Genomic DNA, 72,089 nt, shown 5'->3' with positions numbered 1-72,089 from the left:
GAATCAAAAAAATTTATAGCGAAACCGTGCTTTTTTCACTCGGGCTGCGCCCTCGTGAAATTATTACGCCTGACCGCTTATCGTGCAACAATAGCGAAAAACACTCTTTTGCTATAAATTATTTCTTAAATGCAGAAACATACCAGAGCTGCCTAGAAAATAAAATTGCACATAGCAATGGTCATTTATTGAAACAACTATCACTTTTCCGTGGTATCACATACATAATACTATACTAGATATACTTCTACTTAACCACATTCTCCGGTTTATAAGAAGTATTCTGGCCAAAGGATGTAGAAATCGTAGAAGAAAATATGAAAGAAACGCAATCGCACGGAAATATTCGTTCATCAATACGAGTTCATTACCTTAAAATACAATAAAAGTAATTAAAGTATACTCTTTGAAATCAGAAAAGTGTTGGCACGAGCAACCATGTTTATTGTCAATGCAATTTAATCTAAATCATTACATTATGAAAAATAATAAATCTTAGCTTGAGACTAAAAACACGATCACACTCTCTGAAACTATGAATACGATATTATACTTTGAAAATTAACGTATTGTCCTTGTTTCTGTGGGAATCTGTTGTAACGGCAAATACAACAAGATCGTATGCGGGTGCCATTGCTTGTCTGCAAGTGCTGGACAATATATAAGAAAATAGTTATATTTCAGATTATCCAAGTACAAAAAGGACCGCAATTCTGACAAAATGCAGGTTAGAGTTATAGTTCTTGGCTTAAATCACTTTGCTCTAAAATCATAAAACAGCAACAACATTAGTTCAAGCACAATGTCCAAGACATCAACAAAGATATGTCATATAGTCTTTTCTCCCCGGTCAATCAAGCATTATTGCATCGCATTTTTTGTAATATCTTTTATTACCTAATGTTATGTCATACAAGACAAGATAATAATGATTTCTATAGCCATCTCTTTCCATACGGCAAAGTAAACACAAGTTATACTGCGTACTTCGTACTTTTTCTAATTTGAATCTCATTTTCTGAATTGCAAACGCTGCCAATATTCATTCCATATATAAGCTGACATGAGAAAGTAAAGGTAATGAAGCCGCATTTAGAATAGTCTTCCAACGTTCAACATGTATACTGATAATAATTCAAGGATTTATCCAAAATTACTGGAAAATAAACCGCACATCTGATTCCTTCATATAATTAGTTTTCGTACAGTTAATATCTGCATGAAACAATTATTGTTTTCTATATGTCTCACTGGAATACAGCAGAAATAATGGTAACTTTTTAATCTACATCAAATTCAAAGAAATTACTACATATAAGAGCATCTAATGATATAAAACACACTGTGAAAAATGAGGTTAATTTTCTAGTTTCTAGTTTTGTTTGTGTTAATTTACAAAAAGGAAAACTCAATGTATTTTATTGCGTTATATCTGCATTATAATATAAATTGCATACAAATATATGCCATACATACACATCACTGAACAGTTCTATCAAGTCCTTATTGAGCAGATCGAACTCACTCATGATCCGTAGATTTATTAGGCCATCCATACTGAGATTGAGGAGAGTTTCCTCATTGTACCAGCGACATGCACTAGACGTTCTAAATGCTCTACTTTCTACATTGCTTCGTGCTTCTTGCATGTGGTCTGGTCATGGCGAAACTCTCAGCGGCTATTGCTGAAAAAAAGAACCCTGCAAAATATAATACATGATTAATGTTTTACAAATATTTATCATACCACACACGATGAAGGCAATCCTATTTTTCTCTATTCATTGGAAGTGAGCTGAAATTTCATTTAAGAGTCATAATATTCAAAACGTATCAATATATTATTTGCAATGTTACTATTTTCGTGTAAGGTCAATTTGTTTATCGATTGTAAGTTATACACAGTTGCTATTAACAAATGAATTTAACTGTTTCATTTCGCAGATGAAGATAGGAAGTTCGAACTAGTTCGTTGCCGATTACTCAATTTATAGAAGATTTCCCTGGGGATATTACACCTTAGCGTGCTAATAAGTTTGAAACATATGAGCCGTGCCATGAGAAAACCAACATAGTGGGTTTGCGACCAGCATGGATCCAGACCAGCCTGCGCATCCGCGCAGTCTGGTCAGGATCCATGCTGTTCGCTTTCAAAGCCTTTTGCAATTAGAGAAACTGTTGGCGACCAGCATGGATCCTGACCAGACTGCGCGGATGCGCAGGCTGGTCTGGATCCATGCTGGTCGCAAAGCCACTATGTTGGTTTTCCCATGGCACGGCTCATATTTACTTTTTAATGTCCAATATTCATGTAAACTATGATTTATTTGATCGTTTAGAGAAAAAAAGCCATCCCATTCTTACATAACGATCTTTTCAAATATTAATAGGAGCCGTGCCATGAGAAAACCAACATAGTGGCTTTGCGACCAGCATGGATCCAGACCAGCCTGCGCATCCGCGCAGTCTGGTCAGGCTCCATGCTGTTCGCTTTTAAAGCCTATTGGAATTGGAGAAACTGTTAGCGAACAGCATGGATCCTGACCAGACTGCGCGGATGGCAGGCTGGTCTGGATCCATGCTGGTCGCAAACCCACTATGTTGGTTTTCCCATGGCACGGCTCATATTATTTAACGTTTACATTTTCATTTTGTGCCTTCTATCTAACAATTTACGAATGTTTAAAAGGTCGGAGTGATTTATGGCATTATCAAAAATTACAAATTATTTATCCGTTTTAGCTTTGTTAGTTAAATAACAAAAGCAAATTTAAGCCCTTAAACATGTCACGGTATAATACACTTTGTAATTAGATAACAGGCATAGTCGTCAACACCATATTAGCCGCACCACAAGAAAACGAGCACAGTGCGTTTGCGACCAGCATGGATCCACACCAGCCTGCGCATCCACGCAGTGTGGTCAGGATCCATGCTGTTCGCTAACAGTTTCTCTAATTCCAATAGTCTTTGAAAGCGAACAACATGGGTCTAGACCAGACTGCGCGGATGCGCAGGCTGGTCTGGATTCATGCTGGTCGAAAACGCTTTATGTTGGTTTTCTCACGGCGCGGCTCAATTATAACTCATCACTAACAAGAATTACTTTTAAAAAAAATACTATTAGCTCCTAAAAGTGATATCCATTTTGCGAAGCATTTCTATTTACTAAATTGACAATATGTATTATAATACCTCACTTTTGTCTACAATGATAAAATCTCATTACCTGAGAAAGAGATATTTTCACTATCAGAAACATTTTCAACAATTTTGACACGTGACCAAGCGAAAGTGACTGTCAAGTCATGTGACCGCGCTAATATTTTGAATGTCATATAAGGGCAAATAACTGCTTCAATGTTTTAGCCAAATCCTGAAATGATTGCCTCCCTTGTACACATATAGTAATGACGTCACTATTCAATGTGTACACAGGCGATTGCCACGCCGCTAAAGATGAAACTGTTGAATTAAATGAATTAAACACACTTTCTAAAACGTTTATATGTGCTTAATTTTGTTCAGTATAATAAAATAAATATCATATGTCAGCGTGTGTGACATTGATATTGTCAGCCCACGAAACAGAATGTCACCACTCGGCTTTCGCCTCGGGTCATATTCTGCCCTCGGGTTGACAATATCAATGTCACACACGCTGCCATATGATATTTATATAGTATTAAATTCAAGTTAACGAACTATCTTTTGCTTTCTTTAATTATTCGTTGTCGACTATTTGAATTATATATTTGAGAATTTAACAAATACAAACAATACAATAGTGAAAACTGTCGCTTTAGTGAGCATTAAAAAAGAAAACAACGATAAATATCCGGACAGCAAAAGGCACGTTCCAAGAACTCAGTCTGCCTCTTTAAACCGTTTTTTTCAGAGGCTTTCGATTGCATTGAATAGCTTTGCAGTCTTAAAGTTTTCAAACAAATCTTAAGCTGGCTTAGAAGCTCTGCCTTAATATGAACTATTCATATCAATATCAGTTTGTGTTTGGTTTAGTAATATGTAATTAAATGTATTATATATCTTAAACTCTTAGGTTTTTTGCTTTTTACAAAACGATTAATTCCTACTTGAAAAAATATATGAACTAACATGAAACAAAACAAAGTCATTATCGACATATTCAGTAACAAATAACAATCGAGTACGTTACCTCAGGAAGTAAAGTACAATGTCATTATAAAGAAAATGAACGGAAAAATGTCATAATTGCTCCAAGCACGACTACAAAAACATAAATCTACTGATATAAATATCGTAAATATTGATTAGCAAGTCAACAATCCATTTCGAATATATAATGGGCCTTTGTATCAATAACATATGTCCGAGTTTAGCGTAAAATACGGACATAGGAAGGATATGTCTAACAATAAATAATATCCTTCATAATGTCTATTGAGCTATTGAGTTTCGAAGTTATCAGAGTTTATCGTAGCTGGCCGTAATGAAAAGTGTCACGCAATAGCCGAATCACGTACTACTAACATGGGTCTCTCAGGAAAACATATCCGTTATGTGGATAAAATATTGCTTTGATTTCCATATCATCTTCTCTCCACGTAGAATTCTGCGACAAATTCATGCGACGTTTAATTGATCCTACCGACTCTCAGACATTCTGGCAACTTTCGAAAGAAGCATATCGGTCCTTAAGGCTAAGATCCGTTGCTTGGTATTTAAATTAAGTTCTCAGTAGCGCTAGAAAATCTATACTGGCATGATCACATCTTGGAAATCCTGAATGTCAAATATTTCAGTCTCCACTTGCCGTCCTTTAATTGGCTGTTGACGTCAAATTGCAGTATTTAAGGCAGGTTTCGACGACAACGAACAAAATAATTTCAATGCTCGCAAATCGTCAAACCCGGTAAAATAGCTACATTCTTGAAGACTACTGCAAGTCTGTGATAAGATCATACTTTCAGGAAACAGAATGGTCCTCTTACAAAGATGGAAATCTGCCAAAAACCAAAAAGACATCTAAATATTCCATACGATAATTATCCTTTAGGTCATTTGTTGCTCCTGAATAATAGCGGAAAGCCTATTGAAATGTTAATGTACATTTTGTGTTTCCATGAACAAAAGGGATAATTACCTTACATTCAGTAATGGGTCTTCAAAGAAAGTAATAAAATACAATGGTCATATACAATGTACATACTAATTTGATAAAAATACTAAGAACCTCATCCAGCGCTGTCCGATGTCCGATCCTTTGAAATTCTAGCATTTTTGAAGAAATAGTGGTGCTTAATATTACTGTGCCCGGTGCTGTCACACCAGGTAAAATAGATTACGAAGACGTAAATTTTACAGAACATAAATGTAACGGCGTACGACTCCTGTGTTCGTTGATGGCGTGTACTGATGAAATATTGATAAGGGATCGTTACCGGTTCTTTTGGTGCGCATGAAACACATGGCTGTCATATTATACTTGTATTTTTCTATCATTTACTTCTTCCATAATAACTATGCCGTCGGTTCCTAGATAAACCTGTCATTTAAGCTAACGGAAGTTGTTACTAGGAGTGGTACGTTGCCTAATCGCTGATATCGTCTCGTGATTGCATAGCGACATGTAGATATCAGACATAATGTTGCTCAAATCAAGGCATAAAGTTGTTCAAATGTTTAGAGACATTGCAGAAATACCGTTTAAGGCAATGTGACTCTGCAATAAACATTACTTGTCAGTGCGAGTCTCCAATATAGACGTAGAAGATCTTTTCACATCTTAAGACAAATCGTACCCATATTCAACTTATCTGGCGCTTTAATCCATCATCTAATAAAACAGTGCCAGTATGGCAGCTCAAAATATTCTTGTAGATTGTATACCAAAGGCGTAATGTATAGTCTGATATCAATGCTAGTCTTCGCCCGCCGTGGAATGACTGTTAAACACTAAATGACTGGAACAATATTTGATCCTTTAGAAATAAACTCTTGTAAGCCAATATTACACGTTCTTCCAGTAATAGAATCAACAAAGACTAAACTGAAAGTCGAACTTTAATTACCTTGTACTCAGTATAGCACATGCAAATTTGATTTATCCATGAACTTTAGAACTTGCGTGACAACATCACATCCCTAATTTGTTTCTTTTCGTTGTGATATTCTGTGATCATAAGTTTTTATCATATTGCATTCTATTTGCAGAGCGATAAAACCTCCAAGTCACATTTTCTCCATTGAAAGTCCACATATTCTTCTGGTTATTTCCTGGTAATATGTTAAGTTACATAATTTCAAGGTTTTTGTTGTTTTTATCAAGGTTACTAATGCTGTTCGATGTTTAGAGTACGATTGCTGGTTATTACCTACAATAAACTCTAATCAGGTCTTTTAGCGTAGTTTGATCGAAATTGATTCATCTTAGCCGTTAGGGCATTTTGTACTTCTTGATATTTTTAAGTGTTTATAGAGATTTATAGAGATTCTGACAGGAAGCAAATGCAACTCTACATCATCATTTCCGTCGCATATGTTCTGCATAGTTTTGTTCCGGTTACCTATTACTCTGTGCCCATAATGTTCCATAGTAGACAATATCAATTTCTGTCTTCTGTTAGGGTTTTAGACAGCTATTCGTCCCTTATCTTATTTTCTTTTGTTCGCACGTTATGTAATTTTACGACATAAATAAACCACAGAATGTCAATTATAGATTTTTGTTAAAAACTGATTTACTCACAATTACGTAACATAATCCACACTGTTTTCTATGACGTTCAGATAATAAATATTTTTAAACTGAACAACCTACCTATATGAAATACCTAAATATACACTTACCTTACGGGTATATATAACAAAAAATATCATAATTACCTATGACATTTCGCGACTTCTTATTCCAATATCACATTTTGAAATAAAAGAAAATGCTAATATTCCCAGAAATCTTTCATGTTGCTTCTGAAACATTTCAGACTTTGGTTAACCGATAATGACAAACGATGCGCTGGATAAATCCACTGTCAGATATCTATAGTAACAGAAAAACCGACTGCTATTGTTAAAGGTCATATTTTCGGATTTCAATATATCTTCCTAAAGTGGCTGCCTCATGATTTACACAATCTAGACGCCCGTAGGCAAATCAAAATGGACGCAGCTCAGAAACGTGGACTCCTCGGTGATTTGCAAATGAATCAACGTCACGAAATCTCTTTACAAACGACCGTAATCGTAACTGGCAAAGCAATCCAGACAGAGGAATTCAATAAAGAAAACTCAGTTTACACATATAATAATTCATTTTCAATTTTCTCAGGGGACTACGTGTTTGTTCTTGTGTCACGAAATGTAATGCTTTCAATTGGTATTGGGCGGAATGTAATATATCAAAAGGTCTCTTTCTAAAGTGTTATAACATATGAATCGTTGAAACTAGTGGCAAATGTTAAATATTATAATGAATCGGTAAACGCATGAGCATTACATCATCAACCTTTAGTCTGCTGGCGGCAAGTGATTCTGCCTTTGTGACCAGTGCAGACCAAGATCATCATGGTCTGCACTGTTCGCTATTCAGTAAAGTAAATTTTAAGTAAACACCCCTTGGAATAATAAATGGTATTGCCCAAACTGAATGATGGACCAGTCCATTGTGGAAATTTAGCAGGATAAAGGTTAAAAATATCAGTTAAGTATATAATAAGATCCATTGAAAGCATCTGATGCATCCAAGCAATAAAACTTGCTGAATCGGCTTGGTTGGGTCTGTTCATGAGAGGATATCCATTATTTCCCCAACATCCTACATTATATCACTTGTACAAAATTTTATTGAATGCAGGGCGAGAAATAATACCAACAATAAGTTTAAAGTATAGGTTGACTTCTTACGGCAGCCATTTAACTTGTGCTTGAACTGTCCTGACATCAAACATATAATGCTTAAAACGAAGAGTCGATTTTGTAAACAAATACTAGTAGAAAGCTTTTATGTGATGTATGCAAAAAATAAGATACTAGTATTAAGCGTGGATCATAATTTCCTCGCATCTGTTCTCTGGAAATCACTTATACATGTTATACAGACCAGACCCTCTGTTGCCTTTCACTGAAAAGTAACCGCCAGCCATAGAATATATATATAATTATGAAAAATGCACATTACTAAAAAGGGAGAGTTTTGACTTTTCTGTATTCACGAATATTGGTTACACTTATATCCAGTTTTGTTCGCTTAGACTACTCTTCTTCTTCTTAAAAAAACCCGTTAAGACGTCATTGTTTAGATTGTAACTTCTGGTTGTAACATGATACGAAAATGGAAGCCTTAGACAGAAACCTCAAGTGACTTCAAAGTCACAATATGTCACGCAATATGTTAAGTGTTCTAATCATTGGCGGAGAGATCTTCGTTATCATTTCATGCTGTCGTAACTTGTTAGCAAAATCTGTCTCCTTTTTGGATGGGATTATTGAAGATCAAAGGATTCTTTTTATTGGGATATTTGTATGTAGAACAAGTTACACAACCTCCTTAAAACTAGTTCAAAATACATTAAATCTATGTTTAAATTCAATCTATGTTCGCGAAAAACGTGAGAAAACAACGAAATCGTTGTTACAAGACTCAAAACTGTTTGTAATAGAAAATAAAGTCTATCGGAACTTGAAGTATGGATAAGTACATCTGTCAAGAAAATGAGCATTCTGAAAAGAAATATATGTGAAGTTCAACATAAAACACTATTTAGAACATATCTAAAGATAAAAGTTCTTTATATATGTATGGGCTGTTCCATTAGAAAACCTGTATTAATGACAGAAAATCAAAATAATTATTAAAATAACAAAATACTTATGAAGAACATTCTTTTACCATTCAAATCTGAAAATTTCATGTAATTATCTTCACTACTTCAAGAGCAACAATGACTTTAAGTAAGTCACCGAAGGTAAAATATTGTTGAATTTGAGTTATCTTAGATAACTGTGTTATACCATATTTGTTTCTAGTTTCTGCATGAACAGTATTTTAAACTACTTATCATCAATAGTTTTATCATGTCACCAATAGAGACAATCTGACTAAAGTACTTGATCTTCTAAACGAAGATCTGAGAACGACCCATTCACATTCGTCTTCTGTATATTTTGGATTTCCATTATTGCTATTTTTATGTTATCCAATCAGGCGACTTGTTCGATTGTCAAAGAGTAAGAAAAATATGCAGTTATTCCAGGACTCGAACCCGGGACCCCTCGCTTACAAAGCAAGTGGCCTACCGACTGAGCTAACCGGCTATCTGATACATTACGACATAAGAATTGTAAATATCAAGTCAATGCTAGAGGTAGATTTGCAAGATGTTGTAAGCTAGGCTCTGATTGGCTAGTGAAAGGGCCGTCAGAACGAGGCAATGAATAGGTCGTTTTCAGATCCTATGCGTAGCGTAATAGGAGATGTACTTTAGTCAGATTGCAATAGAGATTTTCTCATGGAACGGCCCATATATATTTTTTTTTATTTTGTTTCTTGTTGTCAGATACAAACATGATATGATATGCCTTGGCACCAGATAAATCATAAAATATGTCACAAAGTGAAAGAATAAATTGATAAATGACTGAAAAAGAGAAAACTTATATTACTTCAAGTGTGTGCTGTCAAATCTTATTTGTCACGTTTCGCGTGCATTTGTTCCCTTGAGGTGAACAGTGCATGCGACAGTCTCCGTATGTCTATCTCAAGTACGGTCCTAATAGACACGTGATTTACACGAAATTTTCAGTTATATGAAAGCGTACAGTCCTTGTATTCCCTTGAAAATAACCTGTAGCTTTCATTCACGAACACTGCTGTCATAATTCATATAATCGGCCAAAACATGGTCAATAAAAACATGGTTAATATAAACATTGTACATATAAAAATATACGTACAAACATTGTAAATGCCTACTTCTTCAATAAAAAATTGTAAATACAAATATTTTAAAAAAAACAAATTTGGTAAATACGAATATCATAAATAAAATTGACACATACAAACATGTTGAATAAAAACATGTGAAATAAAGACACGGTAAATACTTAAAGAGTACTTGTGCAACAACAACTTTGCTCCTCATCTGATAGGCTAATTAATCTAAATATGAGCCGTGCCATGGGAAAACCAACAAAGTGGGTTTGCGACCAGCATGGATCCAGGCCAGGCTGCGCATCCGCGCAGTCTGGTCAGGATCCATCTTGTTCGCTTTCAAAGCCTATTGGAATTAGAGAGACTGTTAGCGAACAGCATGGATCCTGACCAGACTGCGCGGATGCGCAGGCTGGTCTGGATCCATGCTGGTCGCAACCCACTATGTTGGTTTTCTTATGGCGCGGCTCATATGTTAAAATTCGTGGGCACTATTAAAGACAGAAAAAACAATATTTCACACTACGTAGATTCATATCAAATTTCGTGTGGATTTATTCTTTATGGATGGAAAGTTGAATGCCATTGTCAGCCATTTCACTAAATGACGATTATAAAGAGGTATGGATCAAGTTTCTTTTTCTGAAAACAATTACGACGGCTAATAAGTAGACTTTGAGAAGTAGAAAATTATCAAATTTCCTTTTTGCGACTTTCATGTATCCCTATCTGGTCCTCTAGGCAGCTTTAAGGTAATTGGGTTTATCGCATAAAACTAAACTGCTACTTCATTTGTAAGTCTCTTCCAGTTTGAATCTGTCTATACTAGCTGAATGTACATTTAGTTGTTTTATGAGTCAATGTTCTTATATCCATTTATACTGGTCATACTTCAAAAACGTGCCCTCTTACTGAAGTTACCAATATTTAACACAAACATATTTAATTGGAAGCTCAAGAAATGTATAAGGAAAAATCTGATTTAATTGGCAAAACGGCTTTACTCGGAAAAACAAATTTTCCGAAGGGTGCCAGAAAATGCAAGTTTTATTGACAATTGCGGAAGAATTTACTACCTTTAAATGTAAGCTTCTGAATTTCTTTTCTTGTTTTGATAGTTTAACATTCTTATGATAGAAATCAATACAAAGTTGATCATCTAGAGGAATCGTACAGCAACAGTTTTCTTTTCCATGTTGCAAGTTTTCTACGCAAAGTTCTCTAATATAATAGGAGTCAAGCACGTGGCATGTAATATGCGTAAATAGGGATGACTTTAATGCAATATATTAGTGTGTGTCCCAGGAGAGATTTTCCGTTACTGAATCACTTAATCATGCCATGAATAATCTATATGAATGTTTGCAGCGATTTACATATTGGTTTGCGGACAGAAATTGATGTTTAAACATTTCTGTCCGTTGCTGGGTAACCAATGTCAATTGTTCATTAGCAATCGAAGTTACTGAAAATCTCTTTCAGTTTGTATAGATTCCTGGATGAATATATCTATTATTTGACAGATATTTTCTTTATTGTTGCCGTATCTGTAATCTTCTCAATAGAAGTCTTTATAGTTTTGTAATTTGAAGATAACACAGTCATTAGTTAAAAGGAAACATTTTTATTAACTGTACAAAATCAATAATCTTTTTGTATGTGATGGAAAGTTTATGATGTAGCCAGTAAACAATATAATCATCGAATATATAGAAGTATATTGTGGCTTACTAGTATTAATTGTGTGGCTTACTAGTACTTAGTTTACGAGAGTATTCATTTATGGTGTCGTATTCATGGCAAACAAGTAATTAGTTTATGACCGCATTCATACATATGGCGTTATATTTGCGGCTCAGTCTTCGCATTCATATATATAGTCGTATTTGTGGCTCACTAGTATTTAGTTTATGAGAGTATTCACTTATGGCGTCTTATTCATGGCAAACAAGTAATTAGTTTATGACCGCATTCATATATTTAGGGTTATTGCTCAAAAATAACCAGGTTTATTTTAGCGACGGTTATTCGTTTTGATTAGATATTAATCGTACAGAAGTTAAATAAATAAATAAGTAAATAGATAAATGAAATATAATTTACTATAAGAATAGCACTCCAGCTTTAGCGAATACGGCGGAAACTGCCGATGATTACCGAATTTGTCGTCATTATCAATAATGACGTCATAAGCACCCTCTTTTCACGAGGAAGCTAATGCTTGACTAGCAAAATTCCCACCCACCACACCCTTATTATTACATTTGTATCTATAACGCTATTTTGTTGTTTGTGAATATCGAAAACCTCATTTATATATTGTTATGTTGGCTATTTTTGAGTATTTACTAGAGTACTGCGGGAGGTTTTATCTGCATTTCAGTGCCAAGATGAATTCAAGCGGTCTAAATATTTCACGGCTCCCAGGGCAGAGGAATCAAGCTCCGGAGAATAAGCATTACACAAGTCAAGGGCTTAAAATTAATGGAGGACAAGAGTATCAACAAACGTAGTGGAACGTTCTATCTGTACATCATGTATAAATGATCTACGAGGAGTGAACAAAGTTCTCTATTCTATTTACACAGTCGCTAAGTGAAGGGTTCAAGCCCAGCGGAAATTCTAGCTTTAGAGTTGCATGTATTTTCCAGCTATTCGAAATTCATTAAAACTGATAATCTTAGTAAATCTTTTACCATTAAACGTGTTCAAGTGAACGTATTTTAAGCCTCCCCTGTTACTGCGTACAACAAAATTTAAAAATACGATCTTACAGGGCCTCGAGGTTCGCTCGTGCATATTTTGGTGTCTCTCGAGTAATCCTTGTTGTTTGGCTAATGTTTTGGGGGGCCCTGCAGCCGGTTGGTGCATACTAGTGTAGCACGTTGTGCATGTGTAGCACATTAGTGCGAGGTGTAACACATTAGTGTGTGGTGTAGCACGTTAGTGCGTGGTGTAGCACGTTAGTGCATGGTGTAGCACGTCAGTGCATGTGTAGCACGTTAGTGCGTGGTGTAGCACGTCCGTGCATGTGTAGCACGAAGTGCATGGTGTAGCACGTTAGCGCATGGTGTAGCACGTCCGTACATGGTGTAGCACGGTAGTGCATGGTGTAACAAATCTTGCGTGTTGTGTAACACTTTAATAACTTACCATATTAGTCCACTCGGTCAAGCAAATCAGGGGATGGCTTAAAATAGTTTTTATTCTTCGTTTGTCACATAACACCTTAAGCTTGAGTTTCCGCTACACGCCAGTCAGATGTGCTTAGTTGTGTTTCTATCGCGACTTCAGAATTACTTAGCGGCCACATATCTCCACAACGACAGCAGGACAAATTATAGGGAGCTTTACGCAATACAGGGACAGACGTTTAATTTGAAAACAGTGTTCTAAGGACTTGATCTATCTGTCGCCAATATGGTCCCGCGGAGGATCTGATCTATCTGTCGCCTATATGGTACCGCGGAGGATCTGATCTATCTGTCACCTGTTTGGTACCGCAGAAGATCTATCTATTGAAATAAGCATATTGACACTGACTGTTTAAATATGTGACAATTCATCATGCTAGTTGTAATAAATTTATCACTGTGTGGGCATTTGCCCGATATGAATAATGATAATAATAATAATAATAATAATAATAACATGATGTCTTTAATTGAAGTAAAGTTGTTGTGTTTTTAATTATTGTTGGGAGACCTAATCTTCCATTTGGGTATGAGATTCCCCCAAATGTACATGAATGGCCACCATAAACAATTATTACACAAAGCAGACCAAGCTGTTCGGGAATCGAACCAAGTGTGTTGGATTATGGTAACCGGAGTCTTAAAATAAATGGCGTTATATTTGCGGCTCTATCTTCGCATTCATATTTAACGTCGTATTTGTGGCTCACTAGTATTTAGTTTATGAGAGTATTCATTTATTGTGTCGTATTTATGGGTAACAAGTATTTAGTTTATGACCGTATTCATATATTTATGGCTCACTAGTATTTAATTTATGAGAGTATTTATTTATTGTGTCGTATTTATGGGTAACAAGTATTTAGTTTATGACTGTATTCATATATTTATGGGGTCATATCTATGGCTCACTGGTATTTTGTTTGTAAACATATTCAAAACGGCCTGATCTTGTTATTTTGAATGGTATTAAACATTTCAATGAATAGGTTGATAACTTTAGCCAAACCTGTACATTTTACAGAATACTCAATGTAGCAAGTATTGTGTTGCATTGTTTCAGAATAAATCTCGAAGGAACTATTTCTGTACTGTGTATACATTTCGCAGAGTTATTAAACGAGATTGAGTGTAAAGTTACCGCATGACAAATGGAAATTGTATGATCAGGAAATGTAGCTGTCAGGTCGGGTCATCTGTCAACTGCACGACATCTCCTGCTCTGCAAAAGAAAAAATAGATATTGACAGATATGAATCTGAAATAATAAATGATACAGGTTGGTTTTCCACTTTTTGTATTTTACAATATCCTATCAAATACATATTTAGTCTTGTATTCAATACAGGTCATGTTTGTAGCAGAATTTATTTTAAAAAACGGCGGTAAAGTAGACTTTTATGCTCCAATGTGTCTAAGCTTTTTTTCATGAGCTGACTTAAACTTGCTTTATCTTTGGCAAATCCATTCTCTCAAAATTAATTTTACCTGAAAGTTATATAGCCAGACTAGGGAAACAGGTTCATGTTCATTCGATGTAAAGCTATAGCTAATGGCCCCATGTCAGTCATATCCCACAGAGTGAATATAAACAATATACAACAGTCACGTCTTGGGATATTTCATAATTAAGCAACAGTTTCTGTATAAACGTATGAACACCAATTCCGAAAAACAAATTTATCAGATGTTAGCGAAAGTACAAGTACATGTAGCAGAACCTTATTTCCCAGACAGAACATAGTACTGCCAGAACTGTAGCAACATGATATACATACATTTATAGATGGGAAACCTTTATAAAGTGTTGAAATCATTCGTCTAGACGTCTTAAACAAGAACGCAAATATAGCCTTGATAACCGTTTTCTACTTTCGGTCGTGTGTTATTTTTATGTGTAAATGATAGACAAATATCAGGAGCGACTGTGTTTACGTTGTGTAATCTTAGGTTGGTATTGGACAGAACATACAATGGAATCCTGATTATCATGATTTTATGCGTATTTTTGCTAACATCTCAAATAAGACCCCCAAAACATGGTAGCTTAATAGTTGTGTACTAGGTTTAAGTATCAGGTATACATAACATACATTTGTTTTTAAAGTTTGTATATTTATCAAATGTACTTAGACATAAATTATACGTTGACCTAATTTTGAAAAGGTATACAGCATGGAACATAGAATTTATACATAGTTTAAAGCTAAAGCAAGCTACATGTAGGAAAAAGGGAGAAACAGCAGTTTAGAAACATTGCTTGCGATGAATGTTAATACATGTAAATTGTAAGAGAAAGTATGCCACCTAAATATATTAATTTTGTCACAACTATCGAACACATTTTCAAGCAATATACTTGTAGTTGGGACCTTGAGTATATCTGATTTTTGGCAAGTACTCAACTGCAGCATGTAAGCATATGAGTTTGTCATACCAAATTTAACGAACTAGCAAATCAAACGTCTAAAACAATTTTGGCCAGACATAAAACAAAATCACAGGAATGTTTGATTTTCCAACATCATCTGAAATATACAGTATTCCGATGCTGCTCATGATTTGAAAGCAACACTATTTCTCTTTTAATATAAAAATAATCAATACGCTAGTTTTGGTAACTAGACGCATTAATTTTCTGTATATCATACGAACAATAAATGCAAACCTTGCGAATACTTGGCGTCTTCCATCAGAACGATTCTTCTAAATATGAGGAAAGGCAGACAGAAATAATCCTCGAATTATTATATAGGAATTCAGATACACTTGTGTAATCGGTTTTTATTAATACGTTTTTCCTTTTTTAGCTTTGAATACAAGTGATATCATCAGTATAGGTATAATGAAAATATGAATATGTCATTTTTATACGAATACCATTTCGAATATAAGTGAAAGCCAAACCAAATGTATCTTAAGTCCGGGTTTTGGATGTAATGAGATCTAGTTGCTGTATCAGTACAAAAACTGCATGATCGTTGATTAATCACGACAAAATTTAATTCCATCAAATTAGGTTAGACCAAACAATAATTAATCCTTATCATGCTGGACACGATTGATTCTGCCTTTGCGACCAGTGCAGATCATGATCAGCCTGCACATCCGTGCAGTCTGATCAAGATCTGCACTGTTCGCCATTCAGTCAGTATCTTTATGGTCCGCACCCCTTTTAACATTAATGGCACTGTCCAAATTGAAAGCTGGACAAGTTCATTATAGAAATTTAGCAGGGTAAGAGTTAAAAAGTTAAACTTTTCGACTTTGGGCGATGACATAATTCCAGTAATTTTGGTAGTTTTTTTCAACACAGTGCACAGAAAAGTATCAATTGCAATAATTCTGTCTCATTAGAAATCATTTTATATGCAAACTTACAAGTTTAAGTGTTGTACTTTTACTAGATTCAGATTATTTTGGGAGCATAAATAAGACATCGTAATTATTCAACGATGAAAAGTTTCGTCGACGATCACGTCATGGTCCATTTGTTTACGATTCGTCGACGCAAAGAGTCGTCAGCTCTGTTATCTAGATTTGATAGCCTATGTATCTTTTGTCTAGAGACAGTATATCTAACGAATATGTAATAATGTAAGGTTTATATCAGTCTACCATTTCTCAAACATCGTAGACATAATTTTTATGGTTCTAACTGCATAATTTTACCATATCATATGCGGAACATCTATGCGTGTAGTGGGAAGACTTCACATCTTGCAATGCAGAATAGTTAAAAAGATACACTTATTTTAGGAAGTATAGTCGCAATATTTTTTGCTTACAATCAGTCTGTAGAAATACATGTTAGAAAGATAAACTGTGATACAATATCGCGTCATGCCGAGAATAGTAAACATTTGACGTCGCCCATAGTGTCACTTATATTTAGACAACATTTAAAGGAGCATTCAGGTAATTTTTCGAGACAAAGATATATATCTGTAGCAAATTACTGAGTTGATATAAGAATATACAAAGAGGATGTTGTATCGTAGTCAATTTTGTTATGCTAGTCACTGGACGACTATATGTTAAGTCGCGAACATATGTGACAAATTGTCTGATCACTGATCGGAACAGGAAATTCTAAATATCCTACCTTGTCCATAGAAAAAAAAGAGTTACATTTGAAAACTAGGAATGTGTCACAGAAACGGATACCCCCGCAACATGAGAAAGGTCACAGGCATAAGTTATTTATAGTAACAACTAAGGGAAGTTAATCTTGTTTTAAAAAGTCCACACAAAAAAACCTTACTAGGTAGAGATAGGTCAAAACACTTCTCAAAATTGGATGTAACATGCATGTTGTACTACAGAAAAGTGGTCTTGATCTTTCCCTACGACCAATAATAAAAAAGTTACAATATATGCTATTTATAGTTACAACAAAGGGAAGTAATACTAAACTAGGGACCTGAGTCTTGCGCATGACATTCTGTCTCATGATGGTGTACAACTGAGCTAACTTACATCAAAATCCATCCATGCATGAAGAAGAAATGCTCAGGACAAAGTCATTCTTCTATGTGACATTTAGCCTTTAAGTGTGACCTTGAGCTTAGACCTAGGGACATGCTTTTGCGCATGACATATCATCTATCCATGTTTATTATTTGTGTCAAATTATTTTTAAATCGGACCATGCATGTCAAAGTTATGGACCGGACACGAACATCACCCTTTCAGGACAAAGTCATTCTTGTATGTGACCTTTGGTCTCTAAGTGTGACCTTGATCTTTGAGCTAGGGACCTGGTTTTAGGCAAGACACATTGTCTATCCATGCTTATTATTTGTGTCATATTATTTCGAAATCGGACCATGCATGTCAAAGTTATGGACCGGACACGAACATCACCCTTTCAGGACAAAGTCATTCTTGCATGTGACCTTTGGTCTCTAAGTGTGACCTTGACCTTTGAGCTAGGGACCTGGTTTTATGCATGACAAATTGTCTATCTATGCTTATTATTTGTGTCAAATTATTTTGAAATCGGACCATGCATGTCAAAGTTATGGACCGGACACGAACATCAACCTTTCCCGAACACACAAACGAACAAACACACACACGGACAGGGGTAACACTATATGCCCCCCCCCCCAACCCCCCATTTTGGCGGGGGCATAAAAGGCGAATTATGACATTAAATAGAAATGTTCGTGCGTTTTCCTAAGCTGACACACTTATGTTAGACTTGCAAAATAATGAAAATTGCAAACCTACGTCTTCAAAGTAAGAAACAGATTTATTTTAATTAAGCATGTTAGTAACATAATGAGAAACATCGATTCTGCAATCATAAAAGGATTTTAATGTTTTATCCCCTATTCCGCTTAATGTATCCATTTAAGACATCATTTTTGGGGCTATTTAATCTTTAGTTTTTCGCGACAAAGCATGTTCTTCCTAATCCTATACAGATTTATTTCTCCTTTCTCACAATTAAATATTAGATACGCTGGACTGTTTCGGAACTGCAGAATTATGATGACGAATTTTATTTCGTTATTTGAAAGAGCTTAAATGATCTCTATCAATATTTTTAAATAAACTGTCTCTCAGCGACTATTCCATGTATTGATAATCATAAAGTAATTTATAAAAATTGAAATAGTGGAAAAATAAAGCTTTTTGTTAGTTTTTTTTTATAATATTATGGTGTTACTTTTAATTGTAAGTGTGATTTAGTATGTGCCCGTCTATAACTGATGAAACGCATAAGGGTGCAAATTGTAAATACACTGAAGTGTGCTGTTTCTTACTTCTTATGTCATTCCCAAAAATTGCTGTTTTCATGGGTAGATAACTCTTTTTCAATACCGGTGACCTATAATTTTTATTGCATATGTTTGTTTCGTAGATGATTGTCCTTCAATATCCAAAGTTTGAAGAAATTCTATTATTTGTAAACATTTCGCCCTTCTCATTCATATACAGGGAATTCTAGCGCCCTTTTATTCAGTAAATCTCTTGAAACAAATCTGGGCTGTTTTCACAGTAAAGCAATTAGATATATTCAAGGTGCCCTCTGGAGGCGTGTATGTATAACATATGGTTAAATTATGGAGTCTTTACCACAAAAATTATGTCTATAATATTTTTAGAAATGTTAAACAGACATAAGTCTTTCATTATCAGATACGTGGTTAGAAATACTGCCTCTCTCAAATACCTAAGTTATGAATACTGAAGGTCATCTAGAAATATCGATCAGAAGATACAACTGGCTTAGGTTTCTTGTATTTTCGAAATGGCATTTGCATAAAAATGACCGATTAATATATATTTTGGAAACAAACGAACTGCTTTTTATCCGAAATGATAACACTTGTATACTATTAAGATAATAACTAATCTCGAATATAAAGCTGTCAAGTTATATCAAGTAATATCTTGAATACGTGCTTAAAGTAATTAAAACACGATTCCTTTTTTCATGATTAAATTTAAAAGGAAAATAAAGATGAACGACCCCACAAAACAGAGAAAGTTTAACTGAATTTAATATCTATCGGTTTCGGTCAAATAATGACCTTCGTCAGGTTAAATCAAAATATAAGTACTTTATACGAGCGGCGTGTTTTTATACACTTACAAATTAATGAAAACCTCAACAAATATCTTGCGTTATAGCGTAACAGTAAGGTGCCTTGAGGAATGGACTCTTTTGAAACTGTTAATGTGAAATGGTGTTTAAGTGTGCTTCTAGATATACAACTAGATATACCTTTAACGTCTGAATAGATTATTTAAATGTGCCAAGGATCTTCATGAAATTTAGTAATGTCTTAAAATGAGAATTTAATTTTCCTAAGCTCCAAGTTTTATGATAACAATATGTTTATCTTCGATATTTTAGCTTTACTTTATTTCTTTTACAGTTGAATTTACGAGACCAGAGGAATATCAAAAATAAAAATACACGCATTTTTGATAATGTTTTGTGATGACATCTTTTGGCAATTTTAACGTTCAAAGTTGGAATGATACCGAAAATAAATTAATATATCTAAAACTTTAGTACTAGACGTTTATATCTGCAGTATACAGTTTGCAAACATCGCCATTATGTTTGGCGTCACAGTATAGACTATAGTGTCTGAGCAGACTTAAAAATTGCGGACAGAAATAATTCTTGCAAATTTATACGTTAGATATACTATCTTTGTATATTGTTTTGAGAGCCACAGACGCATAAGTTATCAATTCAGGAAGAAAAGATAAAAGAAGTTCTGAGCTAAAGTTGTCCTCTAATATGAGTAATGCTTATATGTACAATCACAGAATGATATCTGTACTTGGTTCAAAATTGTGTTCCTACACCCAATTATGAATCGTATTCAATTAAATTGTTAGCACTTGCATCACATCAATATACAAATACGACCTCACCTTACACAAGGATTCCTAGATAATATTACGGGCATTTACTACTCCTGCAAAACTGCTCAATGCACTTTAAACATGTCTGGGCGGACAGTTTGCCAGACGCTTCTTCAAGAAACAAATTATAAAATATGGCATGAAATTGCTGTTCAAAGATTTTTTGCTCATAATCAATAGCGTCTTGGATAAGCCTGTCCATATCAAACACAAAAATCGAAGCACTTCAAGCTACAGTATAAATGGAAATTTCATGTTTATATCATGTAAATTATCAAGATTCTGAGATGAATCATGGCTCTTTGGCAGGCAAATGACAGCATTTAAAGAAGAAAACATTAGCTTTAAAATAGACCTTGTTTGTTTTATTCTCAACTTCAAAGCACTTCCTTTTGTATAAAGAGGATGATTGGCGATACTGATGATAACACACTCCCATACATTTGTTACTTTAACATTTTGTCAACATTAACATGATTAGTGATCACCTATTTACGTCATACATCATAAGCGACGAAGCCCTAAAATAGCTTTTGTGTTCGTGCATTTTTAGGCTTTCTATACAAAATATTTGATCACCACCAGAAAATAACCATTTATTATCTAATGGAATGACAGAGTCATACTGCAGAATATGCACATAAAGTACAAACTATTAATCATAAAAACTGACTTTTAAGATTGCATAACACTATAGTATGATATATATTATTACCTTCATGTCTCTTTATTCCAAAACAATACCCTAACGCTTGATAACAGTAACTAATAACTGTGTTGCTTTACACAAAAAAAAATGAAACGCGTTAAATGGCTTTTAACATCACAATAGAACAATTAAGGCATCAGTTATGCGTGGGCAACTACAGTGCTTAATAACAATGTTACAGAATAGCAACAAATTGTTAGAATCTTTTAGATTTCATTTTATTTTTGCTATTAAATGTAATACGATTCGGGTGTTCATGATATCTGCAGTAGCTCTGTTAAAATGGAATAATTTATTACAGAATATTACTGGGCGTTTAACACTTATTACTTATTTTGAATATTGTCGCAGAAGTGACTCTCAACAAAAAATCATATGCCATCTATATAATTAAAGCCATTCACCATATTCCAACTGGAAAATAGGAAATGTTCGAAATGAATTTGAACTCTAACGATTTTTACATTTTTTCAATGCTGTAAAATTACGTTTCAAAAACTGTGTACACTTGTAAGTACGTGTATTCCAAACGTCTTTTTTGTCCTTTAGAATAAATTTTAATGAATATCCCAAGAAATCGTTAGAAATCTTTTATAAAATATAATTAATTTACAGTGATGAATAACGGCAAGATTTTAAGACATGGAATTCAAAGTTTTGCTTGTGGTTTTAAGTTCCATTGTTTTCAAACCAATTACATGTTTATACACCTAGAATAACACTTAGCCTTTGAAAATGTTTTCGTTTGAAGCAAACATTATTCTTTGTGGCAATATTATAAAAAAAACAACACATGTAGGCCTACATGTTAGACAGGTATACACATTTAATGGATTTATCACTATTTTATCACTAGCATAAAGCAAATACAAATGTGATCTGTATTGTGTTAGAGAATCTTTCGCTTTGATATAATCTATTTCATTTCACAGTATCTTTACAATTAAAAAGCACCTTATAAGGACATACTTTACTAATTGAATACATAACTCCTATATAGTTCACGGAGGCAAACATATTTTTTCGGTAGCTTGTTATGGTTTGCTTTGCATGAATATCTGTAAAACAAAATAAAAACTACTAAGATACCAATCCTTTCAACAACTAAATAGAAGATAAAAAACCCACCCTTCTTAAACAAATGCAAGTCCTCATTTGTATCTAAAATAACGTGAAATCAAGTGGAAAATCGTACAGTCGTTCCTATTGAATTTTTATCAATTAGTTTAAGCCGTAATCTTATGGGTTTTTCTTATTGAAATTCTGGCGTCCACTTTTGAAAGAATATTTGAGCCGTGCCATGGGAAAACCAACATAGTGGGTATGCGACAAGCATGGATCCAGACCAGCCTGCGCATCCGCGCAGTCTGGTCAGGATCCATGTTGTTCGCTAATAGTTTCTCCAATTCCAATAGGCTTTAAAAGCGAACAGCATGGATCCTGACCAGACTGCGCGGATGCGCAGGCTGGTCTGGATCCATGCTGGTCGCAAAGCCACTATGTTGGTTTTCTCATGGCACGGCTAATTTCGAACGACGCGACTATGTTCATGTTTTAATGGCGTCAAATTGCGCGTGCGATCTTGCGGAAATAACCCTCCTTTCAATATTACACCAATGTTGTTTATACGAAAATAATCGTTCTTGTTTTCTTTCCACACAAAATTTGTAGTGAATGTAAATATATAAAATTGCCTGATTAATATCTGCAACTTTCGCGTAGTTTTTAATGTTGAAATTTACGAAAGTTGGGAGAAACTGTTTACTTTGAACGAAGCGCAACGCATGTATATTAAATTGTTATCGAAATGTCTTTTACAAACCCAAATTAACTCTTTTCGATTTCTAAACAAATAGTTTTTTTTTTTACTTGAATGTGATCTTACTTCATTACGAGGATGGCAAATATTTTGGCATAAAAAACCATTTGAACAATAACAAAGATGTACTTAGATAAATTGGAATAAGTCCAAATATGGTTCATACCCATCTGAACACATTTAGTCTTTGAAAGTCGCTTTTTACAAAATAAGTGGTTTACCTTCCTTGATCATTAGGAAGTTTTAAGAAATGTAGGGATATTGATCTTTTCAACATTTAAATACAACGGACCAGCCCATATTACATTGTGATTCAAATATAGTTAAAATATTCTTAAACCAAGGAAAAACAGATAGTTGTGTCGATTTGATTTTGATCTACACCGCCGGTAAGTTTAGCTTTAACTATAGTTAAATATTCTTTTTGTAATTGTGATGTCCAACGACGCCATGTTACTAATATATCTATGAATAGCGTCAGATGGCGCTAGCAATCTAGTGGAAAAGGTCACTCTTGATATTACTGCACCAATGCTGTTTGTTTGGAAAAAAACATTAAGTAAATGTAGATCTATATATTTATTTATTTATTTATTTAACAAGCCCCTACGTATTTCTAGGAGAGGTGGACAAGAAAAACAACAATATAACAATAGTTGTTTTTCAGCAAATCAATTTATTCATCGTCTCGCTAAAAAGACAGTTTCCTGTCATCTTGTCTGGATTTCGAATAAGCATATATTAATCAAGAGTCCTTTGATAAAATACTCGGTGGTAACATCTATATTGAAAGAGAAACACGTCCATTCCATTTACCATTTTTATCCGATTTTTACGAAATGGAATCTACGAGAATTGGCTGGTACAACAGTGATTTATTTTCCATTTGGGACCAAAAGTGTGACAGTGCCATCTTTGTATGGAACTTAGAAATGCTACGGCAGCACTCGTCTATTAATGGCATTTGTACAGGGCTGTAACACTCAATATTTGACCAGAGAATTATTATAGTTTCTGTGAATATGTCCATTTATAACATTCTCGTATTTTTTTTTTCAAAAAAAGGACCAAATGAATAGCAGAGTAAATAATTAAATGGAATAGCGCATCACTGGTAATGACATTTACAATGCAAAAGCAATCTGCGCCTGTCTGTTTTTGGAATTGCCAAAATACTCGTGCATGTTTGTAATCAGACACTTCTACTAAAGATATCAGTTTTTACTTTATACAACTGGTTTAGATGTGAAAGATGAGGATATTCACACGTTTTAATCATTTACTAAAAGCATATTTTCGTTAAATAATTGTGAACGCTTGAGAACTTTTGTTGTGAAAGCCATTCAGATAGGACACGTCATTAGCTTTTTAATTCTGTAAATCTCCCTGAAACTGGAAATAATTCAAACACAGAGAACTGATGTCGAACTGCATTAGCAGAAGTGCCCGAGATAAGATCTAAATATTTGAAACATGGGGTTATCACACTGAAGTCTGAGTTTAACATTTTCATTATCCGATCTATAATTTAAATGATGTGGTTAACTTTTGTCAGAGGACATCGAATATACAGATATTTGCCGACTGTATGTTTTTTTGTCTATATATCGTCATTAATTAAACGTATACCCAAACGGTGTTATCAGTTTAGCAAAAATAAAACCCATGGGAAAGATTTGACCATTTATATGCAGATAGATTTGTTTTTACATCACATACAATGTTTATTCCGAAAAAGTAGGCCTTATAAGACTTCTTATAAAAATGAGATAAGGGGTAGGAGAAAATAGTGTAACATCGTTTCATTTAAATCCTCTTCTTAAAAAAGAACAGTAACACGTGACTGGAAATACGGCCAATGGTCAGTCAATGGACGGAATATCCTTAAGATAATTGATACTAAATCCCTTGGACTGATATTCCGAAGACATTTAACTATAATTAACTCGTTGACTTTTGCAACTAGACGCCTAACACTTCTAAGAATTAAACAACAGGGATGACACAACGATTTCTACGTGCTAGCTTGACATTTGTGTGTTCAAATGACTGTCTTGTTTTAAATAAAATTGCTCGAAATAAATGAGCAAAAGTAAAAGTAATAAAAACGTTTACTACGAGATATTTGGATTAAAAATTGTCAGAGTAAAGTCCGCAAGTGTCGCAATAACGGAGAAGTTTAGGTAATTATGAATACAAGTTATGAATCTATAACGTACAGCAGATTTACCACAAATTTATAATTTCACAAATATTAACCTACAAGAAATAAATGTCTGTTGATATCAGTTCCTTTGAGAACTAACATATGACTGATATTGATTTGATTGACTGATAACGTACATTGTTAATCGGTCTGCCATTTCTAAGTGATCAAACTAAAGGACACATAACCGTTTATTCAATATTGGTGAAGTATAAATGACAAATGATTTATCTTTATTATCCTGGCTACTTTCAAGATAACGATATTTGTTGTTGCTTGAAGCTAGTTTTTTTTCCCATAGATACCGCCTACGTCTACATTTAGTACTATGGGCTCTTAATATTGAACATGTTAGCACCAAATACAGATTGGTTTCCTTTTCATATTGCTTTGTTTTGGTTTTAACGCCGTTTTCAGCAATTTTTCAGTTCAGTAACGACAGGCAGTTAGCCTAACCACTGTTCCTGGATTCTGTACCAGTACACATGAGTTCTCCGCAAGTTACTTTCAACTTCTCCACATGAACCAACTGTGAAGGACGAATGATGTAAGACACAATGTATTTTATTAAGTCGTCATCGAGAAAATATGCCTCGCCCGGAGATCGACTCACGACCCCACGATCCGTAGATCTGCGCTCTCTCTGATGAGCTAAGCGGGCGGGCATTTCATACTGCAGAACCGTGCATATTTTTGGTCGATAATAGTCACTAAAAGTATTCACTAAAATAGTATAGTCTTAGTTCTGGCATTTTGCTTATTATCTTGTTCGTTCTTGTCATGATTTTTCTCTCATGATTTAATACTAGCACAGATTGTCGTTGCACCAGTCTGCGACTTTTGTAAACATCAATGTGTTTTCCAGGGGTATTACTTAAACCATTTTTGAAACACTTTAATCTTTTATCAAAATCTCCTAAGGAGGCATTACTAAATAGTGCAAGAAGATTAAATTCCAAATCCAATAATGTTGCAATACAAAGCAAAAATCAATTTAGTTTGCTCCTTGATGCTTTAGTTTAAAGTAATTCAATTCATTTGGGAAAGATTTGGTTTTTGTTTCTATAATTCCTAGATGAAGCTTAAGCGAGAGTAATAATTCTCTCTGTAAAATCATGTAAATCTTATTTTGCTTAATGAAATATTTGCTTCTAGGTTAATATTGTGGTTTGAAGACGCTTGAATAATTTGTTATAAATCAGAATAGTTTAGGTATGAATCATTTTGTGACCTTGACTTTGACCTGAGAGACCAGAGTTATAATGGCGACACACCTTCTCAATATGGTTAACATTTGTGCCAAGGAATTTTAAAATCCCTTGATAAATGGCAGAGTTATGGACCAGACAAGAAACAGACCATGTTAACCTTTGACTTCTAAGTGTGACCTTGACCTTGGAACTTGGGGTCTGGTTCTTGCGCATGACATGTCATTTCATTACAGGGAACATTTATGCCAAGTAATTCTAAAATCCCTTCTAAATAGCAGAGTTATGGACCGGACAAGAAACAGACCATGTTAACCTTTAACCTCTCAGTGTGACCTTGACCTAAGAGCTATGGTCTGAATCTTGCGCAGGACATGTTGTCTTATTATGGGGAACATTTATACCAAGTAATTTCAAAATCCCTTGATGAATGGCAGAATTATGAACCTGACACGAAACATAGCCTGTTAACCTTTGACCTCTAATTTGACATTGACTTGGGGCTAGAGGTCCGAGTCTTGCGTCGTCTCATTATGGTGAACAGTTATGCCAAGTTATTTCAAAATCCCTTTATGGATAGCAGAGTTACAGCCAGGACAAGAATTTACAAGGACCCACACACACACACACACACACACACACACACACGGACAAGCAGTGCTATTTAATTATGCTCACCTTCGGGGGCATAATCATCGTTATATATAAAATACATGTCTAGTTTCAGATAAATGCCTTTCACAAATAGCGTACTAAAACGTAATAATACTATGTTACATCTCAGACAAAAAAAAAATAAACCGGATAGACTATGGTGATAAAATGTATATCATATTCATACGACTGTGTACTTTCGGAGTTTCAGTTTGTCGTAAACAATAAAAGCTATACATCCTTTGAAAACGCAGAAAGAAACCAAACAAAATAATAATAGCAGGTTCGGGTTGATTTTCGTTCATGTAGGGTACTGAAAGATGCAACTCCCTCAAGCCCAAAAATACCGGCTTAAGAGCAATTTTATTTTACAAACATTGAATGGACTCAATGATCACGATCCCACAGGACCAGAAAATATGCGAAATTATTTTGACTGTTACGTAAATATGGGATAAAACTGACTTGAAAGATCTATCACATTTTTTCATAGGACTGCTGCCATCATGTTCTGTGTATTAATTATTACACTGAACATTGCTCACATCTTATACATTACCGTCAGTGCTGCTTCAGTGACGTTACAGTCTTCAGCAGTTATAAAATTCTGCTTCTTAAGTGATAAAATGAAACTAGTAACGAATTAGGTCGATGATAAGAAAACGTATTTTAATAGTAGGTAAATTCGGTTATAAAACACCTTAAATGATTGTATATAAAAATATATTAAAAGCAAAACCAACCGTTTAAAAATAATATTACATCGTCGTAGGGCATCACTTCTTATATGCAGATTTCGTTGTCATGGTTTATGGTTCTGTACCTGAAATTAGAATAGAATGGCAATTTTATAATTATACACAGTCTCGTGGCGTCACTGCTTTCTTTGTCTAATTTTGAGTAAGGTTTAAGCAATGTTTCATGAAATCGTATAAAGTTATCGCAGGATCCCACTGTGTATGACTAAGACTGACCAACGGACGGAGAAACAGGGACAAATCAGAAAAACCTCCTGAAAAGACAACAGCAGGGATTAAATCATAATGTGGTTTTACTCAAAAGATACCATCTACTTGGTATCAACATCATGCAAACACTCGTTTAGTGCAATGTAAGGTAAATTGCTGCAAGTTTAGCGATTTATATTTTCGTGAGGAATTTAATAGTAAACGGATTTACATTTTAGCTGCAGTAATTTACATGCTGCAATATTCGTACTTACTTGCAACAGAACAAGATTTACTTTCCGAACTTCGAATTTCAAACCAGACAATATTCATACGAGGGGTATGTACATGTAAATGATTATTTTAGCACATTTACTGTAAAGTGCACCACGCAAACGTTGATTAATACACGTTTAAACACAAACAAAAATCTCAATGAAAGTAAATCATTTTTTTGCGTAGAAAGTTAGTTCCAACCAAAGTAGTGTACAAAAACAAATTCGTCGGCTTCCAATACATCATCGATATTAAGATTTATAACAAAAGTACCCAATCTGACTAAAGTACTTGATCTTCTAAACGAAGATCTGAGAACGGCCTATTCACATTCGTCTTCTGTATATTTTGGATTTCCATTATTGCTATTTTTATGTTATCCAATCAGACGACTTATTCGATTGTCAAAGGATAAGAAAAATATGCGGTTATTCCAGGACTCGAACCCGGGACCCCTCGCTTACAAAGCAAGTGGCCTACCGACTGAGCTAACCGGCTATCTGATACATTACGACATAAGAATTGTAAATATCAAAAGTCAATGCTACATGTAGATTTGCAAGATGTTGTAAGCTAGGCTCTGATTGGCTAGAGAAAGAGCCGTCAGAACGAGGCAATGAATAGGTCGTTTTCAGATCCTATGCGTAGCGTAATAGGATATGTACTTTAGTCAGATTGCAAAAGTACCCTACTTTAAAACAACATGCCGTATTTGTCACGTCCGTACTCTTGCAAAATTGTTCAGTGTATGCTTAATCTGTCTCAACAACAATTTTGCATAGTGCATTCGCAACTAACCAAGTAAAGTACTGCACGATTTTTTTTCTTCTCACGATCGATATTATCTCTGATTAGGTTGTTCATATAGAGCATAAAAAGCGAAGCACTTCAAGCTACAGTATAAATGGAAATGTCATGTTAATACCATGTAAATTATTAAGATTCTAAGATGAATCATGGTGCCATGGCAGGCAAGTGGCAGCTTCTAAAGAGAAAAATCATTAACTTTAAAATAGGAGATATTTGCTCAACTTCAAAGTCCTTCCTTTAGGGAGATGATATTGATAACAACACTCCAAACATATTTGTTACATTAATATTTTCACCAATGATGTGATTTTCGAGTGCCTATTCATACATTCAATCAAAGATAGAAATAGCCATTCTTTTGTTTGATCCACCAGTGTTTTCTTGTTATCCCGATTAAGCTGAATCATTATTTTAATGGTCTTCAGGAGTAGTAGGGTAAGGTTGTTTTATTAATTTGAAAGTATCTGTTAATGGAAATGTTACGTCTTCAAGAGTAGTAGTAGGGTAAGGTTTTTTTTTGTTATTAATTTGAAGTTATCTGTTAATGGAAATGTTACGTCTTCAAGAGTAGTAGTAGGGTTAGGGTTTTTGTTAATTTGAAAGTATCTGTTAATGGAAATGTTTCGTCTTCAAGAGTAGTAGTAGGGTAAGTTTTTTTGTTAATTTGAAAGTATCTGTTAATGGAAATGTTACGTCTTCAAGAGTAGTAGTAGGGTAAGGTTTTTTGTTAATTCGAAAGTATCTGTTAATGGAAATGTTACGTCTTCAAGAGTAGTAGTAGGGTAAGTTTTTTTGTTAATTCGAAAGTATCTGTTAATGGAAATGTTACGTCTTCAAGAGTAGTAGTAGGGTAAGGTTTGTTTTGTTAATTCGAAAGTATCTGTTAATGGAAATGTTACGTCTTCAAGAGTAGTAGTAGGGTAAGGTTTTTTGTTAATTCGAAAGTATCTGTTAATGAAATGTTACGTCTTCAAGAGTAGTGAAAGTATCTGTTAATGGAAATGTTACGTCTTCAAGAGTAGTAGTAGGGTAAGGTTTTTTGTTAATTCGAAAGTATCTGTTAATGGAAATGTTACGTCTTCAAGAGTAGTAGTAGGGTAAGGTTTTTTGTTAATTCGAAAGTATCTGTTAATGGAAATGTTACGTCTTCAAGAGTAGTAGTAGGGTAAGGTTTTTTGTTAATTCGAAAGTATCTGTTAATGGAAATGTTACGTCTTCAAGAGTAGTGAAAGTATCTGTTAATGGAAATGTTACGTCTTCAAGAGTAGTAGTAGGGTAAGGTTTTTTGTTAATTCGAAAGTATCTGTTAATGGAAATGTTACGTCTTCAAGAGTAGTGAAAGTATCTGTTAATGGAAATGTTACGTCTTCAAGAGTAGTAGTAGGGTAAGGTTTTTTGTTAATTCGAAAGTATCTGTTAATGGAAATGTTACGTCTTCAAGAGTAGTAGTAGGGTAATTATTTTTGTGTTAATTTGAAAGTATCTGTTAATGGAAATGTTACTTTAACCCTTTCTATACTGAACATGTCTTTCAATTTGGACAGTACCATTAACTGTTAAAAGGAGTGTTACCAAAAGGTACTGACTGGATGGCAAAGAGTGCAGATCTTGATCAGACTGCATGGATGTGCAGGCTGATCACGATTTGCACTGGTCGCAAAGGCTGAGTCAATCGTTTCCAGCATGAAAAGGGTTAACGCTGTCTAAGATATCCTAAACGTTTCACCACGAACCTCAACAAATAAAGCCGATGTCGTTAAGACGATGAATTTTAAAATTAATTCCGATATTTTGAAATTATAAAAAACAACATTTTTTTCGACCGTTGGAGGTTTTTAGAATGATGTATAAATGATATTGCCATTTATGAAAAGCAAAATGAAGGAAACCCCTTGCTACGGAATAGGCGTAAAAAGTAAGACATGTGATGATTGTTTGGTTTAACGTCGCACTGACATAATTATAGGTCATATGGCGACTTTCCAGCTTTGCCGGAGGAGGAAGACCCTAGGTAGAACCACCATTCTTCCGTAAGCAAGCTGGGTGTCTTCCTCACATAAACAATTCTACGCCAAGAGTGAGGTTCGAACCCGAACCGGTGAGAAACAAGTAGTTCAAAGTCAGTGACCTTAAGCACCAAGCCACAGAGCCCCTTGTGTTGATTGTCTTATGGTAAGATAAAAAGCAACAAAAATCACATTAAAGCGTAAGAGTCTCAGTATACGAGTTAAATAAATAAGTACCAGTAACACTGTCATTAGACTATGACTCCTGTAGACTAGGGTAGCTAATGGCTGTTCCGTTACACAAAAATAAAATGTGTCAAATTGCTTTTTACACCTGTCCATCAATAAATAATTTACAATCGAAGTGTAAGTTAATATTTCTCATTTACTCAAGGGATCCTTTTGTTTCCAGGAAAATATGGGCAATTGCAATGCTTAGACATATGTTTGCAAAGAATTTCGTAATCTTTGATTTTTATATCGCATTGTATAGGAGGTCTACGTGATTAATAAAATACCAGTCATCAAGATTTCTACATGTGGCATCAAAAGAAAAAGCCTCAAATAAAAATGATATGCAAATTAATTATAACTTTGAGGGTAAATTTGTTGTTTGTTAACATAAGTTAGGCCGCTACAATACTTAATTGTGCTCAAAATTCATGGTCACGATACACATACATCATCTTAGAGGACTATTAACAAATTAAGAGGAAGAGCGCATATTTTCTCTTTCTCTAGTTATTTTGGAATCGCATGTTTGGTTCTCCTTACAAAACCGATCTATTTGTCTTCTTCATTGATATAATAGCCCTGGAATTTAAAAGCAGACATGGATATTAGCAAAGTTTTCTAAAATCATATAAACATCAGTTTTTACTTAAAGACTAAAATTCTGACAGTCGAAAATAAAGGTAAAGGTATGTTAAGTACACGTATCAAGTCTTCAGTAAATTGCATTAAGCAATTTCCATTTAGGTTCTAATGTACAAATTTTCTGTGAGAAACCAAACCCTTGTAGTAACCCATTGCAAAATACTGAAATTATCAATATTTGCCAAACAAATACCTTGCCTGTGAATATATCCATTCATAACATACTTCCGATCTCTGAAAAAAGCACCAAGGCAAACCTAAGAGTACATCCTCAGAATGAACATATTGTTGTGTGGCATTGTTAATGGTTCTCACAATACGAATTCAATTTGCTTCCTACAGTAGTCTGAATGACAAGATTCACATTTATCGTGGTAGGAAGGCGAGCCAATCATAGACAAGTCTTTGCAGACGATATTTACTATTGTTAAGGGGACTGATCATGGCATTCACATGTTGATATTATCAAACAAAATAGCAATTAGAAATACATGTACATCATTTATACCCTGCTGCTTTGTTAGGTGTAGAATCATACAGATACAATTTAGGCAATATGGCTTTTCCAGCTTTTGGTGGTGGAGGAAGACCTAAGGTGTTCCTCAGGCATTAGTTCAGTCACTATTGGGCACCAGGGTAGAACCCCGACCCTCCGTAGGCCATCTGGAATGCTTCCTCAGATGTAGAGATCTACACCCCAACATAAATTTTAAACCCAAAGCTTTAAGGCGCAAGTGATTTAACTATTCGGCCATGAAGGTCCAAAGAAATTGTTGTTGCAAGGGACAATTTATCTAGTGCATGCAATTTTGTAGCTGTTTCATTTTTGTTAAACAACCGATAATAATAGCTATGTTCTTAATTAGAACAGCAAAATCCATTTACATAGGTGAAAACGTACGACTTAAGTGTTTCTAGAAATAACCTGGTCTTAATTACATATAAATCACCCAATGGTTAATGTCAAAAGCTAAGAAGCGAGGTCGATATTTCCTTTTTTACATGTAATTTATAACAGAACGTAAAATTTTATCCTGAATAAAGCATGTTTTCGTCTATGGATATGAGATAGGCCTGTACCATTGCAATAATGTAACACTTCCTGTTGGCCAAGTTTATGATGTATATCTAATAATATATCAAGTTTACGATATATATCTAATAATACACTGTGTATATTTGTAATATCAAAATAAACTGACGACCCTTATAGGGTATTCTACGTTCAATGTGTCTGCGAATATTGACATGTTCATCAAATCCACTCCATCCAATTATATAGGAAACATTTAATTAATCAATAGTAATTGATTTTCGCTGTCAACCTTTGGCAAAATTAAGGGTTCAATGGTTGACAGATGACTTTAAATCGTGCATTTATCAAATGGAAACGGTAAACATCTACGGGCTTTATTTTCTTTGAATTTGTGAACTTGTGAAGAGGCTTGAAGTATTGCAAGCTTAATAATTAAGGTTTTTGCACTTGGAATCGGACATTTTAATGTATGAAAACAAATACACCAACCAAAAGCTGCTAAGTGCACTGATAACCTAGTTTATACTGAAAATATGCATTAAGATGTTGTACAAGGAGTGACCATACCTATATAATTTTGTTTTGTCACAAGTTCTAGAGCTTAGCTCATTACATTACTGATAGTTATATGTTGCATTTTATATCATCAGTCTGGAATAAGAGTCAGTGTAATTTTGTCCAGCCGCTCATGGCGATAATATCGCTCTACCAGTTTCCAAAGAGTGTTGTCCCTAGGTCTAAATGGCTCTTTGTTGGTATCATAACTGCTTTGGTTTGTGTGTTCATAATGTTGAAGAAATAATGAATAATCACAACATAAGCTAATACTTCCCTTTTCTCCAACGTATTCATTTGTTTTCAGTAATTGCGTGGGTCATTCTAATACAACACAATAATGTTTGCAAATGACTTAAGAATATTACACAGACTAATACGACACTGGTGATCATTATTTCTACAACATCTCGGATAAAGATTGAAAACTTTAGATTTTTCTTTCTTCATTTTTCTATAAATGGATAGCAGACATTATTCATGATAAATAGCTGGTTGTACAGTACTTATCTAGCAGGTATAAACGGTATAACCTTAATCAAAGTACTGAAAGTACAGAAAGGCTGGCTATCACAAAACACTGAATGGAAAAACTGTGCGGGAAAGATGCTTGCAAAATCTTAGGTATTATGGGTTTTCCATATTAAACTAAGGCGAGCATAGGGTATTGTTGTGATCTTGATTAACTTGTGCATCCAAGTTAAAGTTCAATCGAGAAACCTAGTTTATCGGACGTAAACATGGGTCCAAGAGAGTAAACTATAGTTTAAGCCCGGTATACTGTGTGTTCGCTCGAAAATTTATGTTAGTATTCGATAATCATAGTTTTTCGACAAAGAATGTAATTTGATTGCCGAGAACCATTGTATACGGACGTGAACCTATGTTTACGACCATGAACTTGGGTTTACGAGCGTGAACCATAGTTTATGAACGTGAACGTAGGTTTAAGTTCGAAAAACTCGGTTTCTCGAACAAAACTATGATTTTTGGTCATTATCCTATGTTCACCAGCGTTAACCTATGTTTACGGTTGTAAACCCATGTTCACGGTCGTAAACCTAAGTTCTCGATCGTTAACATATGTTCACGTTCGTAAGCTATGGTTTACACCCGAGAACCCTGGTTTACTCCCATAAACATAGGTTCACGCTCGTGAACTTAAAATAACGGCCGAAATTCAAAGTTCAATTGAAAAACCTAGCTGAAACCTGGGTTCACGAGCGTGTTTCCGCCCGAAAATATGAGTAAGTATTAGAAAAACCTGGTCGAAAACACTTGTTTATCTGTAATTGTTAATTCTACTTTTTTACCGTAAACCTGGGTTAACGTTATTATTGGACAATTGGCGTGCCATAACCGTTTATATATGTATCTTACGAAGCGATAATCAACATTGAGGGACATAATATCAGATAAAATATAAAGGTAACAAACACAACATTTATATTTCGATATGCAATCCCCCACCCAACACACACGTTATTGTGTGAATGTATGAACATTGATCAAATGGGGCGATTTTCTTGTCGGTATGAGGGAAATTTTGGGCTCGAACCCTACTATAAACCGGACTGTTAATGATTATTGTCTAGTCATGTTGCTTCCTTAATACGATGGTTAGGAAAATTGACGTACCCGTAATAATGTTGTTTTTTTTAAGAGTATTCAATTCCTACCATGAGATTACTTTAACTATTTTTCAGGAGGCCGTAGGTTCAAACCCTACTAGGACCAAACTTTGTTCATTATTTTTCTTTTTTTCGAGTAAGATGAACTGTTGTTTTTCTAAAACATATTATCATTGATCAGTCGTACAAAAGCGGAAATGTTTAGCCATTTCTTGATTAGCCATTTCTTAGTCATTTCTTGCTGTTTCAAATGAATTTGACCTGAAGGGTGAATGTTTAGACATCTTCGAAAATTACTTCATTACATTTGTAAAAGTTCTTGATTTTGCATTTATTTTTTACAAAGTTTTGAATAAATGTATATAGGTAGGTTTTACCCTATGGTTCCTTATGCATAGAGCAAGGTCATAATTTTCAAAAGTTGGAGCTTAATTTCTTTCCGATTAAATTCTTTTTACTCGAGGCTCCCCAGAAAAATTGTTATCGCCAATTTTATTTTGTGTTTTATAATTATTACGCAATATTTTGAGGTTTCATTTAGAAAAATATTTGGTAAAATGAATTCTCTGTGATCGTTTTGCACAATGGCTATCACTTTAACTTATACAAAATTAACAAATAAAAAACGAACAAACAAACAGCAACGACACGGTAGAAATCATTTAAAGATGAATCAAAGTGCGAAATATGTTAACTTCAGAACTGTATCAAGTTAGTGCAATTGTTAAAAATTACCAATACGGGTCCACTATCTTAATATAACCTGAAAAAGGTTGAAAACGTGTGTTTAAACAAAACTCGCTACATCTACACCCCCACCCTTAAAGCAAATTGGTGACAAAGCGCTTTTTACATTATATCTTTCAGTATTCGCCAGAATGTTTAAAACGAATTTAGAATAAAAATAGCCTAAAAACAGGTATAATGTGGTCATTTGTTTCTTATCACGTTACTGGGACAATCACGCAGCGATTACGTCCCTTAGTACCTACAGCAAATGATCTGAAAGAATAGTTTCTTAAAACTTAAGCCCTAAATATAAGACCTGACATAACTCATATCACTATAAGTTCATTTTAATTGATATTTCATATTTCTTTTTTTCCACGTTATGTCAGGTCGTCGAATAATGCGCAGTATAATTCATATCGACGATTGTTTCTCGGAACCAGCGTTTGTTTACTTAGCTCCTTATAGACGGAGGTCATAATCTATAACGAAGCGGTCAACGTTGAGTTAGTTCCATTCATACGGACATTTCATTCATGGAGGCGAATTAATTTACCATCATTATGTAATATTTTCTAATGTTACCTTTCAAGTATTTACCGTTAGAAAAATAAAACATTATTATAGCATGTTTGCGCAAGTAGATCTATGCCAGCCTAAAAACGAGTATTCAGCAGAGCAAACGATAGCACTTTGTGGAACTTTAAAGGGCCATATAATAACCCTTGAACAGACCATGCCCTGACAATATGCCCATGTTCACGTTTCAGTTATTTCATGTTAAGGCCAGGTCCAAGTACAAGAGGTCTGCAGAGCTTGACAATATACGCCCCGAAGTTTTTTTATCAAAGGAGCTCCAGAACCGCTACGAGATGCAAGCTATGTATGTAAACTAGTTTAAATCATGGGCTTGGAATTTATTTGACCAATCAGTTAAGCGTACAATAGGAAATAATATTACTCCACAAATATGTATTCATCGTGCTTCCAATTACCAGTCAATCTAGCACCTAATGGTGAGTGTAATATGCGCACACGGAAGTAAAATAAAAAAAATGCCTGCGTGCGTACATGCGTGCGCGCTAGTGTGTGTGTTGAGTGTATAATGTTGTGATTAATTGGGGTTGAGCCTTATGGCGGAACGGGTGGCGCTTTGTACGGCTGCGATGACGAGATACTACAGCACAAGAAACAGATAAAGGACATTTTGATAGGGGTGGGTGTGCGGGTGTGAGGGTGTTAAGGCGGAGGATAGAGGATAAATGAACTCTGCACATCGTCTCATCGCCACCTATCGAAACGCAAAGGTAAATTAGATACTTTGAATGTTGTTTGGCACAAAATATGAACAATAATTTAACCTCGGAACTCGATTTATGGCCTCATCTTTTGACCTTTTGACCGGTTTACCTACTACCAACATGACAAGTTTAAAGTCAATACACATAATGATGACAAGACAGACGGCAGACTGACAAACAAACGCAAGTAGCATCACATATTACGTCCAGTTTTTCTCCAAAACGGAAATAGAAAGAGGACTTATCCAGTAAATGTTTATCATTATACATAGTGTGCAAGCTAGAGCATTCCGTAAAATTTCCACAGATCGTAACTCCTAAGTTGGGTATGATATTAAATAATCTAAGTCCTGAAAATATGCGAAAGCTCACTCCATAATGACATATTTCTGAAAGTCTGGACTGGACGCCTTGAAACCTGTACAAGGAAGAAGGATTGTATGTGTAGGGCGCAATATATATAATAATATTCTGTAAAACTTCCAACGGCCACTATAACTCCTTTACCCGACAAAATTCACAAGTCCACTGCACAGTGAAACGTTTCTGTTTGGGCTAGATTACTTACAAAGTGTATAAGGAGTTATCTGGACACAGGTTTCGGGACGGACAAGGCATCAACTGTATGCCTCCTCCACGACAACCTGAAAGCTTTCGGGAAGCATAATAAAGCCAAAGAATATTACAGTTTCCCGGTAACGTTTTCACTAATGTCATCTGCAGAGTGCTGTATTTTTCAGTATTTGACCTGAGGATTACCTTGATGTGAATGTGTCCATTTACAATATTCTCATGGTATTTCAAAAAGCGCCAAAGGGATAACTGAGTAAATATTCAGATTGAACTCAGTGTTGTGTAGCATTGTTAATGGGTCTCACAATGCGAAATCAATTTGCTTCCTGCAAGCGTCTGAATGACCAAATACGCATTACTCGTGGTAGTCAGACGCTTTAATCACAGACATGTCTTTGCAAACGGGATTTACTACTGTTTGGGTAAACAGACGAGGACATCAAAAATTTTTATCCTAAATGCGTTATTTTGTAATGTGGTTATAAATGCATGTCCGCGCGACCTTTAAAAACATGACAATTGTTGTTGCGAGGCAAATTCGTAATGACGAACACATCAAGTTATGAAAAACACTCTGAAATAAGAATATTATGAAGCCACTAATAGTGAAATTTATGTGTCATCAAATACGTATAACTTGATTAAAACTTTAGACGTGATTAAATCATCACAAACGCTGGCATTAACAAATAAAAAGGGGAGTGGGGAGGTGGGTGAAGAGGTTATTTTTTTCTAATTTTTGGAACAGCATATTTTTTGGTATCTTTACGTGAACGTTATTTTGAATTATACCCAGATCAACTGAGTGTCGTCCTGCAATCGGTAACCTGTGCTGCTGACGACTGCTAATATTGACATGTTTATCAAATGCATTCCATCCAATTATATAGGAAACATTTAATTAATCGATAGCAATTACCCTCCGCAAAGGGTGATAGATGATTTTAAATCGTCTAACGTGCATTTATCAAATGGAAACGATAAACATCTACAGGCTAAAGTCCGGGTTTATTTCTTATCGACATTACAAAGACAAATGTGTTTACACCATATTCCTAAATTTATTGGAAACATTTTTTTTTTTTGTATTTCACAAATTGCTCTAATGCTCTGAACAAAAACACGAAAAAAGCTGCATAACACCAATTTGCTTTAGATCATTTTAATGATGGTGAATGTTTCTGGGAACGATAACAGTATGTGTCACAAGGATTACTGTAATGTGTGTGTAAACTTGATGCAATCGGCTGCATTTTTCACTAGTGTTTGAATGTGGCCTAGCTGGAAATTATTCTTTTACACTGTTCCGACAAACACGTTGTAATGGGATGATACCCATTTTATGTGCATTGACGTCTGCAGAAACCCGTTATGGATCCGCGACCGAGATCGCAGATACATGTAGACGGCAACAATATATCGCGATTGTTTCATGTTTGTAGGTGATGCCTTTCCGAGTCCGGTTCATTTTATTTAACAATTCTGTCGTTCTTAGAGACGGTTCACATGTTTTAAATATCCATTACAGGGGCATGCATTCAATGCCTATAAACAGTAATGTTTATTTCTCTTCATTACAAACATGACAATAACAAATACTTTAGCACATCGTTTCATAATTTGGAAAACAGGAACTCGTTTACAAATAATAAAGAATTTTAATACGTACGATCGAGTTGACCTACTTTGTGGGAAATTAAATAAAAACCAAAATACCTTAAAAAAATTTCAGCGAGCAAGTATACAGCTATGACGGAGCAATTTAGAGGAGATGGCAGTGCTTTGGGGTTGGTGGCAAAAATAGCAAACATAGGACGGACTGGATTTCAACTAAAGTACTTTTTTATTAAAATAACAACAGGAACTAGACGTAGATACCAGATGTTCATATGAGAAAAAAAACTAAATTCATTGACAGCATCTAAAATATAAAGACAAATATGCACTAACAGTACGTAAATCCATTATTTATTCCTGTGAAGACTTTCGCCACAGATAAAAATTGGGATTTTGGTTACTAATATGACTTTCAAATTGTAAATTGTCCGAGGGAAATACAGACCTAGAACAGTATAATTCAAGACACTAATAAGTACCACCATACCATACAAGTAGACATTTTCTTTGAATATTTTTGTAATATTTTTATACCAGTTCCAGATGTTTATCAGAAACATGAGTTTTTGGTGACTGGATGAGTGAATTACGCTGTATAAGAAATACATATCAGGCAAAAGTTTTTTCAACTACAACTCTTTATTTTAGATATACAAAAATAGTCTGACTTCAACCGACTACACCATCGACGCGGTAGCCATTTTGTCAAGTTAAAATCAAAATCTAAATGAATGTTAGCTAACCCTACATTGGGATATCGGGTAGTCCTTAAAATAATCGATATTGTTTTAGAAGCATACATCTTTACCAAAATGTTAGAGAAATTCTATCACAAATTATGATCTGCTAAATATTCCAAGCAAATATTCAATTCCAATAGCACTTTAGAAACCTTTTAACTTTGCAATACAAAACATGTATCAATTTAATTTACTCCAAGATATTTCCATTTGTTGTAGTACAATTCATTTGGGAAATAAGGATTTTTTTGTTATCCGTTAAAATATGGTATCATTTTTATGGGGAATCAAATTTCTTCGAGTTTTTTTTTTTTTTTTTGTCTTATACTGCTTTATGAAATTATTCCTCTTATGTAAACAGCGTGATTTAAATTGTGTAGGAACGTTAAAAGGATTTTTCACAATACTAAAATCGCAAACAAAAATTTAAGACAAAGCAGATCTTAGACATATAGAAGACTTTTGCAAATATAATAAACTAGACATACTGTAAAATCATTTAATTTCGTGGGCATAAAATTTCGTGGTTTTGGTCAAAACGGCAATTTCGTGGGGATATGAATTCGTGGATTTCAACTTTTGAACATAAAATGAATGGGAATTTTACAATCTATACAACTCTCAAGTATTATAAATATTGCCATCTACGAGCGCAGAACGCTTGATTGGACTGTTAAAAGATATACATGGCTTTTTTCAGATAGTGTCACCCTGACGGATAGTGCTTTTGTATTTTTATAAACTGCAATATGTAAAAAGTGTCTATATTTTTTTTTGCAGTTTTGAAATATATTAATGGCTTTTAAAACGCATCACATAGCTTTAACTCGATTATCTCACATACAAATCTACAATTTATTTGTTAAATTTGTTCGAAAAATATGAAAGCACAAACTCACCGCCTTATAATCTTGTTTCATCTTAGGTCATCTATGAGAAATTTGGTCTTTATTGCTTTTTATCTGAAATAAGACGAAAATAGCAAATCTGTCTTGTACATCTAGTGACTTGGTTGCTTTTCTTATGTCAAGTTCCCTGCAAGGAAAACACGCACGCTAATTAACTACAGACGTTATTCTAAGAATCGCGAGTATTATGCAAGTCATTAGCACAAAACTAGACATAAAAGAAACGAATGATATTACGTGACTGGTATTGCGTACACGAAAACCGTAAGATCATCGCGTTGAAAAATGTAACAATATATGATTTATCACAGATTTATCAATTTTAAATGACACAGTTCTTTTTTCAGAGCAAATTCTGCCTGTAAAAATAAACACTGACATGTATGCTGAAAGTTCTTTAACAATATTAAAAGGAAATATGGTTTGCAATTAGCATAACTATAAATGTTGAAATTTTCCCTAGATCAGTAATGCATAATCATATTTCACGTTTTAAACCTACTGCATAATGCATTCGAATCGTTTTTCTTCCCGACGCTATATTGCGTCAATTCATGTCGTAAGTCTGTATTTTTGTAAATAACAGGTTTTGTGACATCAACTTATCAGGGGAAAATATTAATATTTCTGTGTTGCAAAACTCCGTTAGTTACTTTCATTATTTTGAAAACCTTTAGAAATGTATTCATCGCACATGAGGTGGCCGCACTATTCCTCGAGACGTATAACGTTTTCGTCGTGTTTAGAATGTGTTGTCAAATGCAATTTTACTTTTACCAAATGTTAAGCACCGCGAAGTCACTTCAAAGCTGACTATACTTTAGGTCACGCTGTCTTCATATGCCAAAGAAAACTGACCAAGATTGTAATCAAGCACAGTTAACAGAAACGAGCTTTATTAAAACTTTAAGGAACACTGTTAGTTCTAGCATACTAACGACCTATATTTCATGCGAAATGTCACACATGGGATACACGATATCTCCATTTATAGGAGATAAATTTGAGACACACCATGAGCAGTGTACAAGGGTATCTGCAAATGCAGTAAAGCAAACATTTCACGTCAAAAATAACTGACAAAGACAAATAATTGGATAATTAGTGGCATCCTATGGCAACTGACGCACTTACAGTCAGTAGTAAATTACGTTATATACTTCTTGAATGTCTTGCCGGTCAAAAGTTAAAACTATTGCCCGGGGTCCAAAGGTGTTTTACGACATGACATCATAAATAATTTTCATAGTTATATTTTTTTAAAATTTGACTTACTAGCCCAGTAGACTTGTGTTGAATATAGAATATAGCAGAACTATGGATCCTCGATTCATATACATATATGAGCCGCGCCATGTGAAAACCAACATAGTGGTTTTGCGACCAGCATGGATCCAGACCAGCCTGCGCATCCGCGCAGTCTGGTCAGGATCCATGCTGTTCGCTAACAGTTTCTCCAATTCCAATAGGCTTTAAAAGCGAACAGCATGGAGCCTGACCAGACTGCGCGGATGCGCAGGCTGGTCTGGATCCATGCTGGTCGCATACCCACTATGTTGGTTTTCCCATGGCACGGCTCATATAAGGAGTCGTAATAAACAATATATATAAAAGACATAATTACACCAAAAGAATTATTCCACGTATGCATGAATTATTTATCAAACTAAAAGTACATAAAAGGATAATTCCGAAAAAGGTACAGCTCATCATCTAAATCTGTGTGAAATTATGTTTGGACGAAATGTTTGAAGAAGAAATCTAAAAACGTTAAATATCACAACGCGTTATATTTTCACTTTTTTTTTGTAGGTAATTACATTTTTACGGGCATACATATAGGTAGTTTCATCAACCTCCATTAAATCAACTAGATAAATTCATCATATTATATAATGTTGTATCCTTTATGGGTTTTCGACCCTCAGAGATGAGGTGAAGGTAGTCGGATGTAAGCGACTTTAACCATGACATTCAACGAGTACTGGCCTGCAGTAGCTGCGTTGGAGACACTGAAGTGCATCTCAGAAATTTGCAGTGCCTGGATCGGTATTCGAACCCCTAACCATTGTTTGACAGTCAAATTGTAAGCACGAGATCACCGGACCACCCATGTACAACGGTCGTGTACTGATTTCGTGGCTTTCCTTAGGTTATCATGCGAAACTGCTGTAGAATAATTATATTCTAATCCATCATTTTATCATCAATTAAAATAGACAACAAAATATCAAAGGCTAGGTATTTTGTCTTTTGGCAAGATTTAAGTGATCTGATATATATAAACGGTCCTTTTCAAAAGAGTAAAACGATGCAAAAAAGGAAAGCAATACCAACAACAATAACAAAACAACAACTACCCCAACAAAACACCAGTCTGTCTTGTAAGAATTATACGTATTCTCGGTAATTATTTTTCATGACCAGATATTGCTAAATTTTACAGTCACCAAATCTTGTTTATCAACAGTGTATAATGACTCCTGTAATTCCTTTTTAAAGCTACACGAATCTATTTTTGAACAATGTTCAAATTTGCTATGACTTTCTACGCATGTGAAACCTATCAAATGATGGTAATATCCTACACATGCCGGTTTTGCGCCTTGTAAGAAAATAATTGAATGTTAAAAATAGCACTTTCGTCATGAAAAAAAAAAAAGATAATGATATTCATTGAGCTACTTCTATCAATTACGTTGATTCAGAAAAATCCACACATACTTTTATGCGCACAAAGGTAACTTGGAAAATATTCTATATGCATCTTAGTGCAATGGAAATTCACTGGAGTTGTTCATTGATCAACTTCAAACATTATTGAATAAAAAAAAAACTCGTTTTTGTACTGTCAGACAACATTTTCTATAATCCCGCCTGTGACTTTAATATTACCGTAATATTTACATTCAGATCAATAAGTATGAAATATACTTATATATTTACATTCACTGTATATTTTGTACGGAAAGATTTATTTTTGTATCAATAACATTGGTGTACTTAACTGGGACAATGGGACCACATTGGGCTAGCGCAGTTTATGGATTTGCAAAAAAAAAAATCCGAATGTGGTTTACATCCGTATATTAAACGCACAAACCAGCATTTATTTCTTACTTCAATACTTCATTTCATGTTAAAATCTACAGAGAAGATCGTACTGCCGCAGCAGTCCTCGTAATGTAAGAGAACAGTAAGCAACGCAAGCATAAAAAGGGACATAACAGTGCGTGTACATTCGTCACTGTTGACAGACATTTGGTTTTAGACATCACATGCAATATCTTTCCAACTTCGCCCTAAATGAAGCGAGCTAAGAACTCCCAGTGAATAAAAGTAAAGTCCAATATGTTCCTTAACGAACAAACCAAATCATACCAAATAATACAATATACGAGCCAAATGTGTCATAGAATCAAAGACTTCAAAAGCATTCCATATAGATGCAATACATAAAAGCTTTGTTGTTACAGAGACAGTATGATGAAACGAAAAAGTTCGAATGGAGAAAGAGCTAGATGACACAGTCAAGGAAGAATAGAGGTTCGGAAATATTTCCCCATGTTTCATGTTCCATTTAGGTCGTGAATAAATGCTTAAAACTGACGAAATCTCACGTGTTTTCATTATTTCGTTATACATTCAATATTTGTATATCTTGATTTGAATTAGGATTTCCTTGTTTAAACATGTGTGTTTGATTATTCTTTGAGGAATCGGTTAACAACCATGACTCAACGGAAATTAAAGACATTTTCAAGTCTTCGACAAGCATTTTAAGAGACATTGTGCTGATTGCACCGTACTCATGAGCGACCAATTGGAAACAGCAATTAGACATAACCATAAAATCTCGTATTCCAATTATTGATTATGCATATTGAAAGAACGCATTTTTTGTCTCATGAATTATTTAGTCTTAGATACATATGCACACAATCTTGAGAAAAAAAAGTGGTGTGTTTAGAAACTTTTAAAACGTCTGTTGTTTACTGACACATAAAACACTTTAATGTCCACACATTCAAGCTATATATTTTCTGCGATCTATTAACACATACATAATACCACCAGTTCCCCGAGGACAGATTTATATACATAGATGGCGATGAAATTCTATATATTATTATGGAATTCCTGAATATGCCACTTAGCTGACCTAGAAGTTTCAATTAAGATTCATTTACAATGTCACTCACTGGCAAGACGTAAGCCGATACATGTGTTACATAATTACGACCACATGACACGAGTCTCTGATTAAATGATATGAGCCGTGCCATGGGAAAACCAACATAGTGGGTTTGCGACCAGCATGGATCCAGACCAGCCTGCGCATCCGCGCAGTCTGGTCAGGATCCATGCTGTTCGCTAACGGTTTCTCTAATTGCAGTAGGCTTTAAAAGCGAACAGCATGGATCCTGACCAGACTGCGCGGATGCGCAGGCCGGTCTGGATCCATGCTGGTCGCAAACCCACTATGTTGCTTTTCCCATGGCACGGCTCATTATGAATTATGCGCTTCGATTTCAAATTCCATAATATGAGGTAATCGTTTCTATTTCAAATAATACGCGAGAACACATTTGTTCACAACCCTACTACGTGTTTTCTTCGAGGTACGAGTATACAATTCAAGCTATTTAATATAGACAAGCCAAAGAATTTGATGCAAGATGTTATTTAATAGAGACAAGCCAAAGAATCTGATGCAAAAATGTTATTTAATAGAGACAAGCCAAAGAATTTGATGCAAAAATGTTATTTAATAGAGACAAGCCAAAGAATCTGATGCAAAAATGTTATTTAATAGAGACAAGCCAAAGAATCTGATGCAAAAATGTTATTTAATAGAGACAAGCCAAAGAATCTGAGGCAAAACTGTTATTTAATAGAGCCAAGCCAAAGATGCTCACTGACAGATATTATCTAGAATTGACAAGCTGCATATATACAGTTGTTATGTAGTCGTTACCGACAGAAAGTATTCTTGTTTACAACTTTTACAAAAGAAATTTACTATAAAACATGCAGTAATTATTTTACTACAAAAGATGCAGTCATTATGTTACTATATTTGACTATAAAAGACCAAACATAAAAATCTACACGTTCTTAGTTAAATGAATATAACACAATACAAAAACGGTTAAAAGACGTCAATTTATAAATGACAAAAAGTGCATTTATGCTTTGATACTAGTAGAGAGCCAGTTAAAAAATATGCATAACGAATGACTATTCATGGCTTTGAAATTCTACAAACCTTTACCATAGAAAATATGTTTCTGTGGCGTGCGACCCATCTTACTTTAAAGTGTCATTGTACAGTAAGGCTGTCACATTATTTTATTGAATGCAATTAGATATTCTGTGGTTTTAGTGCTACATGCACTGTGTTGCTTGCATTATTAATAGCTGATCTTTTTAATGACATTTCTCATGTTCCATTTTATGTTCTATTGTTAAACACTATCTTTTAATTGTGTAGTGGAAAAGGTTACAACTACTTAATGTATTAATTCACTTTTCACTATGGCACTAGAAAAAAATAAACACCAAAAAATCATGTTGATGCATGAACTTTCAATGCCATTTGGAAATTATGTATTGCTGAAAACGCAAAGTTTTACAGAAATGTTTAACGTTAAACAAATACCATTTACGCGCCGTCTGTTAATACTGCTAAATATTTAAATTGGTCTGCATACTATATCATTCATTTGGTGACGTATGTTCTAATTCTTGCGAAAAAAATTGAAAATACTTTCCATTAAAACATCGCTTCATGTATATAAATGAGCCGCGCCATGAGAAAACCAACATAGTGGGTTTGCGACCAGCATGGATCCAGACCAGCCTGCGCACCCGCGCAGTTGGTCAGGATCCATGCTGTTCGCTATCATTCTCCAATTCCAATGGTTTAAGCGAACAGCATGATCCTGACCAGACTGCGCGGACGCGCAGGCTGGTCTGGATCCATACTGGTCGCAAACCCACTATGTTGGTTGTCTCATGGCACGGCTCAAATAGTGTTACTTTGTGTTTATAAACAGAATGTCTTGTTTTATACGCAAAAAAAAACGTAACTGTGAAAGCAATAACCTTATTTCTTGTGAAAAGCTACGATTTGTCGTTAGCAAGTAAAACATCCAGCTGTTCAACAATAAAAGCAAATTTAAAACTAACCTTGCTGTCATGTTTCATGTTTACGGCATATTTCTAGAAATGTGACATCCCCATTGTTCAACTGTTCCTGAAATTAAAAAACAAAATTCGAAACTATAATTACAAATTTATCGTCTGCTTACATTTTCTCTCTTATGCATCTACAACTACATGTAATGCTGGTTACTAATTCGTCTATTGATGTTCTACTCAAAAAGGTCAATATTATGCAAGTCCATTAGACATCAGTGTAAATGAAATGACAACACGGAAGAAAGAACGGATGCGGACTAAGAGTAAAGTGCTTGGGAGTGATAGAATAGCTAGAAATGGGCAACAGTTGTAAGTAAATAACCAAATAAGATATCAGTTTTCAAACTATAAGTACTGTTAGAGTATCAGAGCCAGCATGAACGCCGGAAAACATTCTGGAATGTTTGCAGATGAGTTTTTATTTCTGAATTACACAGTCAAATGGCTTTTTAAAAATAATTTCTCGGCCATTTTAAGATTCAAAACACCGCTGCACTTGAGCCATTTTATTGTAAAATTACTATAGTGCAGTTGCTGAAGCTATTATAAGTTTGATTTCTTACGTAACCACCAAAAGCAGGTATTTGCCTGCATTTCTCACACTTAAAGATTGCTCCCATTTACCTTTACATTGATTATAAACGGCAACGAAAATGGTAAGATATAGCAGTTGTCATTATTACCTGTACATCAAGTTATGCATTTTGTTTTATAAAACAAGAGTATTATCTCAAGTGTATCTTAGATAATACAAAATTGTCTGTCACTTCTTATCCATTTGAGGCTGAATTCACATTAAGCGAACAAACAACTCGTATTTAGTGTAAAACAATTTACCCGTTTATAGTCTACAACAATTTACCCGTGAAAACAATTTACCCGTGTATAGTATAAAACAATTTACACATGTATAGAGTAGATATAGCAAAATGGGTAAAATAGACAAAGAAAATGCATTGAAAGTAGGTGAAATCTAACAATCTGAGACTTGTTTCTTTAAACAAATAACCAAACTAATAAATTGGTCTTGTTATAAAAGACATTCCTTTTCAATCTGTTTTTGTCTTTTTAAGTTAAAAATGACATGGAATCATTTAAAGTACAATATTTTTATATCTAAATTACACAGTCAAATTTCCCAATGCAAAGTGTCGCTGGCGGTTAACTTAAGAATTCGTGTTTTACAACTATCTCTCGGCGGAAATTAAAGACATTTTTAAAGCCTTCAATTGTACGCGAAAGAGATGTATTTTAAGAGTCTCACAGAGAAGGCGTCTTCATGTCTGTGCCGATAGCAAATTGCTATTGATCGACAAACAAGTATCGTTCTCTTTAGAAGTTCTGTAAAAGAATAATATTTTAAAGGCCGTTCTATACTCAAAAGTTCTTTTATTTCATTCTTGTTCATCCATTTACTTCAATGGTTCATCAGAAGACTCATAAGACTTCTTATAATAGGTTTAGTGCTTCCTTATAAATATCAGACGGACACGGAAGCATTCATACGTCCTTCAGTGATTCTCCCACTACTTTGCTTTCCCCTGCATCTGAAGCCAATGAAGTTATTTTTCAATATCCTATGTTACAGCCATGAAACATTCTTTTTTGTACTTTAACCTTGGGACTTCAAGACAAAGTCATTATCTTTGTCATACCTAGCGGATGCCGTCAGCTCAAACAGTGATCACTTGACCCTGGCTGGTTTTATTTTGGGTTTTTGAACACTGTTCGCTGCAAAGCAATGCCGTTATGCTATGCTGCAGTGATTTGATTCATTTTCCTATTAAACAAAGAAGGCTGAAAGTTGTGTGTTATTTTACAACAATTCACATAGCGTCAAACGGCATAGCGGCGCGTTGGAGAAGAAACCAACAGAAAACAGGCAAATATTTGATTGATGTCGTCAAAGGATGTACTTAAATCCTTGATAACGTGTTAGAATCAAAATAATATATCTCATTAAATGACTTGCTCTTGAATAACATCATTGTTTGTCGTTTAGATGCGTATTATTATATCACTCGGGCTGAGCCCCGTGATATAATGTCTTCGCACCTGAACTCCAAAAAAAAAAGGATTTTATTCAACTACAGATCACGGGATGAGATATATTATTTCTTAATCATTATCGAAAAAAAAGCTGTTTGCAAACATCCTACATAAATTTTTACTTGTAACGTATCAGAAACTTAGCATCGCTTACTTTGTCAAAGACATAGGTCTTTAAAGAAACTTTTTGCGCTAGACCTTATTTCTGTTGGGGGTTTCAGTTCACTCATGACTTGATGTGCTACTTTGCGTAAATACTGGTTAAGATACAGGAATGCTCAACAAATTTTAAACAATTGACGTAAAATGAATATGTTTAAGCAAAACCTAAATCAGTATTCAGGAATAAAGACAGAATAGACTTGACTCCGATTTGGTTATTTAATATTTAACGCAACTTGGAAAGGTTCCAAATGAGATACAAATTGAATGGAAATGTATATTGTAGTTCTCTGTGGAATCAGGAATATACTGTCTAGATAGATCAATTACACATAAAACGTTTTGTCCCTCTTTGACATTTTAGGAGACTGGCTGCTTCAGGATAATACAAAACGTAAAATAATGCACCATATACATGTTTGCTCTCACTTGCAAAGGTCATACATTGAAAGGAACAATATTTTGCTTCTAAAAGGGAAAATTATGATTACAGCAAATTCACCCATTTCTGGTATTTCCAATAGGAACCTGTATGTTTTGACATGCACACTGCAATATCTAAAACCTGATTTTTACACATACCTTTGCAAAATTGGCACAACGTCATATGTTGCGTTATGAAACGTCAGAATTAGAGCTTCAACGTTCTTTTTTTTCCATTTATTGCATATTATATATTTATAATAAACCAGTCATTTTATTACATTATGAATCATAAATTGACAAAATATAAACCTGTTGCACTGGTCCTAGAAAAATTACATGTTGTTCTCAAGTTGTCATTATTTTATCCATATGCACATAAAAGATAATAAAAAATGTTTTGCAGGCACTATCAGCTTTGGGTTTCTCTATTGAACTATCCATGTTATAAAGCCCTCTGACATGCATGCTGTATTCCTGTAAATAAATCACTTACAACAATAATCATGCCTTCAGTTAGGTTCCTCAGAATGCATTAAAACTTGAAATTGTGCTCGTTTAATTTCTATCTCACTATTAACTTGTGCAACTTCTTTTCTAGACTGGCATCAGTCGTTAGAGTCATTACCTGTAAAGCACTTGGTCATAAAATCCTCTCTGATACCACTTTCTCATAAAATTTACAATATCTCTAGCCTCTGTCTCTGTTGAGATAAGCCACAGTAAAAGGGAGCTACAGGAAATTTGATATATATTTTTAAAAAAAATGAATTAAATGGGAAATGTTTAATCTCAACAGACTGTGTAAGTCTACTTCTTTTCTACTATCAGAGATAAACATATTACTGCAATTCTTGTTTGCGATATTTAAAAACAAATTATAATATGCTTGTATCTGTTAAAACACACTTACACTAGAATGACTCACATTAACGTGCGGTGACGTCAAAGTTTTTGTTGCGACCAAGAAATAGCGCTTCTATAATCACCCATCGTGCATAAATAGAGTTAAAGCACTCTTTTGCTATAAATTATTTCTTAAATAACGCATAATTTACCAATGCCGTGGTTGCCTTTCCATAAGAGAATTATGAAAATTTCATTACCACAAAGCTCTATCATTAATCTGTTAGTATTAACTTGCAAATATTTGACAGAAGTTTTTTTCTCCTGGAAAGTCGATCATAAATTTTACATACAAGCGGAAATGTAACTAATACAATGATATTTCCTTTGTTGTTATAAAGCTTTCATGGAATGTGAAATACTCTTAAAATTAAACAAAAAAAACACCATGGTATTGGAATATTAAACGAACTACTTAATTTCCCTGTTTTTTTAATGAGATAAATCAGATCTGAAGCTGTATCTGCGATACAGTCAGACATGCCGGAAGTGAAAGTAGTCCCTGTGGAATAATTCCATTAAAAGCTTATTTGTAAACAAATGTTCCGCATTAATTCACGGCTTTGTGTGGTTTTTTAGAGCAGAAAATTCCACTATACGACTTTGTACTTTCTAGCATTTTTTTGCGGAATTGATTAAGAATTTTTTCCAAACTGTTTGATCAGATTAGTTCTAAACATGGACACAGGAAAACTGCATCAGCAGTACTAATTAAAAGGATTAAAACCAGTGAATAAGAACGTTTCTTTCGTTTTTCGACATCCGGACACTGTATATATATATAGTTTCCGGATGTCGAAAGAACGAAAGAACCTTTAATTGAATAAAGGCTAACTCTGGTCCCATTGACCTTTACTCTTGAGCCAACGATCACTCCGCATCACTCTCCTCAACCTCAAGAAAAAAGAAAAACTGAAAATAAGGATCTCCCGCTAGTAGCATTATGTCATTGTGTAAAGTTTAAAATCCGCAGATATAACGGAAAAAGTTTCTTTGGCACGTGTAACCTTGACCTTTAAGATAGAAGTATGGGCCTTCATGTGAAACATTATTCTACTGTGAATGCTTGTACCATACATCTTCTTTAAAATTTATCTATGCATGGATAACTTATAGCAGGGAGAATATTTTTTTTCTTAATACGAGTTTGACCGTTGAGATAAAAGCTTGCGACTTTCATGCGACACGTCGATTTTTTAAGGTTCAATGCTTGTGCCAAGCCATTTGAATATATATTCATGCATAAAATAATTATACACCGGACAAGAAAAACTATCGAGAAACCGGTGACCTTGAACATATGGCATGAAATATTAGGTTTTGCATACGGCAAGTTAAATTGTAGAAGTGAACTTCTACATAAAAAAAAACTTGAAAATCTGTACATGCATAAAAAGTTAATGAGCGGACGAAGCTGGGAATGTCTAGCGTATTGGCAGACGGACAAGGCGCAAACCTATAGTCCAAGACAGATTTAAAGTCAACCGGTACTAATAACGAACGTGTTTGTTGTTATTTTCAGCGGGAAGAAAATTGCAATAACCTTTTTCATACAGAGTTTTTAATTCAAATGATTCGCTTTATCGAGTAATACAATTGTTGATCAAGTATGTCATACTTTTTCAAGATCTATTGGAATCTAGGTCATGCCTATAATATTTTTTTAATTATTCAACAGTAAGTACGTTTTCTTTAAACTGAAGTATTGAAATAGTTAAAAATGCTATTATTCCCCTCTTCTTTGGATTATCAAATTTGTTTAGGTCTTTTAAAAAGAGTTTAAATATAAACTTTCATAGCGGATACTTTCATGTTGGAAGCAAGTCATAACAATATTTACACATTCTTTCAAAACAATACAGTTCAGTTGTTCATTGGGTATAAATTCACTTTAACACAGGCATATCCGACTTCGTTTATCATTGTTCTGAGGCATTATTTATTCAATATGTCCTATACATGCATCCTGACAGGATTCCATTAACGATATGGAGCGATAACCCTATCATACCTTCAAATATTGACCAATGCAATTCAGCGACGGAAAGTGGACCCTTGAGAGAATAGTTGGTGATGATGCATTTCTGTTATATATTCCTTTGAACGCCTCATACAGTGATGGATTTATTATCAAACCATCACTGACATATAATAAACAAATCACTTCTGTATGGTTATTAATTGACTGCCTCTACTGTTATCAATTCCCTGAATCCTATTTTGAATGATTTAGTTATATTTCATCATATGTAGTGAAATTAACAGATCGATGCACGTTTTAAGTCGACTAAAATATAAATCGATTTTTCATATCTACAGCTCGCCGATCTATCCAAAATGAATTAGTTTATCAACAAGATTCTTTATACAAAAATGGTATGGTTCATCAGCATCAAAATATAGCACGTTCTGTTACCATTGCGTATGTTGAGAGTCACCTAAGGATAACTTTTATTTACACTGTCCTGTGAATTTGGAACAATGGGTCGTGGGGGCGGGAGTGGGGGGTAGTGATAAAAGATTCGCACCAACAACCGTTTTAAGCTCCCAGTGGTGTTTATGCCACTGACCATTTCTAGATGATGCTCGTATTTGTTCGTTTTTTTTCATGTGTGTTTGATTTGTATGTGTATGTGCGTTTGTGCGCGCTTGTGTGTGAACGCGCTTACGTGTGTGCGAGTGTGCTATAACCATGTGCACGCCCCTGTGCTGTTAGTCGAAATTATGGAATATTGCTAAGTTGGAACATGGCTTCCCCTGTTGGATATTCATTCCTGTTTTTTGAAACAAGAAGTATAATGTGTTTAAAAACTTTATAATCTGTTGCTTTCGAAGCGCTTTACTATCATCAAATAATTGTGTTTGTTTTCACGCGGATACATGGTTCAATTCATATGTCAATAATTTCATATAAAAGTTCACTTTGTATCCAAACATACAGGTCTATACCACAATATAGGTTAAAAAAATAGAGGGCTTCATTGATACCTATAATCTTAAAATTTTAACTTCTTTCATTATTTCATTCTTTCTCTGTCTTTATTTCTTCTTTCTATCTTTCGTTCTAGCCATTTATCTTTCTTTCTTCCTAAACAACGGAGATTTGCTTTATTACAAAAGGTGTATGCATGACCGTAAAACATGTCTATCTCTCAGGTTATAACTCAATAATATCGTTTCTTTGCAGCGACATTTATATCATACTTGGTGCTGAACAGAATCTGAAACTATATAAAACCCCATTCCTCATACTAATAACCATTAAACAACAAATGCAGCCTTCCTACGAAGCTCCCAATTAATCCCAGGGGACGTATTTGACTCATTAATGGGCAGAACAAAACTGATTATAAGATAGGAAAATCAATCTCCACTGAATGCAAACAAATAAAACATATTGAAAACTGTATTGAGTATTCACAAGAGACCTGTTGTAAAGCAACGACAAAGGAATTCAGGAAAAAAGTACAATACAGAATAAAAGTAGTATACCGGGGAGTTTATGTAGACGTGTAAATCAAGTCTATTCAGAACTGGAAAGACTGTCTATGGCAGGCTGGTAATTTGTTGAACTAGAACGGTGGGAAACCAAATTATTTTGTTGTGAAGTATTTTCATTAATTCTCTTGTCAGAAGAAAGAGACGTTTTTATAGGGTTATTGATCAAAACGTCCAAAATGAACGTGTATACACATGAAAGAGTATTTCATAAATGTGATAATAACACCATTATATGTTTTCATCACTTTTCATTCAAAATTACCTACGAATGAAATTAACATGCGAAAATAAAGATCGAAACGCGACATTTTGAAATGGATTAAATATCTCGTTAAGTACAATAAGAAAAAAAAGTCAACTATTTTTATTATTATAGACTTAGTTTTCAGTAAGTACTGGATAAAAGTTGCTTCAGCATTTCTGAACAAGTAATAAACAGCTTACATTTTTCTCTTCTCCAAAGTAATTTCGAATTCATTCCTCCTCATTACTTTGAAACTCGAAATAGAAAATACAAGTTCATCCGTACTGTCGTCTACAAATGAAAACGTATGTTCGCAGTTAGAATACTTGCACACAGGTTACGTAGGGGAAAAAAACACTGTTGTTACCGTTACGTAGTTTTTCACCTAATCAATTATATCTAGACATCGAACTTATAAAACACCCTTTATGTTACACTATGTCACTAACATAACACTATTCCATTAAAGAGGTATTTACAATGAAACTCATTTTACATTCCTTCGTGACATTAGAGCTTCTTTAGAAAATCGTAGAATAAATCAGATAAAAATTTAATGTCTTTTCCAATTTCCATGGCAACAGTACATCAAAGGCAAATTGAACTTTCCTGAAAACTCCGTATTAAATCATTATCGTTTTTGTAGATTATACAATTTGCCTCGTTTGGAACATTCAATGTAAAAGTCTTTAACACGTCAACTATATTTTCATGTGCGACTTCGAAAACAGAGACATTTGCTTAAAAGCTTGAAATCGAAGTTTTGAGTTAATTCAGTGTTTGAGATGAAATGAGACTAATTAAGTACGAAAAGTAATATCATGATTTAATTTCTCTTACATACATCTGACGTATCGTGTAAGAGCAGCTTTTATATCAGTGAGCTGGATTTTCTGAGCGTAGACTAATTGCTTTTGCGTTGATCTTGACCAGACGGGAGGTGAGCATACCTCTACGTGACTTGTAATGCAATGTAAAGACTAGCCATTAAACAAATTATACCAAAAAATAGCACAAAGCTTCCTTATTCATTTTGTCGTTCTTAGCTTAAAGAAGACAAAAGGCTATTCTAGCATAAAACTGCTGTTCTTGTCACTTTTCGGGGGTGTTTTAACAGGAGAGAAAAACGTGTGTTAACAGAGAGATTCTCGCGCTCGTGTGCTGTTATAACACCTTTGTATATATGCACGTTCCGTGGCAAAACGTAAACGTCACTCGGTCCCAAAACGGATAATTCAAAACGAAATGACGTCAACGTGAAAAAAAAACGTAGACTTTACCGCGCATTTCATGGAAATTTAATGAGTCTGAGGAACAATATACAATGTTACCTCTGTAGAGCAACATCGTTTGGGAGGTACAAATATTGACTGTTATGTAGAGGTTGTTGTTCTGGAGATGTAAATTTGATACTAGTATACTTCTGCTTGGGGAAGTTTTATTGATGTTGTTATAGAGAGATTTTTACTTAAGAGAGGGCCGCTCTGGAGAGGTTGTAGGCCTACTGTATTTGTACTAGGTCTTTACGCCATACCGGGCTCTGGTACCAACCAATTCCTCGGGATTCTGCAGATGTTATAACTGGATAAAAAACATGCGTTATCCCTACAATATATTGCAGACACTTTTCAAGGAAATGAACATATGGTATTTGTATCCCAATATTGGACAAATGACACGGAAATCAAAATCTATTAGAAGATAAACACAACCATTCAAAATTATAACAGACTTGGTTTGACTAAGTCTATTCATGAGAGGTAATGAAGCGTGCATCAATCCTCACACCCATAGTACAAATTTAAGTTGAGTTCTATCATATTAACATTTAAATGGACTCTGTGATCCCAAAGGACCAGAAAACACAACAGCAAACAGTCTAAGTGCGGGAAACATTTAATAACAGTCAAATGCACTTTAAGATGAAATCTTAGATCGTTTGAAGAGCATAGAACAAAATCATGCAAAAAAAAGCGGACGGGATTCTTTTAATACATCTAAAATGAAAACATAACAAAAGTGTATCTAGTCGAAAGTGATGTCTACATTTATAGACAGCAAAGAGTCTTCAAGAAACTACCGAACGTTTGAAATCACCTCACATTTTGGGACGTTCTGAGAAAACTAGAGCAAAGACTATATAGTTGATGGTAACAAATGTGTCTATCTGTATCCTTTTACACTGTACCATTTATGTTCTATCTGCGAATTCAATATTTATTCCGGAAAAATTCATGTGTTCTTGTCATCGTAGGTTTATTTCAATTTTGTCTATCAGGTACATGGAATAATTGATATAAGTCATAAAATGATAACACTGTGAAAAATTAAGTACAAACAATGTTTATTCAACAGATAGTTTTATTTTTGAAAGAGTTATGGTTATTTTCTCCATCATTTCCAATCATTGTCGCCTTTTACAGGTACATTAAATACCCATTAGTAGAGTAATTGATGACGCTTTAGATGTTAAAAATTAAAACGAAAAGTACAGAAAAGGAGATAAGTTTATCGTTATTGTAATCAAGTATGATTAATGTTGATTACCTTATGTTTATTTGATGTATAAGCCCGACGGGTTTTGATAAGTTCCTTAACTGGTTTAATATGTGAAGTTCCAGTGTATTATCTACACTGGCTCATGTGAATTTCCTGTGTTTATGTGAAGTTCAAGTGGCTCATGTGAATTTCCAGTGTTTATGTGAAGTACAAGTGTATTATTTACACTGGCTCATGTGAATTTCCAGTGTTTATGTGAGGTCCCAGTGTATTATCTACACTGACTCATGTGAATTTCCTGTGTTTATGTGAAGTCCCAGTGTATTATCTACACTGACTCATTTGAATTTCCAGTGTTTATGTGAGGTTCCAGTGTATTATCTACACTGGCTCATGTGATTTTCCAGTGTTTATGTGAAGTTTCAATGTATTGCGTTCATTGGTTTCAGAGCTAATTGAAGTAAAACTCCACTTTTTCTGAAATTAAAGGCAGAACTACAGGTCATCATGTGTAAACTTGCGTTATGATGCCAAAGGTTGTGTGAAGTGTGAAGTCAAAACAACTTTGAATATAAATGTAGGGGTAAGCATCTGTCCCTTTTTTGTAAACAAGTCGGCAATACGCACAAGGATTTTAAAAACGCCCAAGAAGATGACGTTGACGTAATCTAAAACTTCCATGTGGTGAACATAGAGCCGAAGCCTGTCAAGTATAATTTCTGTCACTCCCCATACCGATATAACTGTTTGATGTTCGATATTTATTATTGAGATGAAACAGGCATATAATATGGCTACTCAGAAATCAGGAAATCTGGCAAACCTGCTATTATTAGATATGTGTATGTACTCTTCTATACAAAGGAGAAGAAAGGACAATCTAAATTTGACAGAGTCAGTTTTTGAAGTGCGTTTTAAAACTGTGCCTCGGCGACTGTCTCTTGAAAACAATACGATATGTATATTTTATTTATTTATTTATTTGGGTTTTACGGAGCACCAACACAGTATAGGTTATATGGCGCCAAACAGGACTACAAATTTTGGTTTCATATCTCATTTACAACAATGTATAGGTTATACAATATATATATATAACCCGAGTACTACGGCAACAGTTCATCAGGTCTTGAAAATAGATATACATGTAACAGACCTATCAGCATACAATGAGCCCCGTATGATTTAGACGTGAAATGCTTTTGTCTAGAAATACAACGCAATGGACTAAATTTATTATATTAAATGAAATTAAGTGACCCAGTTCAAATACAAATGCATCATTTAATCACTCATAAAGACGCCCTAGAAATATTTAAGCCATACAACTCTTAACTTCGACGTTTTCTTTATCTAAGTGGCCAATAACTTTATCAAGGACAAATGGTTCACGTAAACCGTGAACAAAGTTGAAATAGCGGATGTAATATAATTATGTATCATTCAACAGACACAAGTCAATGTTGTTTTCGTTTCTAATTCGTGGTTTATTGTCTATCAAGCTTCAATGTGAAAAAAAAAATAAAAACAGTACGTTTAAGATATTTTCGACATTTTGTTTCAATAACACTGAATCAGATTTATGTCTATATATATAGTATACATTATTTTTCTCTGTTTGATCTAGATACATGTCAGTAACAGATGCTTTTGTCTGAAAATCTAACAATGAGAGTGGCAGAATTTATTCTAGTGATTGAAATAAAAATGACCAAGACTTGTAGCCCCAATAATTCTTTAAATGTGTCATTATCAATGACATTCTTGTGTCATTATCAATGACATTCTTGTGTCATTCTTGTGTCATTATCAATGACATTCTTGTAGATGTTTCACAAATTATTTCTGTACACCGCTAGGCCACCAGCTTCAGCAAGATCTATAAAATCTAGTCATACAATCTAACTAAATTAAATGTGCTTTCTACATAACACCATTAAACGTATAAGACATTTGAGCCGTGCCATGAGAAAACCAACATAGTGGGTTTGCGACCAGCATGGATCCAGACCAGCCTGCGCAACCGCGCAGTCTGGTCAGGATCCATGCTGTTCGCTTTTAAAGCCTACTGCAATTAGGGAAACCGTTAGCGAACAGCATGTATCCTGACCAGACTGCGCGGATGCGCAGGCTGGTCTGGATCCATGCTGGTCGCAAACCCACTATGTTGGTTTTCCCATGGCACGGCTCATTTGTTCTGCTTTAATACCATTGAATCAGGGAGAAGTAGATAAAAGTAACCTTTAAAAGATTACATCATACACTATTATTTCCCGGTGGGTCTGAGATGGCGGATGATAGAATAACACGGCATACTAAAGTTTATTTATAGTTCAAATTCTAATGCCTCATTTTATTTACGCAGAAATTTCTGTAGTGTGTTATTTTATCGAAATTCTATTTCCCATCACAGTCTCCTAGAAGTTTGTAGACGCCCGACAAATTACTTCAAGCCATACAAATCTAACTACGATGTTTTCTTAATCTACGTAAATGGTAACTTTATTATACAATTCGAAGACTTTCAAGAAAATATATTGCATGAAACTTGGTAGAATGCATGTTTTGAAGCATTCAGACAGACAGAAGCCATATTTGCCTTGACTTTATTTGGTCACTTTCGTTTCGTTACAAACCAATGAAGTAAACTAGAAACTCGTATGATAAACGCAAAGGATATATGAGCCGTGCCATGGGAAAACCGACATAGTGGGTGTGCGACCAGCATGGATCCAGACCAGCCTGCGCATCCGCGCAGTCTGGTCAGGATCCTTGCTGTTCGCTAACAGTTTCTCCAACTCCAATAGGCTTTAAAAGCGAACAGCATGGAGCCTGACCAGACTGCGCGGATGCGCAGGCTGGTCTGGATCCATGCTGGTCGCACACCCACTATGTTGGTTTTCCCATGGCACGGCTCATATTATTTCCCGACTTTTACAGCTGTTTCTCACTGAACGCAGGACTGTTATTAGGGAACCTTTCCACTGATGAATTTACAAAGAATGTTATTAAAAGTGGGTGTTTGTAGTAAATTTATGATTTTAAAAATAAAAAAAAAAATAATAAAAAATATGATTTATTTCCCGACCTTTACAGGTGCTTCTCACTGAACCCAGAACTAATATTATGGAGCCTTTACAAATGAACCATTCTAAAATATATGATAAATGCCAATTAAAATCGAGTTCTTGCAGTAAATTTATAACTTTACATGCACTACACACTACAAGTATTCAGATGAAAAATGCTTTTCAATGCAAATTGAAAAGTTGATGAAAAGATGGTGAACAATACTTCACATTTTCTATGTGTCTGAATTGTCATGATATCAAATAAAACATGTCCTTAAACAGCTGAAATCAGATTTCAGGAAGCTTACAGGCGTCTGGTAAATTGCTTTTTGCGTAAAAAGTAGTATATAAATATACATGAAATGAGCCATTCAAAGCATACCAGGAAAACCTTCTATAGTTACGTGATTTGTAGCATAAATATTCACTAGGAAAAAGCTTCAGGCAAAACGTTAAGTGATTGCAATATCGACATATTCCCGAGGGTAAATTTATGAAGCATTCAGTCCATTTGAAACAAACGCCCCCGTTTCTATATTTTGAATGATGATTCCCTGTTATAGAGTCATTCTGTAAACGAATGTAAACTTTGAAAATTCCATTTTACAGAAAGTGAATAAGATTCTTCCTAACGTCAATGTAAGTGCTATACAACAACTGCCATTTTGATGATTCTTGAAAGTCGCCAGACACCTCGAGGAATATTCATAAGAATTACTCAAACCGTAAATAAGTATCCCCAGAAGGGGAAACAACATTCACTAGTTTATAGTTTATATTAATTTATTTTAATGTCGATTGTGAAGCAAGTTCTGCAACTTATATTAGTCAGACTCGACACCTCATTCATGATGGAATCCCTCGCCACGAGGGTAAGAGAAAAGAGAAGCCAGTCTTTCTTTTATTGCTATGCGCCAAGCAAGGGAGCTACTGGTATCATTTTACACGTCTTTGATATGCCGCGGGATCGAGCCCACGACGTCCTGCACTCAAAACGGACGCTCTACCACACGAAAGGTGCCTGGCTCACCAAATATGGCAAACAAAAGAGCATTTCAGATCTCGTGTGTCCATGAGCCAGTTGTTCGCAATCAAATGAAAGTTGCATTTGTTTGTGTAGCTTAATGATGGTTTGTTTCTTTAAGAATCGTTTTTACTAACAAAGATGTGTTCAAGTGATGTATCGAGTAGTTTAAATAGTACAGTGCAACGAAACAAAATAGAGTATTTTGTAATTCTGCGACATGCAAAAAAAAAGGTATTAAACGGATTTGGAAACCAGTCTAATTGGTTGTTTCCGAGTACAAATTTTAATTCGACCAATGGCAATGCTGCATGTTTGAGACTGATCACATGATCCTTCCAATCTTAATCTCAGAACATACACAAACAACGTATTTGTTTCAAGATATTCGAATTTAACTAAGGTATTAACATACTGACTTTTCGAAACTCCTTAAAAGCTCTATGTCCTAAACACAACCATTTGCGTTCCATCGTAAAAGAAAGATAAAAGAAATTTCTGCAAATTGAAAATAGTTAGACGGACTAATCTAATCTATTGAAGAAAATGAGAATAATTAAGTACACATGCTAATGCCTCCTTTTAATTTCTCAAAACGTGCTATATCATATAAAAACTGTCTTCCTCTGGGTGATATCAGATTTCGAGAATCTTGAAGACGCCTGACAAATTGCTTTCACGTAGATCATGACTATACATGAATTCAGCCAGTCGAAGCAAGACTTGTAACTTTATTATGCAAATTGGGTTGGTTTTTCTTCTGAGAAAAAAGCGTTTCTATGAAACTAAAGAATGGTTTGAAAGAGCGACTACTTTTCAGACGAAAATATTCCAAAAATACAGACTGAAGCCTAATCAAAACCAAAGTATTCAAATTCTTTTTCGTAGTGTCTGTTGTACATATAAGTCAATCACGTTCTCCCGATATCGAAGACATACAGCCCTATAACAGTACGTAAAGAAAATGAAATGTTTATAAATGTCGGTTTCTTGCAGTGGTAAATGATTTATGTCGATAATTTGTTTCTGAGAACATGTTTCTGAGTATTCAGGGATTGAATACAAGTGTCGGAAATAGATGTAGACTTAGGGTTATGTAATCTGTGTTACTAAGATGCAAATTTTGCCAGAAATAACTGCTATCATGACAAGTATAAAACAAAATAATGAGATTTTCATACAAATTTACAATAAATGAAGAGAAAACATATGAGCACAATCAATTCATAGGAGTGACTTTGTTAACAAGGCGATTCAAAAGAAGTAACCTTTCTGATTTAAATGTGCCCACAGTGAAAAAAAAAGAAGCTTGACGGAAATGTGCACGTCCAAATGCATTTTCTTGTTTGAAAACACAAGTTTAGTCGTATACTAGTAAATAAAAACAACGATAGCCGCATGCCCATACGACGTCATAACCTAACAAGCCAGTTGACGTTCGATTAAGGAGGCATAACCAAATACTATCGAGTCAATCATGTAAAGCATGACACGGCATATTTTTTCTTTAAAAGTGTTCGTAATCAGTATGTTAATAAATTCTTAAGTAAACTTACACCCATTTATCTACTGACAAATTAAAGTAGGATACGCTAAAATTTCTTTAGCACTCTAGATCTTTAATGAAGAGAAAAAAGGTCGCATCCATTGACTCTATCATAAACGGGCAATATCAAAACGTAAATGATATTCAATTTGGCTAAATTAGCCAAAGTTCGTTCTATCCAAATATTGCGACACAGCGCCGCCGCATAAAAGATAACTGATGCATACAAATATCGAACAACAACACGCACTGTAACAAACTTATTGACTCATTTCGTTGGCGTAGCCGAAAACTAGTGTAAATGTTGTTTTTTTCCACAGCTTCATCTCTCAGATGAAGATTTGAGTCTTCATTATGAATGCGTTTCCATGTTAACGGCACTAGGATCGATATGTGCCCTTTCTCTTTTATTACTACTGGTCCACTGAGAGAGCCAAAATTATTTTATTGTTGTAATTCTAGCTGATCTGATTTTGATTTATCCAGAAGTAATTTGCATGTAACAAACGCCTAATTAACAACAAACTTGTGTGAATCTTTACTGCAGAAATCTTGTCTTTTTCAGAATGAAATTTTGCTAAACAATTTGAAAACAAGATCGTTTTTCATCAGTTATTAATAGGCATACTTAATACGCAAACATTTTATTTCACCTGGATGACCTGCAGTCATCATTTTTATTTTTGGGCAAACTTGATGTTAAAGTTTTAAACTTTAATCAAAATTAAGCAGGAAATATGTAAGCGGTCCGGTAACTCTCTGACTGAGAATAGGAACGGTAGATTTAAATGAAGAAATGAATTTCAAGTCACTGAATTTGAGTACCGATCTATCTCTATATTTTTGTTTCACAGTGACACTGACATGCATCGGTAAGGTTTCTAATTTACATATTAACTTTATAGAAGTACGAAATAATCTCTCTTTTCTCTTTTTTGCAATGTATATGGTTAATATTTTTGCCAGCCAATTTGCCGCACTGCCACGATTATTCACTCACTTATTGCCATTATATTCAAATTATTGGTGGATTTTGATGAGTGAAACAATTAAGAAATAATTTATAGCAAAAGAGTGTTTTAACACTTATTTATGCACGATGGGCAGTTATACGTCGGGCGTAATAATTTCACGAGGGCGCAGCCCGAGTGAAATTATTTGTACTACGTATTACCATCCGAGTGTATAATAGTGTTAAAATACAGTTCTGGTATAAATTATTTCGATTCCAATATGCCCTTAATCTAAAACAGTAGATAAAATATAGTAGCGCTCTTTCTTGGTCGCAACAAAAACATTGACGTCATCGCACGTTAACGTGACGTCATTCTAGCGTAAGAGTGTTTTAACAGAGAAAAGCATATTAGAATTTGTTTTATTTCTTTAAACCTACGGATCTACTCATGGACATAGTTCTTAAACTTGAAAGCAGTAGGAGTCAAAATAGTTAATGAATGAAAAAAAGTTTTTTGTTATCAATCATATTGAGAATTCCAGATTTGCGGCGTTATGATTGTCTTAGCTAATTCTTAGCCATATGATTTGCAATTTTGTTCCCTGTCAGCTGATAGAGCTTATTGCACTTGGTGATGAGCTCCATCTGTTGACATATCCTTTCACAGCAATAACCTTTAAGTCAGCTTCTCCAAATAGTATATATTACTGAAAAAATCTTCCTTTTAAATGTATGTATTTATGTATTTATGCATACATGCATGTATGTATACATGTATGAATGTTATGTATGTAGGTGTAGGTAGGTAGGTGCGTACGTAAGTTAATATACATTCTTAATTGTTTGCTGAAATACAATACTAAAGAAAACGGAACTGTTGAAATTTGTTTTTAAGTTTGAAAAATGAACGCCTAACCACAATGGAAACCAATACTGAGTAATGACGAAGTCGTAAATGCACAAAAACATTCCCGAAACAACGGCTAGCTATCTCAAATAACAAATTATCTCATTTATTTCAAACAAAACCATATGTGTCCTAGACAACTGACTAGTATTGGAGAAGTCCTAAATCCCTAATTAATCAAATAGCGGAAGTGCTTCGGAAATAGCGAGCAGATTCAAGTCCACTGCAAATAACACGTAAATGATGTTGTTTGGACAAATATTGACAATGAAACAAAGAAAATTCACGGAGCGTGACAAACATCCGCAACGAAGGAATTCACTGAAATTAAATACTCAAAGTTAACAAGTTTTATCAAACCCTTTTTAAAACCCTTATCGTGCTGGACACGACTGATTCTGCCTTTGCGACAAGTGTAGATCATAATCAGCTGTACGTCCGTGCAGTCTGATAACAATCTGCACTGTTCGCCATTCAGTCAGTATTGTTTTAGTAAGCACCCCTTTTAACAGTTAAAGGTACTGTCCAAATTGAAAGATGGATAAGTTCTTTAGGGTAAGGGTAAAAAAACTAAGCGCGATGGCTTTATCAAAACAAACGCGATTATAAATTGCCCGAAACTGAAATGTTGTTTCTTCCCAGTCTTACAATGCTTATCTATTCACCCGAAACATGTGATCACCAGCCTAAAACAACTCTTCTTACAAATAGGCTATTTTGCAGAACCTATTAGACATGATATATGATCTGTTAAAGTAAAATTCAAAAGCACAGATGGTTCATTCCGAGTTTATTCGTGGGAGTATTCATTATACCTTTTAAATTTTCATCAAGGGTGTTTAAATGATCTGTCAACAGACTGAATACAATTTGTGGTCGAGACAAAGTAAAATAAAATAAGTTGCCATCACGACTATTTGCCCTTTAGCTTCAGTCATAAATAATTTATAACCGAAGAATGCACATTTTAGCTTCATCCATAAATAATTTACATGTGTATAAAGGTCCAACCAAAGAACTGCAGATTTTTAGCTTCAACCATAAATAATTATGTCTCCCCCAGGAGACATATTGTTTTTGCCCTGTCCGTCCGTCCGTCCGTCCGTACGTCACACTTCATTTCCGAGCAATAACTGGAGAACCATTTGACCTAGAACCTTCAAACTTCATAGGGTTGTAGGGCTACTGGAGTAGACAACTCCTATTGTTTTTGGGGTCACTCCATCAAAGGTCAAGGTCACAGGGGCCTGAACATTGAAAACCATTTCCGATCAATAACTAGAGAACCACTTGACCCAGAATGTTGAAACTTCATAGGATGATTGGTCATGAAGAGTAGATGACCCCTATTGATTTTGGGGTTAGTCCGTCAAAGGTCAAGGTCACAGGGGCCTGAACATTGAAAACCATTTCCGATCAATAACTAGAGAACCACCTGACCCAGAATGTTGAAACTTCATAGGATGATTGGTCATGAAGAGTAGATGACTCCTATTGATTTTGGGGTCACTCCGTCAAAGGTCAAGGTCACAGGGGCCTGAACATTGAAAACCATTTCCGATCAATAACTAGAGAACCACTTGACCCAGAATGTTGAAACTTCATAGGATGATTGATCATGAAGAGTAGATGACCACTATTGATTTTGGGGTCACTCTGTCAAAGGTCAAGGTCACAGGGGCCTGAACATTGAAAACCATTTCCGATCAATAACTAGAGAACCACCTGACCCAGAATGTTGAAACTTCATAGGATGATTGTACATGCACAGTAGATGACCCCTATCGATTTTTGGGTCACTCCATTAAAGGTCAAGGTCACAGGAGCCTGAACATTGAAAACCATTTCCGGTCAGTAACTTGAGAACCACTTGACCCAGAATGTTGAAACTTAATAGGATGATTGGTCATAAAGAGTAGATGACCCCTAACAATTTTGGGGTCACTCTGTGAAAGGTCAAGGTCACAGGGCCTGAACATTGATAACCAGTTCCGATCAATAACTTGAGAACCACTTGACACAGAATGTTGAAACTTCATAGGATGATTGAACATGCAGAGTAGATGACCCCTATTGACTTTGGGGTCAGTCTATTAAAGGTCAAGGTCACAGTGGCCTGTTCATGTAAAATCATTTTTTGGAAATAACTTGAGAACCACTTGACCTACAATGTTGAAACTTAATAGGATGATTGGACATGCAGAGTACATGACCGAACTGCACCTTTTAGCTTCAACCAAAAAATCATTTACATGTGTTTAAAGTGTCCAAATATAGAACTGCTCCTTTTAGCTTCAACCATGAATAATTTACATGTGTATGAAGCGTTCAACCGAAGAAGATACCTTTTAGCTTCAACCAAAAATAATGTACATGTGTATGAAACGCCCAACAACTCAACGCACACTTTAGCTTCGAGCATGAATAATTAACGTGCGTGAAGCATTCAACCAAAGAACGCACCATTAAGCTCCAACCATAAATAGTTTACATGTGTATAAAGCGTCCAACAGAATAACGGCTGCTTGTATTCTGTATTACATACAGACTAATGACGCTTCATTATTTTGCTTTATTGTGTAATGAAATATTTACACGACAATTTCGTTAGCTGGATACCATCAAAATGACGTCATAGCTATAACGTGTCTACTTTAGGTGGTCTTTGCAGAAAAGTGAAGGGTAAACTTTTTCTAATTTAATGTGATTTTATGGTGAATACCTGTTTTTTACATACTAGTTTTCCAGCACCAAATCATGACAGATACATGAACTATTTTTATATCTATAAATGAAAAATACATGATAGTATTTATAATTTTGTCCATGAAGGATATACTTTTCTATAGCTTTCACACGATTACAAGTGCACAGAAGATATAGGATGTTCTCTTACGTTCGTTGAAAATTCCACCGACGTATCTATTAAATGCTTCATAAAAACCTCCAAATTATTACACGTGAAAGGTCATCTGTACGCTTGTATTTAGGCAATGAGAAAAAAATCAGGAGGTTTGCTTCAATAAATCACATAGTGAAGTTTCAATTGAGTCTCCGGCAAATTTCTCTCACACTGGCCCTGATATTAATTCTAAAGAATTCCTATTGATCCGATTCTAGTTAACGAATACTGTTTCCTTCCACTCTCTCAAAACAGACGCTTCCATGACTTGTGTATGTAGTTTTCTTTTCTTAACAGTGTACTGTAATTTTTCAGTAAGATAAATATTTAAAAAATCTAATCTTCGTTTATAACACACACACACACACACAAAACTTCATAAAAACAGTATTTTATTCATGACTCTTTGTGAGCCAATTTATGGAGCATATTGATTTTGCCAAGCCGTAAGGACTTTTATGTGAACTTATTTATACGGAGAAGGTTAGAGCTTTACTATGTTAGAGACTTTTAATTTACATAACCTTGTCCTTAACAAATTAATCGCAAATAATTGGCTTGCTTAGCCATGGATTCGTTCTTTACGTTCTTGACGAATGAACGGCAAGTGTGAGGCCGGCTAGCCTTTGATTCGTCCATGGCATAATAACAGCGAGTGTGAGACAAGGTAACCATGGTCTGCTTTAAAGATCCTGACATTTTCATTAACGGTAGCAGTATTTCCTACAAGTAATTCGCTGGTTAAGATAGAGTTCTTCGTAGTTATTTTTATGATCTGTTTTCAACTGATAAAATCTTTCAAGCTTAACCTATAAACTTTGTTTAAAGTGGAATGCAGCTTAAATGACCCATTCATTCAATTACATCCGCGAAAGTCGTAAATTAGAAATTGTTTCGATTATATGCAAACTTCTTTTCTTTCTGTCGAACACACTTTTTTTACATTTTTATAATTTGTCATTAGTTACTAATTTTTACATTCACTATGTTTTGTATAGAATATTTTCGTAGAAACAGCATTGGCGCATGACCATTTTCGCAAGAATGCAGTATACGCGATCAGACACCGTTCACTAAAAAACGAACAAAATGGTGTTCGAAAAACGTCATTTTGACATCGGGACATCCTGCAAATCATTAAAGATACCTACTTCTTGGTGCGATTCACGGATTTGCAAGAGATCTAAATGTGTTTTATACCAGCCTTAACGCAAAAGAATAAATTTCATTTTAATTCTGCAATAAAAATTGTTAGGTTTTATGCATAATTATCATTTATCTTTTTCCATGTAAGCGGTCTGGAATAATAATAATAAGAAAAACCTGCTGAATAAAAAAGAAGCATGTGACATAATATATCAGGCAGTATTATGCAATACGTTTATGTCGTTTGACGGTTAAATAAGAATTCAGACAGTTCAATGATACCTGTGAGCAGACTTGGTTAGTTAGAAAAATGGTATCTGGAACCTGTATTCCAGATAACCTCCCGTAATCACTAATTTTCAAACATAAGTGATTCTGGAAAATGAGCAGAGACCAGCGGTGAATATTAACATGAAGTATGCTATTGTTTTTCCTAGAACATGCGTTTATTGTGAAACGACGACAACAACAACAAAACGTTATTAAAGATTATTATCTGAACCCCTGATAGCTTTAAAAGGTAATAACATTTAATTTTGGTAAACCTATGTATAATTTGTAATATCAGCAAACTGAGACTGTTTTTTCCCTTTTAATTCTTCGTGATGGGAAGGTGAGGGAAGTATAAACACTATAATATTATTATAGAATTAATTACAACAGTGCCGACTGACCTGACCCTGGTAACGTTCCGTAGAAACTTTAGAAAAATGAAACGGTCATAAGTGAATAGTAAAATACATTTGATAGGCATAGGAAAAGAATAGGATATATAAAACAAGCTGGCACAATAATCTTAAGATAATGTGTTAATAACATCAAATATGATGGTTTTAAAATAATTGTTGTAGGTTCTTTTTTTTTTATTTTGGATGCTTCAACTTATACACAAGAATGCAACAAATAACAATGTTTGTTATTTTAAGTTAACAACTGATTGGACCCATTAAAAACTTAAGTACTTACTAGACCATTTTCGGAAGATAACCTATTGTTAGATGACAGAAAATACAAACTGCCATAGAGACAACAATTTGTGTAGAACATTTTGTATTCATTTGCGATTTATAGACTGTTTTAGTGTCGCAATGTGAAGATAATGGAAGTCAACCGAACCGACACGTGCATACTTGAAAAAAGCGAGGCTAAAAACTCCTTATCAGCCTATGATATACACTTCAGAATAAATAAAAAACTGTCATTTTGTGTCATTAATTTTATATTTTGAAACATTTTTACAGGAGCTAAAATAGTATCCATATATGTAAAATCATATGCATACTAATTTGATTCATTATTTTTCCTACTTCTTATGTATAGTCAGCCGTGTATGTTTTAATATCTATTTGAAGTTATATGTTTTTTGAATGGCATATGATAATGAAAACTTGATGTTACTATATTAGAAAAGTGACAACGATATTACTTGTTTCCCTTGAACAGCTAACGTTATACAGTAGTATAATTCTATATTAATCATTTATGAAAAAAGACTATAAATTGTTTAGCTCTCAGCAGACGATAAATTTTCATTTGTCATGCTCAATGATATCCAGCTGTTACATCCACAGCAGTAAAATTAATAATTGCCAATAATTTTCTGTCCTATTTAACAACAATTGTCCCTAGTTTACGATATTCATATATTATATGATCAATATGTTGTACACTTTACAATATGTTGTTGTGAATAATATTCAAGTTAGTTTGGAAATTTAGCCTTATCAAATTTATGCCAATCTAACTAATAAAATTTCGCGGAGAAACATTAAATATAAAGGGTATGCAGTTTAGATGCGCAAAACAAATGAATATATATTTTTCAAAAGAAAACAAAGGTTTCTATGTCCCGATAATAGATAAGAGTATATGTATATTTACTTCAAAGTTGTTTGATATAATACTTCTGTAATCATATGGTACTATCAATAATGTAGCAAAATTGTTTTACAAGCTATATTACACTGTGAAATTAAAATTAACTAAAATCTTACCTTAAAAGCGGTTTAGCTTATCATCCTAGTGATTCCATTCTCGAAATATTCTTAAAGTTTTGGTTTTTCCTGTGTGATTCTGTTCACACTCGGTTCCAAACTGGAATAAAATGTTACAATTTCTAGTATTCGCGTCCCTCATTCCATATACGAGAAATAATTCTCTTCTCAGCTCGGCGTCACAACCACGGATTAGTACGATGTAAATCTATTCTTGACACTAGAACGCTCTCAGAATGGTATTCAATGAAGACATACGACATAAATAAATCTCCGCCGCAGACATTGTTCTTACAATTTCTTCTACCAATTAAATTGTTCCCATATGGTACTCCATGTAAACGTTTTGTCGCGTGTGGTGCGAGATTTGACGTCTGCTACTGTTTAACCTCTAAATAAAGAAAACTTAGAGGGCAGATAGTATCTCTCGTTATTTTTTTTTTCTACGCACACACGAAAACTTATACTATGATGTATGTTTTGAACAAATATACTGATAACTCATCTTAATAATTTACTGTCAGTTGTATAGAAAACGAAAACCAATACCAATAGTTTGTATTATTTTTTCTGTTTTTCAATATCTTTGTGCCGTGAGTCAGTATGTGAATAAACCATTCTCTAAACCTTTATTCCATCAGTGTCCTAATCCTTCAGCGATTCAATTCCTTCTCTGCCCAGCCGACATCTATTTACTTTTATGGATGTATTGAAAGGAAGCACGTGATCCGTGACGTCACGAATTGTCACTGAATGCTGGAATAATGAGGGATCATTAAGAAAACAATTAATTGGATGGACGATAAAGCAAACAAAGCGGGTGTTTCAGGCTGAAGTTATTATAATAAATATGGCGGCATTGATTTTATGGCTTATCTCGCTGTAGTTATAGATTTCTGACAAACCTAATCTATCGGGAATAGACGGACTGGAAACAAAATGTGATTAGATACAAATGCTGCACGCACGTTTAACGGTTATCACTGGAACGAAGCAATACATAATATTCCAACCTAGGGCTATTCACAAATGGTGTTTCCATTCTGCGAAGGCGCTGAAAAAATCAATAGAGCTTTGATGAATTACGTCGTTATCTAATTTCGGATATTGGAATTCGGATTGGATCACGGCGTTGCACTTGCAGCTCGCGGGACTGTGTTACCCAACACCGAACATTCATGAATGTCAAATGGAGAAGGGAATGATAATAAATGCTCACCCATTAATGTCTTATCGATAAACGCGCAAATTCATGCCGTTCATTGCAAACCGCTGCTCACTTTTCAAAACTCCGGGAGCATTTATTTCATTCGGGAAACTTTATTCAAGAAAATCATCCATGTGTACATAATTGATGTAAACCGAGATAACACTAAAATGATTTAACGTTAGTCACTATTCATTCATTTTGTTTGATGACAAATACAGCAAATAATTTTCTATGACAGATAAA

General features: G+C 34.5%; 1 long non-coding RNA gene across 1 annotated transcript; it reads right to left on the bottom strand.

Annotated features, from left to right (window-relative positions):
- Positions 1 to 13,577: 13,577 nt before the first annotated feature.
- LOC123558943 (uncharacterized) lies at positions 13,578 to 71,561 on the bottom strand. Its single transcript, XR_008370972.1, has 5 exons — positions 70,637 to 71,561; positions 47,296 to 47,362; positions 41,095 to 41,157; positions 27,842 to 27,921; positions 13,578 to 14,329 (listed from the first exon to the last, which is right to left on the bottom strand). It is a non-coding gene; the product is annotated as an uncharacterized LOC123558943 (long non-coding RNA).
- Positions 71,562 to 72,089: the final 528 nt, after the last annotated feature.

The sequence above is a fragment of the Mercenaria mercenaria genome, chromosome 5 (genome assembly GCF_021730395.1).
Source record: "Mercenaria mercenaria strain notata chromosome 5, MADL_Memer_1, whole genome shotgun sequence".
Lineage (NCBI taxonomy): Eukaryota > Metazoa > Mollusca > Bivalvia > Venerida > Veneridae > Mercenaria > Mercenaria mercenaria.
Note: the sequence above shows the minus strand (reverse complement) of the source record. Positions and strands in the feature narration are given on the sequence as shown.